Source organism: Babylonia areolata, chromosome 35 (assembly GCF_041734735.1).
Source record: "Babylonia areolata isolate BAREFJ2019XMU chromosome 35, ASM4173473v1, whole genome shotgun sequence".
Lineage (NCBI taxonomy): Eukaryota > Metazoa > Mollusca > Gastropoda > Neogastropoda > Buccinidae > Babylonia > Babylonia areolata.
This window is the reverse complement of record NC_134910.1, coordinates 15,743,804-15,815,892: the sequence shown is the minus strand read 5'-3', so window position 1 is coordinate 15,815,892 and position 72,089 is coordinate 15,743,804. Positions and strand designations below refer to the sequence as shown.

Genomic DNA, 72,089 nt, shown 5'->3' with positions numbered 1-72,089 from the left:
TCGGGTGTGTGCATCTGGGTGTGTTATTGTTTCCACAATTCACCGAACGCTGACATGGATTTCAGGATCTCTTAACGTGCGTATACGAAGGTGGTTCAGGCACTGCACATATGTTGACCTGGGAGATCGCAAGAATCTCCACCCTTCATCCACCAGGGGCCGTTACCGAGATTCGAACCCGGGACCCTCGGATTGAAAGTCCAACGCTTTAACCACTCGACCATTGCACCCGTCTGACTTTGGTTCAAATCAGTATCTTTGAGTGGAAGTGGAAGCGGAACAAGAAGTCCAACTTTACATACTCCTTTCATGGTCGTGTACTTTGTGGGTTTTTTGACTCATTTGTGTAAACAAAGTGAGTCTATATTTTAACCCGGTGTTCGGTTTCAGTGTGTGTGTCTGTGTGTCTGTGTGTCCGTGGTAAACTTTAACATTGACATTTTCTCTGCAAATACTTTGTCAGTTGACACCAAATTAGGCATAAAATAGGGAAAATTCAGTTCTTTCCAGTCATCTTGTTTAAAACAATATTGCACCTCTGGGATGGGCACAACAAAATAAAAAATGAAGCCTAATTATATGCAAACTGCATTTACTGTTATATTTATATTTTTTGTATTCTCTAAACTTGGCACTTTGATCTGATATACTGACCCAACAACAAGAGCAGTTATTAATTATCATTTTTTGTTCAAACAGGAACTTCTTTTGCTAAGCATGGAAGTTTTATTTATTTTGCAAACGTTTTGGTGCAGATAGTAAAAAAGGGAAATTACTCTGTAATTAATGCTAGGGGACTTAATTCGCTTTAAACTGATCTTTCTCATCTTAAACATTACATTTTGAATTTATACACAATACATAAAAAGCTTGGATTTTTTTTTTCCAGTGCATCACAAGTGAGTCTTGAAGGCCTTGCCTCTCTTGTGTGTGTGTGTGTGTGTGTGTGTGTGTGTGTGTGTGTTTCCTATAATTTTATACAGCCTTTTCATCCCCTTCCTCTGAAACAGGACTGAATTTTTGTTCGATAGTTATGACGAGGATCTCGGGGCTTTTCTTTCTTTCTTTTTTTTTTTTTTTTTTTTTTTTTTTCCAAACCATTTTCAACTAATAAGGTCGTACTTAATGGCATGCGCACGCGTGAGTAATAAATCATCAGAGGATGTTGTACTTTACACATGAAAAAAAAAAACATGTCTTGGGTAATTGTAATTCTGACACTTCTTTTGTATTCAGTGGTTTCGTTTCGTTACTAGAATTATAATGAGTGGGGGTGAAAGAGAGGGGGTTTGGGGGGTAGGGGTGGGGGGAAAATGAGAGGAGGGAGGTGTACATGATCTCTCTCTCTCTCTCGTGTGGGTGTGTGTGTGGGGGGGGGGGGGGGGGATTCGGAACATGAGTGACATGATGGTCGGGGTGGGAAGAGTGTGACCTCACACCCTCACATCAAACGACTTTAACCAAAGTTTTTACTAGACTCTGCAGCGCGTCATACAACTCAGATCATTCCCATCTGAACCTCTCAAACTAGATGGCAGAGGTATTTAAACAAAACTTTTTGATTAACAAAAAAACAACAAAAAACAACAACAAGGCTTCGGTCTTTAAAAAATAAATAAATAAGAAAAAAAAAACACATACAGAAGTGACATTAATTTTCAAATTTTGTGTATACGCACGCAGAAGATCAAATACGCATGCTAAAGATCCTGCTATCTATGTCGGTGTTTGGCGGCTTATGGAAACAAGGACATACCCAGCATGCACACCTCCGAAAACGGAGTATAGCTGCCTACATGGCGGAGTAAAAACGGTCGCACACGTAAAAGCCCCACTGGTGTACATACGAGTGAACGTGGGAGTTGCAGCCCACGAACGAAGAAGAAAATGGCAGAGTTGTTAAAAAATAAACTTTTAATTTGAAAAAAGAACACACACACACACACACACACACACACACACACACACACACACACACAAAACGAGGCTTCGGTGTATGAAAAAAATATATTAAAAAAGACCTGCAAAAGTGACATTAATGTTCAAAATTACGTCAAATGCAACCCACTCACCCCTATGTGGCTATCTATGCTTTTTGTTTGTTTGTTTGGCTTTGAAGATTTCTTCTTCTTCTTTTCATATTTTTTTGTAATTTGGGGATGATAAATTAAGTGGAAGGGCTGACGTCTTGAGGGCGGCCTTGTCTTGTTGGCCCTGAGGAGCTAGCTAAACGGTTAATATGATGAGTCATGACTGTGTTTGGTTTTGGTTTTGTTGTTGTTGTTGTTTCGGATGTTGTTGTCTTTCAGGTGTGACAGTTTTTGTTGACACGGATGAGCATTTGCATGGTTTCACAGTAAACAAGTAAATCCAGATGCTGACCTAGGCACATGAACACAGGATATGATCGTTTATGACTCCCTCACTGACAGTCACCATTAAGGGCCCGTGCCGTTCCAACAGTATCACTGCAATGCCCCGCAATTCCTACACATCAATAAACACACAGGACAGGTAGAATTTCTTTTCCGATCTTCCAGGTCAACACATGTGCAGACCTGCTAGTGCCTGAACCCCACTTCTTGTGTATACGCACGCAGAGGATCAAATACGCAGATTAAAGATCCTGTAATTCATGTCAGCGTTCAGTGGGTTATGGAAACAAGAATATAGCCAGCATGCACACCCCAGAAAACGGAGTAGGGATGCCTACATGGCGGGGGAAATAAACAAAACGGTCATATACATACGTAAAATGTTACTTGTCTGTCTGAGTTTATATGGGTGCGTGCCTGAAATCTGATTGAATGACACAGGAAACGAATGATGAGTACCCAATGGCGGCCGCCAGTCGGCTTTGCCCAGGTAGGCATCCTGTTGTGCAAATGACTCCGTGTTTGTAATGCGCTTAGAGTTTGGTCTCCGACCGAGGATCAGCGCTAAAGAGAATCCATGTCAAATCAAAACTAAACCGTGCATCATTAAAAGGGTAGCCTACATCCCGATAGCATTGTATCTGGGAGACACCGTGACAGATTCGGTCAGGCGTTGGATTTCATGATCCAGTGTTCACCAGTGATCAGGGTTCGAGGCCCCGTTTCAGCATGGTGTTGTATCCTTGGGAAAGACACTTTAACCCTCCTTCCTATGCCGACGACAGTGGCAGTCACTGTTCCGGCTGCCGTAAAGGCTGTAGGACTTTTACAGAATATGTTGATCTTTTTTTTTTTAATTTCTATTTTGTGTACGTAAAATAAGATTGAATTTTAAAAAAACTGACCCCATCTCCCTCTCAGTTTAGAAAACTCGTGCATGTGTGTCTACAGCATGCTGTGGTGATCTATAAAATTGCCAGGAATTATAATTCAATGAAAGAAAAACGTAACAATAATCACACGACTCGTCCCCTCCCTGTGACGACACACTTCTCTCCTCTTCTATTCTGTGTGTTCTTGAACTGCAGCTCCCGCGTTCATTTGCATGCACGCCCTTACGATTGGACTTTTTAGATGCATGACCGTTTTTTCCCCCGCTAATATACAGCCATAGACATAGACATTCGCTTCCTGGGAAACTGATGCCATTGATCGCTCACGCTGGAGGATGCTGTGCTCTAGTGGCATAAAGACGTCTGAAAACAAGAGAACGTTGGCCATTAAGGAGAAGCGTGAGCGAAGGAAGCAGGTCTCAACTTCTGGAGACGTTTTCCCTTGCAACACCTGTGGGAATTGCTGCGCATCCAGAATCGGCCTCTTCTCCCATATGAGGACACACACCGACAGATAAGCCTGCCTGCCTACTCATCCGTCGGTCCGACGGGAGACTCCATCATCAGACAGCCATACTCCTTTTGGGGGCTGTGCTTGCTGGACGTGACCTTGTGGAATTAACAGGCAAACGAACGCTAGCATGGATTACGGGATCTTTGACTTACATTTTGATTTTCTTGTCTGCTTTTTAAACACAACTGGAGGCGTGGGGTGAAGGGTGGAGGTGGGGGATGGAGGTGAGAGAGGGGTTTGAGGCACTAGCAGGACTGCACAGCTGCTGACCTGAGCAGATCGGGGGGGAGAGGGTGGGGGTGGGGAAGTATCATCCATCTTTAACACAACATCAAGTGGGGGCGGGGGTGGGGGTGGAGGGGTGAAGAGGGGAGGAGGGAGCGGGGGCGGCAGGGATGTAGACACAGGGGTGAAACCCAGGACCCTCAAAAGTCCCGACGCTTTCACTAAACACTCGGCCTGTTGCGTCCATCTCATGACGCTCTTAAGCTTTTCAGGACGTTCATCACTGGCTGTTCAGACACCCTCCCCCCCCCCATCACCCCCCTCCCGCACTCCCCCCCCCCCCCCCTCCGCCCCCCACTCACACCCTGACCCCCTGACCCATACAATGACACTCTCGGGGCGGTGGGAGGGGTTGGGGGGGGGGGGGGTATAACCACTTTACAGACGTGACACAGATTCAGCGAGGAAAGTGCTTTCCTCGTTTTAATGGGGAGGGGGAAGAGGTGGGTGGGGGAAAGCGGAAGTCGTGTACGTGCATTAGCCATGGCCCAAATTTGTGACAACTGTGGTATGGGGTGGGGGTTGAGGGGGTGGGGGTGGGGGTGGGGGTGGGGGCTTAGCTTTATTCTTTGTCCTTGGAACATATTAAGTACTGACCTTCAGTGGCTTTTTCTTCTTCTTCTTCTTCTTCTTCCAAGAGGAAAGTCGGTTTTGAAACATCTGTGTTTCGGGTAGAGTGGACCAAACTGTTCGTGAGCTCGTCATTATTTGGTGACCTCATGCTTGTATTTAGTGGGGGGGGTTTATGCAGGGTGCCTTGCTTTTTACAGGTAAAAAAAAAACAACAAAAAAACAACAACAAAAAACAACAGCAGCTGAACATTGATACAGTGTTCATCAACATGAAAAAACAAGAACACCCAGATGGCACCCGGTGTGGGGCATGCTACCGCTGAGAGCGACCATGCATCTTCATACTGGTCCATTCCTGCCTCATGATCCAGCGTTTCAACAAAGCATGATGGAAATGTATGTATGTTTTGTGGAGATAGGCCTGTCACTTTTTGAGCTACTGGATCTTTTCTTTTCTTTTCTCGGTGGTAAAAAGACTTCAAAATTCAGTGCATCGGGAGAAGAAGAAGAAGAAGAAGAATGGGACATTGGGTTTGCCCAATCTAATAACACAAAAAACCTGAGCGTTTACAATCAAACAGCACAAACCGGTTCAGAATATCAACTCAAATCACCAACAAAATCTAAACCATTGGTCTTTGGCCTATATGAATTTAAAGCTTCCTATATCCTACTTTTTTGACTCACTTGTGTAAACAAAGTGAGTCTATGTTATAACCCGATATTCGTGTGTGTGTGTGTGTGTGTGTGTGTGTGTGTGTGTGTGTGTGTGTGTGTGTGTGGTAAACTTTAACATTGTCATTTTCTCTGGAAATAATTTGTATGTCAATACCAAATTTGGCTTAAACATAGCAGGAGGAAAATCTTCACAGTCATACAAACGATAGGTTCTAAGTCTTCCGAATTAAGCCGTATTTCCGGATTATTAACGGTTTATTTCGTTGAGGCTCGTTCCGGAATCCGAAAACACCATATTACCGCTTCACAGTTGCCGTAACATATGGGCTACGCTTGGTAAGAAAACGGCATGACTTCGTTTTTCTTGTTTGCAATTAAAAGAAAAGAAAAACAAATTCTGGACAGAACACATACAGTGACAATAACTATATCATCGACGCGTTTACTGCTTATAAATATTCTAATGTGGATAATGAATTAACTACAATGAACATAAAGGAAAACCTTATTTGACCTCTTCACTGAGTTTCGGTCAGCCTTGTCTAGGCTGATCTGTGCAGATGATTTTTTTTTCTTATTTGCAATAGAAAGAAAAGAAATACAAATTCTTGACAGAACACACACAGTGACACTAAATACATCATCAACGTGTTTACTGCAAATGAACATTCTAATGTTGACTCTGAATTAACTAGAATGAACATGAAAGAAAAACTGAATCGTCCTTTCCACAGAGTTCCAGTCAGCCTTGTCTAGGCTGGTCTGTTCAGATCTTGTTTTTTCTTGTTCATAATTGAAAGAAAATAAATACAAATTCTGGGCAGTACACATACAATGCCACATACTACATCGTCGACGTGTTTACTGCATAATTATGAATATTCTAGAGTGGATGCTGATTTAACTAGAATGTACATAAAAGAGAAATTTGAATGAACCGTGTCGTAGTTACCGAGTGTAACTGAGCCTGTCATCACGAGTCTCCACAGATCTAGAGAAAACGGCTACATGTTGCCATGTGCTCGAGGCGATGACAACGTCTCCTGTACTGCGGACTTCAAATAATGTCCTAAATGCCCGAGATATACCAAATAACACGATTTAAATGCCGTTATCACCTCGAACACCGTAACCGATTAATCACGCAGAAAAAAAAAAGGGCAACATGATTAAGTATTTTTGAACGTCATTTGTAGACTCAGGTTAGTGCTGTGTTGTACGACTGTTTCCTTTCGCTCAAACATACTTGGTTCGAATCTGCTTTATGGCTTTTTTTCCCGGAGCTGTATAATATCAAATACAGAACACTAACGATTTTTTTGGAATAAATTTTATTTCATATTTCTTTATCATTTTATAAGTATCACAAGTGAGTCTTGAAGGCATTGCCTCTCTTTTTTTTCATTTTTTTTTTCAAGTGCATCAAGGCATATAGGGCATGGTTTAGACATTTCATGAGACGACACGTGTCTTGCTAAATTTATGCGGTATGTGAACTTTTTTTTTCTTGTGTGTGTGTGTGTGTGTGTGTTTACCAGACAGACATGAGGAATGCCTTAGCGGTGAGTGACAAAGACCATAAAAACGGTCACACGTCGAAAAAGTCCACTGTAACAAATCGCTTTGTACATGTGTTGTCTGGCTCCAATGAATGGACGGCCACCTGTGACAGTCACTGTGACATTGTGATACCTTCAGATGTTGGTACATCAGATTGACATGTCAACAAACAGTACTGGCACAAATGTAAGTACTATACCAACTGTTGAAGTGTCCTGTTCAGCAAGTGCATTGCTCGAAGTTCACCCGTTCAACTTTTAATAATTCCCCTTGCCCTACCTCATGTTCCCTTTACCCTACCCTCCTTCCTTTACCTTCCTTTCTTCCACTGTCCTACCCGACATTATACCAAGAATATACCAGTTGAACAACGTTACGGTGTTTACATTTTGTGCAACCTCCTCTTCTCAACGAAGATAGAACTCTTCGTACTCATCGAGTGTCCCCCGTCTCTAATAACACATGGAGTTGCTGCAGTACCACAAGGACTTTTGGTGTGCAGCCAAGCCTGGACAGAATCTCCCGGAAAATCATGGAATACCTGAATTTGACGTCATCGCTAAGTTACGTTACGTCATGTACTATGAGGTCATGGTTTGACCAGTGGGGAGGAGAACGAGCGGCTGGCTGGACGTTGTTAATGTGCGCAGGGGTGAAACATTCTTCCAGGAGGTTGGAGCGGTGTCGGGGTGGTGGAGCCGCCCATGGACGTTGACGGGACGGGGGGACCCACTGAGTGGAGGGGCCCCCTGTTGGAACTGCTGCTGTTTCGGTTCGATGTTGGAAGAGGTGCCCAAGCGTCGGAGCGCTGTTGCACGCCGGATGATGCTGGGAGCTGGAATGGTGATCCACTGAACGGTTCCGCAAGCCACTGGAAAACTTTTGAGGTGTTTTGTTTGCGGCCGTCATTGTGGTGTGTGTGTTAGTTACTTTTTGTTTATATTTTTTTTCAGTGAGTTGAAGGAAGGGAATTATTTATTTTTGAGTGAATTGGAATAACGAGTTTATTTTTTTGATTGAGTTGGGAAATGAACACTTATTTTCTTTCTTTGATTTATTAATATTATTGAGTTAATCAAAAAGTAAAAGAAAATGTGAGTTTGCGTTCTTCTAAAAATAAAAAAACTTAATTCGCGTTCGTGTTGTGCTTTTTTTTTTTTGTTCGGATGGAGTGCCGGTTGAAAGTAACACAGGCCTACGGATTTAAGAAAAAATAATCCGTTACATCCACTCGTAAGAGCCTGTACACAAATGAACGTGGGAGCTGCAGTTCACGAACGCAGAGAAGAGGAGCTCACTTCACTCTCCGTTTCTCAAGGAGGCGTCACCGCGTTCGGGCAAAAAATCCATATACGCTACACCACATCTTCTAAGCAGATGCCTGACCAGCGGGCCTAACCCAACAGGTTTAGTCAGGCCTTGAGCGGAAAAAATGCACAAGTAAGTAAATGGATACATTATTAAATGAATGAATGAATGGATAAATGAACAAATATAAAATAAATAAACGAATAACATTAAAAAAAAAAAAAAAAAAGAGTAGCAGACAGATTATGAAATAAAATGAAAGGGAAAAATGAATGGAATAAAGAAATAAATTAGTAAATAAATGAATACATTAATAACAAAAAACAACAACAAAAACATAGAAATTAAAAAAAATAATTAAAAAAAATGAAATAAATAAATTAATAGATAAATGAATAAATACATGAATAAATAAATGAATGAATGAAATGTAAACTGACATACAGACACACACACAGGCACACGCACACACGCACGCACACACAGGCACACACACACACACACACACACGCACACACACACACACATGCACAATAGATATACAACAAACATGCAGTTTCACAGATATGAAGCGCAAACAAAAGTGCACATGCCCAACACTACACATAAAAGCATCGACTCAGAACCACAAGGCTATGAACCACGCCAAATTAAAAAGTACTAGAGTAATAGAACAAGCCAAGAAAACATACTGGACAACATTTTGTATCACCGAAGTCTCAGACTATAAAGATACTAAAAAAGTGTGGGATCAATTAAATATCATGAAGAATGAGATAAAACTTTCAGAATATCCTGTCACTTTAGGAAACAACAAATCCCCTTCGAAATCAGAAAAAGCTGAAGCATTTGTCAGCTTGTTTTCTAAAGTAAGCAGACTAGATGGACTACCACAGGTACAGAAAGCACTCAGAGAAAAAGCAGAAAAAACTCAAATTTATAACGATCCTGCTCCTGATAATCAACATTACGTTAATGCTCCTCTAACACACCAAGAAATGAAAGATGCAGTCTATTCCATTTCAAATAAGAAAACATCGGTAGGAATTGATGCAATTTCTAATGAAATGGTTAAGCATCTACCAGATAAATGGATGAACATTCTTCTTAAGGAAGGAATCAATAATAGTTCCAATCCACAAACAAGGCAAACCAAAAACACACATTGGCAGTTACAGACCAATAGCACTCACTTCTCATGTCTGTAAGTTGCTAGAAAAAATATTAAACAGACTCGTATACTACTGTGAAAAGAATACTGTCATCGCTGTAAATCAAGCAGGTTTTAAAAAAAGAAGACCCACAATTGATCATTTAGTGAAATTAACCACTCATGTTAAGCACCAATTTGCGAGACGAAAATGTTTGCTTGCAAATTTTTTCGACATTACTAAAGCCTATGACCAAGTGTGGCATTCACGTCTAATGTTAAAACTGAAGACGACTGGATTATCGGGACATATGTATAACTTTATAAAAGACTTCTTAGAAAACAGAAAAATTCAGGCTAAAATAGGGAATACGTATTCATCTACACGAACATTGCAGACAGGTATTCCTCAGGGCTGTGTAATTGCTCCAATATTGTTCAACATTCTAATGAATGATCTACCAAAAAAACTAACAAAGAATGTTGTAATGGTTCAATACGCTAACGATATATGCATGTGGATGAAAGTTACAATCAAAAAGAATATGCCTGCCCGATATATGAATTACACAAAAAAGCTATATCAAAATGAATTAAACACAGTAGCAAATTATATGAGCGAGAATGGTCTGCAAATATCAACCGAAAAAACACACTTGATGCTTTTTAATAATGGATCAAGTCCAGCAACATTGCCTTCCTTTAAAATTTACGATAACACCCTGGAATATAAAAAAAAGTAGTTAAATTCCTTGGAGTACACCTTTCATCAAAATTAACTTGGAATCATCATATCGATTACATGTTAACAAAGGCCAGGAAAATATTAAACTTCTTGAAAATAGTATGCAAACAACCATGGAGCCAGGACATATTCGTTCTACTACACCTTTGCACATCACTTGTTCGGTCAAAACTGATATATGCACAAGAAGTATACTTCAGAGCACCGAAATATTTATTGAAAAAAATTCAAAGCATAGACTGCAGAGCATATAAACTGGCACTTGGCTTACCAGTCCATGCTTCCAGTAAGAAAACGTACAGTGCAGCGGGAGTATTACCATTAGAGGATCAAAGGGAACTTGCGTGTAGTAAATTTGTCTTGAGAAGTTACGGACGAAAATGATTTGGAATCAGAAATAACTCTCAAATCCGACCGCGATTTTCCAAAGAGAGCTAGATCTATATCCTCTCATACCACACTGGGAACATACACGTCAAGTATTTTAACAAATTCCGGCGTGAATAAAACCCCACATCTTGCTAAAAGGTCTGTAGTATCACCTACACCTGTATGGGAACTTCAAAGAGCGCAATTTGATATCGATCACACTGATCTGACCAAAGATGACAACATAAATTTACTTACATCGCATGTACGAGTCCATTTGGAAGAGAAATACCTTAATCATCTAAAGATATTTACAGACGGCTCTGTTGTAAATGATAGAGCTGGTTCTGCTTTCGTTATTCCAGACCTTAACTTTCAAAACTCATTTCAACTGGGAGAGAATCATCTTCACAGCTGAACTCATAGCAATTCTAATGGCGTTAAATTTCATGATATCCTTTCCGAAAACTATATTTCACATTCTATTTTGTGTTGATTCTAAATCAGTTCTTCACGCTATTGAACTTATAAAGGAAACGGTTAGGTATGAACTCATTATTGAAATTAACAATTTGATTCACGAACTCTTACTAAGACGCTCTCATATAACCTTTTGCTGGATTCCTTCTCACTGCGGTTTTTACTATAATGAAAAAGTTGACATTTTGGCTAAAAAAAAAGAAAAAAAGAAAAGGAGCTAGAAGCTCCACGAAGGAGTTAGATTTAAATATTTCGCTTTCAATACAGGAATGTTACACCATGGTAGAAAAAGTCCAAAGGTCAAAATTTCAGTTTGAGGAAAAACACGCCGATAACTCGGAGTTAGCCTACATATGAACATACAGAAAATGTATGGTTTCATGGGAAAACATTACCATAATGATTTTCATAAGAGGAAAATCATTTCTCTAATCTGCAGATGGAAAATGGATTGTTTTAGGACAAAATATGTCAGTAATGTTTCTTGCATCTGTGGTGCTCACATAACAGCCGATCATATACCAACTTGCGATATGTTACAGTCTCAAATCCCTGAACTGAAATCATCTTCAGTGTCGACGATCTTCAGCAGTCCATAGCTAATGTATGACATTTTCAACTCATTAAATAGTCCAGTTGGTTCGCTGTTATAGTTGTTAGTTTTTCATTAGAAATATGTTATATTGTTATGGGTTTTTTTGTTTGTTTGTTTGTGTTTTTTTTTTATGTTTGTTTTTTTTTTTAACAAAACTTAAATCAATCATTTTCTATATGTAACACACACACACACACACACACACACACACACACACACACACACACACACTCACTTCCTCGCATGCGTACCCAGTAAGGAAAAAAAGAAAAAAAACAATACATTCACACGCGCACAAACGCACACGTACACACATGCATAAGTGCGCGTACACACACACACACACGCGCGCGCGCGCGCACACAGATACAGAAAGACAGCCAGCCAGACAAACAGAAAGACAGACAGACAAACACATACATACAGAGAGAGAACAAGAACAAGAACAAAAACTTTAATCTCCAGGCCTCCGGCCCCTAGAAAGAGGTCAAAAGTACACAATATGGTGATCACGCCGCGACAACAAAAGTGCTTCTTGTGCATAGTAAATTAATTCTAACTTTCATCATTGTTGTCACAGAGTTCCTGTCGTATCTTCAGGGCATTAAATATATAAACGCAGAATTTACGAATACTGTAAACAGAACCATTCTTCAGCAAGTGAACATACGATTGACCTTCAGAGTTCAGATGTTTTTTGCCGCAGGTTACTGTAAAGGACACAATTGTTCATAAAAATGGTTTTCATCTTCGACCACATTATAACGTTTACATGCGTAATTTGAATTATATTTGAATGTTCTCCTAAAAAATGATCCATTTATTGGGAGCAACCCAAGCCATAATTTTACCAAACAGTCCTTAAAACACCTTTTATCCACTAAGTCAAAAATATTGCTCACACTGAAAACCAGTTTTAAACAATCTGTAATTATGATATATATCTTTAGACATTACTGACTCGTCCCACTCTTGCATAAATATATCTTTCATTCTTTGCTTAAATAATTAATGACAAAAACGTTTGCTCACAACCAACGTCTTGTTGCAACCAGACATATCCAAACCCAAGTCTAAATAAAGTTGTTGTTTTTTTACCAAAGACACCCAGCATTTTTCCCCTTTCGTCCAGGTTAAACAACATCAAATATGCCTGTCTGGGTAATCGGTGCACATTCATATTCAGCAACCTTAACCAGTACTTGATATACCTTATAGCACTATTTATATACAGTGGATAACGTCCTAGTTAGCCGTATGCAAACTTTTTTGGTACTCTAAGTGGTATGTTCAAAAAACGTTTACATGCAAAGGAATGAACCTTCTCAATATTATCAAGTCTGTTAAGACCCCACATCTCAGAAGCGTACAAAAGAATGGGTTGTACCTGAGCATCAAATATTTTGAAAAAAAATATCCTTTGGAAATATCATTCAGCTTCGTTATATATATTTATACAGTCAATGCATGCATGTTTGCCTTTTACTGCTAAAATCCCTACTCCTTTGTTTATACTAATTTTTGTCGTAAAAACAAACCCTAGATAATTACATTCATTCACTACTTCTACAGCATTTTCATCGGGATTCCACTTTTGATATCTTCCCAAAAAGCCACCTTTCAAAAAACTCATCACTTTAGTCTTGTCAGTATTTACATTCAAGAAGAGTGTTTTACATGCATTATTCAGAATATTAATTTGATTTTGCAGACCAGTCGCAGTGTCAGCAATACTATATCATCCGCGAACAGAAGAGTGTACAACTCTAATAAATCCGGCAAAAACTGAATTCCATGAATACCACTGATTTAAACTGCTGATGCAATTTCGTTAACAAACAACGAAAACAATATAGAGAGAGGGGGGGGGGGGGAGGCAGCAATACAAAGGCATCCAGGAGTCATGACCTGGGTGCGGCCCTCAGAGTGTATGGAGTTAAGGACGAAACGCTTGACTGAAGGGGGCTTCTTCTCTGAAGACCTTGTACCGTCCAACTCTCCCTAGAGTTTCTTATCACTTCATTTCTAAACCCACCTATCTTCCACCACCAGAGGGCGCTGCACTGTGGCGGTTTGCTCTCCCTGGATGAGAGGAGCCTGAATTTCACAGAGAGAAATATGTTGTGACAAAAAGCAGTACATCAAAGAAATGCAGCAAAGCTGACCGAATTGTTCAATTCCCCCCTATTATTTGGCCTGAGGGTAATACGCGCGTTTTCATTAAGATTTGTCGTACAACTATAGCAAGCTTGTGAAGGTAGGATGAAAGTGGTTCACGGATTATCTCCCTTGGTCACACGGCTGTCGAATCACACAGAAAGCACAGGGATAAATAGATATATTTTTTGTTTTCCTTCTTCTTTTTTCCGTGTGTGTGTGTGTGTGCATACGTGCTGTGTGTGTGTGTGTGTGTGTGTGTGTGTGTGTGTGTGTGTGAGTGAGTGTGTGAGTGAGTGTGTGTGACAAACAACCAGACAGGAAGGGATATGTCTTCCTCATGACGCAGAGCACGAGTTACTTCCGCTCCGTCACTATCCACTTCTTTGCACCTGAATACCCATCATGCACTCTTCCCTCAAGGACATGGGGCTGTCACAACGAGCCTCTCTCTCTCTCTCTCATTCTCTCTCTCTCGCAATATTTTGACTTTGTGGATAAAAAGTGTTTTAGGGACTGTTTGGTAAAATTACTGCTTGGTTTGCTCCCAATAAATGGATAATTTTTTTTTAGGAGAACATTCAAATGTAATTCAAATTACGCATGTAAATGTTGTAATATGGTCGAAGATGAAAAACATTTTGTAAACAATTGTGTCCTTTACAATAACCTGCGGCAAAAACATCTGAATTCTGAAGGTCAATGGTATGTTCACTTGCTGAAGAATGGTTCTGTTTACAGTATTCGTAAAATCTGCGTTTATATATTTAATGCCCTGAAGATACGACAGGAATTCTGTGACAACAATGATGAAAATTAGAATTAATTTACTATGCACAAGAAGCACTTTTGTTCTACAGGTTTAAGTTAGTTCGTATTTCACATTTTGTTGTCGCTGCGTGATCACCATATTGTGTACTTTTGAGGCCTGGAGGTTAAAGTTTTGTTTTTGTTCTTCTTGTTCTCTCTCTCTCTCTCCCTCTCTCTCTCTCTCTCGCAATAGTTCTATGCGTCGTCATCCTGTCGGTAATCGTGTGAACTGTCATGCCTTCAGCACCTCTAGTTTTCAGGGCTTCCTGTGGCTGTTTTCAGCCAGTATTTCAAGTGTTTATGGAGAAGAGAGCAAAAGAAAAGGCAGCGATGCGCATCGCCATGTTGACACCGCGCTGTAGAACAGACGGTGTCACGTAAGGATTGCTCCTGACGCTGATGTTTTGGGGGAGTTTATTGTTGAGGTGCGGCGATGTAGAGCAGAACCCCGGGCCTGGACCTTCCAGATCGGAGAGCCTGAGGCAGAACAGACTGACCAGCGGGGGACGGAGAGCCAGCGCGGACAGACTGGGCAGTGCGTCGGACAGCAGCCAGTCGACACCCCCTTCTTCCCAGGAACCGCCCACCCTGACCGACATCATGGCCATGTTGCAGTCGATGAACGGTACCATGAACACGAGGTTTGGTGACGTGGACAGACGTATGGACACTATTGGGGAACAGTTTGGTGCACTGCGGGAGGAGGTGGTGGGGCTGAGGGAGGAGGTGAGCGTTCTGCGACAACAAAACCAGGAGCTGACAAAGACGAACAATGATCTGATGAACAGAGTTGACTCACTGGAAAAGAAGACTGATGACTTAGAAGGAAGATCTAAACGTAACAATCTGATCTTTTACGGCATAGAGCGACGAACATCTGACGGTTATGAAGATTGTGAGGGCATTGTACAAGACCTTTTGACAGACACACTGGACATGACAAAGGACATAGAGTTTGACCGGGTGCATTGGCTTGGCGGAAAACCAGACTCTCCTATTATTGCCAGATGTTCTTTGTACAAAGATAAGGTGCTAATCCTAAAAGAAAAACGTAAGTTGAAAGGCACTAATATTTTCATTGGCGAAGATTTCTCCTCGCGTGTCCGTGAAATCCGTCGCAAATTGTCGCCACACTTAAAGAAAGCAAGAAGCAATGGTCAGAAATCATTTATGGTCTTTGACCATCTAATCATTCTTGGCAAAAAGTTTTTTTCTTGACGAGCATGAGCAGCTCAAAGAAGTGAAATAGGTATTCGGCCGGCCTTTTTCTAGACACCGCATTCATCCACAGAATCTTGGCACTTCTTTGGGGGGCCACAAAAATGACACGGCACCGCTGGAGTGTCACTTTGAAATGAAGGCACGTGCATGCACGACTTCTGTTCAAGGCAGTGGATTTGGGTTGTCGACTCCCGTTGAGCAAGTGGAGTTTAATGTTGTAGAGCGTGACACAGAAGTTGACAGCCAGCGTCTGTCATGTCACAATGCGAGATCCCAGTCAGATGATGTGTCAGATTGTGTAAATGAGGATTTGTGCAATGATGATTTGTCGGCGCTTGTAAATAAACGATTCTTTTCATTTTTATTATGTAATGTCAATGGTTTGTTCTCTAAAATCAGAGATTGTGATTTTCTTTCATTTATTTGTACATTTGACTTCGTATGTTTCGTTGAAATCTTTATGGATAACTGTGACTCCGACATATTTGTCGGTTACAAAGTTTTTTGTAAATCTGCAATCAAACTTTCAAAACAAGGAAGACGTTCTGGCGGTGTTTTGTGTTTACTAAGAAATAGATTTGTTCCATTTATAAAAGTACTTCACGTTGAACATACTAATTTTTGTGTGATTCTTATTGACAAAAAATTGTTTGGAACACCTAAAGATGTACTTTATGTTTGCGCTTACGTTCCACCAGAAGGGTTTCCTTTTTATACCTATTTTGACTATGATAATGATATACATTTACTTGAAGAATGTTTGACTGATATTTTGTTGAAATATGATGCCTATATTGTTCTTTGTGGAGATCTGAATAGCAGGACATCAAACATTTCTCATGATCATTTCGAAAATTCTGTCCTTGACGTGCAACATAAGAGTCAATCACTTAATGCTAAACGCTCTTCGGAAGACCGTACTCTGAATAATTATGGGAAAGAACTGCTCAGTATGTGCACTACTTTAAGTTTAACTATTTTGAATGGAATATGTAATGGCGACCTTGAAGGTCGCTCCACATATATTTCTGATACAGGGAGTAGTGTTGTTGATTACTTTATTTTTTCAAACGAGCTTTTTTCCATTGTGTGTGATGCACGTATGCTGAATGTTTGCGAACGGATAGATTCTGATCATAGGCCTGTTACTGCAAGTGTTACTTTTCCTTATGAAAATGTATGTGATACAATATGTAGTGATCAAATTTTGGAGAAGTTTGTATGGAATGATAACAATGCTCGTATATTTAATGATCTTTTACGCACAGAAGGAATAAGTACTGAAATTGATAAGGCGATAGATTTAATTGATGTTGATGTTAACGAAGCTCTTGTCAAGTTTAATGAATGTATGAGAGAATGTGCTGACTGCATGAAGAAACGTATCTATATCGGTAATAACAGAAAGTTTGATGATTGGTTCGATCAAGAGTGTAAGATTGAAAAAAGAAAAGTAAGAAGACTATTAGCGAAATGCAGACGTTCTTTGGAATGGAATGTTTGCCATGAATATAATCAAGTCAAACGTGAATACAAAAAAATGTTGAAAAGAAAAAAGAAACAGTTTAACGATGCATTGTTAGATCAACTTGTCACATCTATACAGAACCAGAAAGAGTTCTGGGAAGCTGTTCACAAAACCTCATTTAAAAGAAAACAACCAAGAAATGACATCAGTATCGACACATGGTTTCATCACTTTAAATCGTTGTTAGAAAAAGATACAGCTAGTGGTAATGTAAATGGGGATGTTCAGTATGTTGAGTCTAATGACTATATGAACCGTCCTTTTCAGTGAGGAAACTGAAAAATCGTAAAGCTGCTAGGCCGGATAGTATTACTGGTGAAATGTATAAGAATTCAAATGACCATGTTATACAGTTTTTTGTTAAATTATTTAATACACTATTTGACAAGGGTATCTTTCCTCAAAGCTGGACAGAATCAGTTATTTTACCTCTTTTAAAGAAAGGAAATATCAACAATCCAAATAACTATAGGGGCATTTGTTTTAGTGATATAAGTAGCAAAATGTTTAGTACAATATTAAATAATAGAATACAAGAATGGGTACAAGAAAATGACATTACCCGAGATCACCCAGCCGGCTTTAAGAAAGGATATTCAACAACAGATCATATATTTGCCCTTTGGCACTGGTACATAAGCAATTTTCTAATAATCGTAAACTTTATGTAGCCTTCTTTGATTTCGAGAAAGCCTTCGACTCCATAAACAGACATCTGCTATGGCCAATATTGTTGAAAAATGGTATAAGAGGTAAATTGTATAAGTGTATTCGGAGTATTTATGATACCGTAAAATGTAGAGTTAGATGTGGTGCACAGTTGACAGATTATACAGCCTGTACAGCTGGAGTAAAACAAGGTGATGTGTGCAGTCCAGTGTTGTTCTCCCTTTTCATAAATGAACTGGCCATTGATGTTATTAATAACGGAAGACATGGTACCACTTTTCTTTTGATGCATTTGAATTATTTATCTTGTTATTAGCAGATGACGTTGTACTTTTGTCAGAAACTATTGTTGGTCTACAGACTCAGCTGAATTACTAACAACGTGCAGCAAGTTCCCTTCAACTGAAAGTCAACATGTGTAAGAGTAACATCATTGTATTTAGAAAGGGGGGATATTTAGGTTCACGGGAAAGATGGTTTTATGACAGTATTACAATGCCTGTTGTTAATGTTTATAAATATTTGGGGATAAATTTTACTACACGTTTGAGCTTTGTTTCTGCTTGTAAAGATCTTGCTAGCAGGGCCAAAAATGTCTTATTGTGTGTTATAAAAAGATTATCTTCGTTAAATAATACTTCTCTACAATAGTTTTTGAAATTTTTTTATGCTCAGGTACAACCCGTCATGCAATATGGTTCTGAATTATGGGGTCTGCATAAAGCCGCATTGGAATGTGAATCTGTGCACTTGTTTGCGTTGAAGAAATTTCTAGGCGTAGATCTGTGTACACCTAATGATCTTGTTTATGGTGAAACACATAGACATCCGATATATATCAACTCTGCTATACAGTGTATACGTTATTGGCTTAAGTTGTTACAAATGGAAGATTATAGAATACCTTTTAGAGCTTACAAAATGTTGTATGAGTTAGATATTAGGGGAAAGAGAAATTGGGTCACAGATGTACGTATTTGTTTATTTAGATATGGATTTGGTGATGTATGGTTGAATCAAGGTGTTGGTAGTATAAATCAGTTTGTAAGACTTTTCCGGCAACGCTTGATTGATTGTAGATGGCAGGACTGGAATTACCATATTCAAAATAGTGAAAGATTTAGTTTGTATAGAACTTTTGGACATATGCATGATGTTAAACAGTACTTGGTATGTAACATGGACATGTATTTGAAGTATGTAACAACAAGATTTAGGTTAGGCGTGTCAGATTTAGCTACACATTACTTAGATACAGAGATTTTACAGACAATGATTTAATTTGCCCACTATTTAACTCACTCAGTACGGCCAGTCCTCTCATCTCCTTTACACAGACCCCTTGGATGTCCAGTGGGTGTCTCAGTGACCCAACCTGTAGTTTCCGTCGTCAGAATTGTGGTTATTCTTTGTCAACATTCACGTCTTCAGTATAAGAGCCCTCCGCTTGCAATATTTTGATGGTGGTAATTGGGATGAAACACTGTTAACGTCGTCTCTTTCGCCGTTCGTATGGAGAGAGTTAAAGAAGACAAAGAAGACGAGGTACATTTTGTTTTTCGTTGTCCAGCTCTTTGTAGAATTAGAGAAAAATATATACCACCTAAGTACTATCGACAGCCATGTTTATTCAAACTGAGTTTATTTTTGTCATCCACGAGACTTGCTGATATATGGAATCTGGCACTGTTTTTTACACCAGGCATTTAAATTTCGGGATATCGTGACATCTTAAGATGCTGTACTTCATTGCAGCGTTTATGTAATATGTGTACTTATTATGGTTGGTCATATATTTTCATTTTGTTTGTTATTACTTATATTGTCAATTACCCCTTCATAAGGGGCCTTGGCCTATTAATGAATAAATAATCTGAATCTGAATCTCTCTCTCTCTCTCTTACTCATTCAATACAAACAGTAACTACCACCTTCTGGAAATTATGTGCCTTGCTTAAACAATGCAGATACAATACATCACAACAGGTTAGTGCATAGATAAGAAAAAGATCTGTAATAAGACATTGGACATAATTACATATAATGATACAGAATATACATGTTGCATACCCTACACCCTTTCCCTCGTTGTCTGCACAAACTACAAAGGAAAACAAAAATAAGCGCTACAATTTCTCGACGACAGTATGTAAAGGACAGACACAGACAAAACAAACAAACAAAAAGAAAAAAGAAAGGACAAAACTAAGGACACTTTCTTTATATGAACAAATAAATAATATCTTTTCTAGATGTCTATACTTCATTTTTTTCGTTATCTAAATAGGTTATTATGATACACTCAAGATGCAAGCTGACACATCACCACAAGACATAGCGCGAAAAAGGCAGAGCTAATGTCAAAACATATATATATATCAACTGAGTAATAACAGATTAACCTTCGCCGCACAGAGTGGGTCTGTCAGACCCACAGCCGCATAAAAGTCCCCATATCTCCGGAACTATTAAAGCTACAGTTATGAAATTTCCTGACTTTTCCTGACTCGTAAGTCCCTTTCCGGTGACAAAATTTGGAATTGTTACATCATAAAAGAAAGGAGTAATTAATGATGTAATTTCATTATCCTGATTCATCCCAAGGTGGGCCTTTCAGATCCACATATGAGAAAGAGGAGCAAAGGCCAATACCCTTATTCGTCCAATGGTGGGCCTCTCAGACCCACATATGAAATAGAGAGGAGCTATCCTTCTTCCCTGTCATCTTTCTGTGCCATCTGTTCTTCTCTGCTATCCGTTCTTCCCTGTCATCTTCTGTGCCATCTGTTCTTCTCTGATATCCGTTCTTCCCTGTCATGTTCTGTGCCATCTGTTCTTCTCTGCTGTCTGTCTGTTCTTCCATGTCATGTTCTGTGCCATCTGTTCTTCTCTGATATCCGTTCTTCCCTGTCATGTTCTGTGCCATCTGTTCTTCTCTGCTGTCCGTTCTTCCCTGTCATGTTCTGTGCCATCTGTTCTTCTCTGATATCCGTTCTTCTCTGTCATGTTCTGTGCCATCTGTTCTTCTCTGCTATCCGTTCTTCTCTGTCATGTTCTCTACCATCTGTTCTTCTCTGCTATCCGTTCTTCTCTGTCATGTTCTGTGCCATCTGTTCTTCTCTGCTATCCGTTCTTCTCTGTCATCTTCTGTGCCATCTGTTCTTCTCTGCTGTCCGTTCTTCCCTGTCATGTTCTGTGCCATATGTTCTTCTCTGCTATCCGTTCTTCCCTGTCATCTTCTGTGCCATCTGTTCTTCTCTGCTGTCCTCCTTCTCTGCTGTCATTTCTTCTTGAGATTTTATACTCTGCTGCCAGTCGTTCTCTGTCAGTTTTATTATTTGCTTTCTACCCTTCTCTGCTTGGCAAATCAATATGGTCTTTGATAATGCCTTCCAGAAATACCTGGAATCAACCACTAAACGTGGGGGTTGCAACCCATTGGAGGTAGGGCGTCACTTGCAGAGGGCTATAATGAAGGCCAGGGGCAGGGAACATGCACGGCTGTGCCACTTCACCACCACCAGCGCCCACCCAAATACACATATAAACACATTTCCACCCCAAACACACACACAATCAATCATACATATCTTAGCTCCCACAACACACATGCAGAGCAATCTGTGCACTTGAGCTCGCATGATACGTACATCATATGTAAACATATAACAATAGATGCAAAAGTGTCATTTTTAAAAACTAATCCCCCAAAAGCGTTTTTGTTGGAAAAGGCTTTTTTTGAAAGGGGATCCAAATTTACTGTAAACGTGGCACCATCGCTTGCCTGCAGACAACCAGCTTCACAATGCATATTGTTAGGGCGCAAATAGTTTAGATTCAATTTCGATAAGTTGCTGCAGCCATTGCTAGCCATAGACACAATGGATATTCATAAACTAGTCCCCTATAACACACAGAGCGTAATAGAGCGCTAGATCTATGTGTGTTGCTATGCTGCCTCCTGAAACTCGGCAGCAGTTCATGCAACTAACTTCACAACACGAAAAGTATTTAAAAAACGGGCAGGATTTCTTAAATGTTTCAAAAGTGTACACAAATAAATAATAACAAGGATGCAACATGGGCGATCGAATTACTTACCCCAATACACCCAAAGCAGCGCGAAGTTCTCGCTCTGCTTCTTCCACCATGGATGCTTGTGATGCCATGCTTGTTTCAAGATACACCGGTGACGGCTGAATTCAGCCCTACGCCCTATCGCTCGCTTGCCTGCTTTGCAACCCTGTGGGTCTGACAGGCCCACGCTGGGATTATTAAGGGGTAAACCACCCATTGCTTCTTTGGCGGTATGTGGGTCTGAGAGGCCCACCTTGGGACGAATCTTCGAGTCAGAAGCTCAGTGCGGCGAAGGTTAAGGTAATAAGGTTAATTAGACAGAGGGTCTTTCTCTTTTTCTCTTTTAAGTAAAGACTTTGACAGTACTCATCAAAAGCACAGAAGTGGAGGGGTATCGAAACTGAGGTCACCATGAGAGCAGCGCATGAAAGGCTACCGGCAGATTTTATTTGGGACTGTTTTGTGTATACTGATGATGATGAAGGAGGAGGAGGGTGACGATAACGATGTTGCTATGGAGGTCCATTTTGGTTTGGGACTACATGACAAGGCTGTACTCTACGCTTCCTGTCATGACATCCCGGCGTCAACAGGGCCAGAGAGATACACTGAGACACTTGCAGTGTTGGCCAGGTAATTCAGAGCAACACACCCAAAGACGCATCCGTGAAGTGGATGATACTCGACTGTGTAGTCCCAGTTTCCCCATTTAAGCCCATAGCACACACTGAAGTCAGGGTAGGAGCCAGCCGCGGCCGAAAAACCCACCTTGTCCGCGCTGGGATTCGAACCCGCGTCCTCCCAGCCGTCAGTCCGCGACGCTAACCACTTCAGTCAGCCACGGCGGCTGGTTAAGGGCTTATGGAGCAATAATGTTTTATTGCATGTCCGTCAGTCACGGTGTGACTTTTTCACTTCTTGGAAGCACTTAACTGTCAAAAATGATAAATTCAGACTTTAGCCGGCCGAGTTTTTGCTTGCTGCGTCACATATCTTCCACGAAGCCATGACTGACGTAAGTAAAAGGTCACACGGCACACACACACACACCGTCACACACACACACTGACACACACACACACACACACACACACACACACACGCACCGGCACACACACACGCACCGGCACACACACACACACACACACACACATTGACACACTGACACACACTGTGACACACACACACACACACACACACACACACACTGAGTGTTTAGTACTTGGTAGTCGTAGTAATGGGTGGTGGTGGTAATAGTGGTATTAGCAACAGTGGTCTGGGTTTATGCGATAATCAGGTATCTGCCCTTTTTTCTACAGCAGACTGGCATAGCGTATACAGATCAGTCCGCGTGCTTTACCTCTGCAATCTTTAATTGACACTTCCTTGAAACTGAAATTGAAACTGGGCTGTCGAACGATACTAACAGAACTCTCCCGAAGACCTTACAAAATATTAATGAGTCCTCCCTGAAGGAACGAACCGGAAATAGAAGAGCACCGACGTGGAGAAAATTTCAGACGTCGCAAAAGTTACCACTTGTGATCAATTCCTTTGTTGTTTTTCTAATTGTTTCTGTACCTGTCTAAGCACCAATGCCGATTTGCTTATGCGTTGGTCCAGAACGGATGCAAGAATAAGATAAAATAGGTATGTATCTTTCGAAAAGAAGTTAATAATTTACCCGATTCGTAGGCATTTCGAGGATACTTCAGTTCGTTTGTACTGGACGCAATCTGCAAGTGAAAGTTCGTAATTATTTAAAAAGCTGCCAGTTCAGCAAACGAAACAAACCGGATTAAGACGAAACAGAGGCCTTTGTCTGATGAAACTCTCAGCGAGTTCCATTTGTCTTTCACACTGACAAAAGAGAGAGGGGAAATAAAAGATAACTACATTTTAAAAGTATCCTCCTCCCTAATTAGGCAAGGTTGTCATAAGACATACTACGAATGTATGTTTCATTTTTCCACCTCACGTCTTGAGTGGCAAAGTTCGCCTGTTCTAGGCTAGGTAGTCTTCAGAGCAAGGTAAAAAAACAACAACAATCTACTTCAACTATTACTTCCCACCTCACGTCCATTCCTTTTTGCATGTACTTTTCACCCTTGCCACTCGCTGTCTCGCCACTAGCTTGCTCTGATTCTGAACAGGATACACATCTAAGATGACACAGTTCTTACTTTTTTTCTTCATAATGTTTATGTGCATGGCATGCCGTGTTTTGCCTTGAGGAAATGTCAAGCTGTCGGTCTGAACAAAGGCACCAGTGGACCATCAGCTGCATAAAAACTTTCTGAACTTGAAGCATTTGAATATCTCTGACTCTTGAGATTGAGAAATTCTGTCAGATAAGATCTGACCAGTCTGTCCAAGGACAAATCTCATTTTCACACATTTTGGTTCATGTTCATACTGGTTTTGGGGTTTTGATTATGCATATCATGAGGAGGTGGTGGATTCCTGTACTGGGGAAAAAGAAAGGTTTAATTACACATACTTAACCATGACCGAACTAGTGCAGACTCCAGCAGGGGCAGGACATTCCTGTCCTGTGCAAACTACTATCCTATATATATATATATATATATATTTTTGTTGTTGTTGTTGTTGTTTTTTTTTTGTTGTTTTTTTTTTGTTTTGTTTTTTGTTTGTTTGTTTTTTATGCAGAAGGGGGTGCACGAAAGTGAGTAAAAATGAAATCATAAGTGAAATGTTTAGAGAAAGGTTGTGACTGCCACAGGTAGTACCAAAAATTAAATAAAAATTACTGACAATAATGTGTCATATGGAAAGGTGACAAGTGGCTAAAGACAGTTTCTGTATGCATTTGTTTTGTCTTGCCATTTTCTGATGTTGATTTAGGCAGCCATACTGTTTTCTTTGGGATGGGTGAGGGTGTGTCTTGGGATTGTTTTCAGTTAACCCCCTTGTCTGCAGGGGAATTAATCTGTAGAAATTAGTGTTTCATGTCATAATCAGCATCCAGAACAATCGGCCAAAAACTGAGATAATGGTCTGAAGATATGCCACTCCATATCAAATTGGATTAGCTGTGTGAATTTTCAGCCTTCCAGAGTTATTTCCCTGCTTTTGAGAATGTCATCAGTGACTGTACCCTTGAATTCTACAGGCATGGCAGTTGAAGGGTTAATGTTCTGTTTCTATACATCCTGCCGAACATTTATTTTGTATGGATTTTACTCTTTTTTTAGGGTCTTTAGAAACAACTGTTCATTTGCATAGTTCCTTTTTGCTTTCATCACTCCTTGGTTTGGGCTGACAAGTGAAAGAAATTAAGGATAGCTTGAATTGTAGCTGGGGGGAATTAAAAACAAAACAAAACAAACACAAAAAAAGGCCTTTGGGCAGATTGCTTTATTATTTGTGCCTTTTCTTGTGTTTGGCAGAGTCAGTTTATAATACCCCCAGAGAACATTGGTCTTAAAATTAAATAATGATTACTGCTTATGCTTTTGGAAGAAAAACTGGTGATATTTTTCCTGAAAATATGAGGTACTGTTGTTGTTTTTGTTGTTGTTTTTTTAACACTGAATAAAGATGCCAAAATTTCGCTTAACAACACAAGTCTTTTATAATTGATGGTCACCTTTTTTTTTCTTTTTCTTAACACTTTGAAATGTTCTGTTTGTTGGGCAGACGCCGGCCTACACTGAGACCGATGATACAACAGTGACAGGACAGTGACCAGGCTGTGTGAAGATTGATCTGACCAGTCAACGACGAGACAGCAGTGGCCATGGGTGCTGCAGGCAGCAGTCTGAGCGAGCTGGGCAGCAACGAGTACCTGAAGCGTCTGTCCGGGCTGGAGCCCATCAACCCGATGGACCCCTTCTGGAACCAGCTCTTGTCCTTCTCCTTCCTCATCCCTGTCACCAGGTAAGTGACTTGATGTTCGATCTGCCTGTGTGGAGTTGTGGCCAAGCGGTAACTCACCCTGACTCAGGATTGGAAGCTAGTGTCCATGGGTTTCAGTCCCCATTTATCTACAGACCAAATTTTGGGTGTTTTTCGTTGTTTTTTTGTTTGTTTGTTGTTGTTATTTTATGCAAAGAACAATACATACATGAACACAAGTTCAAAACAAAGAAAAGAATCTGAGAGAGATTTATAAACAAAATACAAGTAAGTAAACAATACACAAACAAACAAACCAGGAATCTTACCCCCATCCCCCACCCCCCACCCCTCACCCCTCCTCTCCCCATCCATTCCACTAGAACTTGAGTGGTGGTCTGGGTGCCAGTCATTTAGATGAGACAATAAACCAGAAGTTACGATAGCAGCAAGCAGTTAGCACGCATGAAATGACTTTCAACAAAATAAGGGCTAAATTCTGTGGAGAAATGCTCTTTTGACAGTAAAATGTCGTGCAGAGAAATTTAGTATTAGGATAAAAAGTAAAACAATAAAAATTACAATACAATACATTACATTGTAATGTAATACAATGCAGTGTAGCACCTGGTTTTGTTCTTCCAAACATTTAATGTTTCCTTTTTTTTCTTTTTTCTTTTTGTGCCTTTTAAAAAAAATATTTTTTAATAATTTTGTTGAAAGGGTTAAATAAAGTCACCAAATACTGATCTTTAGTTTGTTGGTACTGAGTTTGAGACACGTAGATGGCAGTATTCCTCTGTAACAAGGATTTCAGTATTGGCAATTTAGAATCTCACCCCTCACCACCCACACCCCTTTATTTTACCTTGGTTTGGTTAACTCACTCCAGACAAAGGGCTTCGATCGGGGCCATACTGTTCACAACCGTTTCAGACCAAGGGCCTCAATTGGGGCCCTACTGTTCACAACTGTTTCAGACCAAGGGCCTGTTTGGGGCTGTACTATTCACAACCATTTCAGATCAGGGGCCTGTTTGGGGCCGTACTGTTCACAACCATTTCAGACCAAGGACTACAGTCCGGACCATACTATTCACAACCATTTCAGGCCAAGGGCCTTGATCAGGGCTGTACTGTTCACAACTGTTTCAGGCCAAGGGCCTGTTCAGGGCCGTACTGTTCACAACTGTTTCAGACCAAGGGCCTCGATCAGGGCCGTACTGTTCACAACCGTTTAAGACCAAGGGCCTGTTTGGGGCCGTACTGTTCACAACCGTTTCAGACCAAGAACTCCAGTTGGGGCCGTACTGTTCACAACCGTTTCAGACCAAGAACTCCAGTTGGGGCCGTACTGTTCACGACTGTTTCAGACCAAGGGCCTTGATCAGGGCTGTACTGTTCACAACTGTTTCAGACCAAGGGCCCCGATCTGGGCCTAGTTTGATAGTTTTGAATTTTTGGAGTGGCACCTAATTTCTGTGATGACATGAGCTAAGAATATTTTAACTGACCTTTTCACTCTCCACTGCCATGAATAAATGTAGTGTGTGTTGCTGTGCTTGCGAGCAGGAGAGTTGTTTTCATGGTGACTGGTTCACATGAACAGTGCATGTCAATGGCATCAGTCCCAGTTTCGTCTCAGCCACAAGGCTGACAACAGAATTGGATGAAGTGGCCCTACTATGGTTAAATAACATTCTGAATTTAATCTGTTATAAACTCTTTGTGATCTCCTGGATTCATTTGCATGTCATCGATGTGTACAAATTTTGAACAAAAAGTATGGATACTTTCATCATCTTACTGTATGATAGCATGAGATGATAGTATGATAACTTGAGAAGGGAGGAAGTTTTATATTTTGTCCCCAACTAACTCGTTATGTTACCAATCAGTTTGTACGTTTATAGTTCATAGATTATTCTTTTTTTTTTCTTCTTTTTTTGGCAATTTTATTTTGCACCCATACAAACGAGTTTTCTTTGGGGAAAGTCAGGGGAGCTAACTGGCAGTACTAAGTGAGTTGATATCAAGACACACTTGAGATAACCTGTGCAGTCCCTGGACCCTGGCTGTAAACTGTAGAGTGTTATATTTATAACAATCAGTCGCTCCCAGTCCTATGGATTTTCCCCCAAAATTGTGAAAATGTGTAAAACTAAAATCAGTAAAAACCTATAAAAATTTATGGACCATCCTTATTTCATCACTGATTGTGTGTTTTATGTTCAATGTTTACCTGTATGTGTATATGGAGGTAGGGGTGGTGGACAGAAGGGCGCATAGGGGTTAAACTACGACAACAAAAGTCAGAAAAAAGATGGGAAAAGAAGAACACTCTGACAAACTGATATCTCAATGTCAAAGAACATCAAAAAAATAAAATAGGGAAAACAAAACAAAACAAGACAACAAGAGTGTTTCCTGTCAAATTGACATCTGAATTAAAAATATATAAAGTGGGAAATGATTAGATAAAGATAAAATACAACCTTGATGATATTGTCTGTAAGTCCACAGGAATTTTTCTTTGGGCTCAAGTACATTTCATTTAATTACACATACTTAACCGTAACCCAACTAGTGCAGACTCTGGCAGGGGTCTGACATTCCTGTCCTGTGCAAACTACTATCCGCCTATGCAGAGAAAACGAAAGCAACTACGGCCGATAACCTCCCGTAAGTAGGTAACCTCCCCTTTGTCCCGCTAGCTAGTGCCATCTTTTTCCGGCAGCCATCTCGACACCTGTTCCTGTGCATTGCATACGGCTAAGTTTTTTTTCGTATTTTTGTTTGTCTAATTATGTCTTCAACCAGGTCGCATAATTATGTGGCTTGATTGGGCGATCGGGCTAAAATTAAGGCGTGATCGCAATCGATTTGCAGACACTCTGGGCCCTCTGCTTTGGGTTCTCTAAACCACAACACCAACCCGCAGCCTCCACTTCCTCCACTACCCAGCTATCACTGGCAACCTCGGCGTCTGCCAGGGAACTTGCCTCTCTGCTCGGCTTCATGGAGTCCCTCGCTGCACTAGTTCCACTAGGGAGACTACAAAAACGCCCATTTCAGTGTCACTTCCAGGACAGGTGGTCCCAGTCTTCACAGGCATGGGACACCCGTATACCTCTGGGCACATGGTTCTCACAGTCGATGGACATGCAATTGCTCAACGCCGGGGTTCCAATCTCAAGCCCAACACCGGATGCAGAACTGTACACAGATGCCTCCAACATGGGCTGGGGTGCCCACATGGATGACCACACAGCATCGGGGACTTGGAACCCACAACAGCAGTTGTAGCACATCAACAAACTGGAGCTGGAGGCGGTCTTCCTCGCCCTCCACCACTTCCTCCCCCACGTTTCGCACAGGTCGATCATGCTATGCACGGACAACACGACGGTAGCATGTTATCTGAACAAACAGGGGGGAGCTCACTCACACCAGCTGTCCCTGCGTGCGGAGACAGTCCCCCTCTGGTGTCAGAGCACAGCATCCACCTGACAGCACGACATGTCCCAGGCAAGCTCAACATTCTAGCAGATTACCTCAGCAGATCCCACACTGTGCTCCAAACAGAGTGGACCCTGTCACACTCAACTCTTCAGCCAATCTGGGACCATTGGCACAAACCACAGGTGGACCTCTTCGCCACAAGGTCCAACTTCCACAGGCCTGGGCCATAGACGCCCTATTGATCAGCTGGTCCAACCTTTCGGGGTATGCCTTCCCCCCACTTCCCATCATGGGAAAAGTCCTCAGAAAGGCAAGGCTGGAGAGTGCCGCCCTGATACTCATCGCACCCCACTGGCCAGCACAGCCGTGGTTCCCTGACCTTCTCCACCTCACTCACGTTCCCCCACTCCACCTTCACATCGGCAGACGCTCCCTAGTCCAGCCACGCTCGGGCATCCCCCACGGAAACCCAGAGGTTCTCAACCTATACGCCTGGCTACTGTGCGGGAATCTCTGTCAGCACTAGGCGCCTCCGATGACACAGCTGACCTCGTGTGCAGGTCACATCGCAAAGGCACTCAAGGTGTTTACTCTGCACACTGGAACCGCTGGCTCTCCTGGTGCTCAACCCACTCATTCAATCCCACACACCCATCTAATATGGATCTCGCCAACTTTCTTGCCTTCCTCTCCTCCTCCAAAGGCCTCTCTGCCTCTGCAGTACGCGTCCATTGTGCTGCAATCAGCTCCACTCTTCGGCAACTGGGCGGGCCCTCTTTCTCAGATGACCCCCTGCTCAGACCACTGGTTCGAGGGCTTCCCTCAGCCACACACGTACATCCCCCCGGACCCCTTCTTGGGACCTTTTTCTGGTCCTGCAATACCTCCGCAAGGCCCCATTCAAACCCCTTGCTATAGCTCCTTTCAAACTACTCTCCATGAAGACGCTCTTTCTCATCTCACTTGCCTCAGGCAGGCGGTGTAGTGAGGTTAATGCCCTCAGTGGCATCACACAAGATATAGCCTTTGAGCCAGACGGATCTATCTCACTTAGATTCCTCCCTGAATTTCTTGCCAAAAATCAAACTCCCAGTACACCCTCTCCCATTCTTTTCATCAAACTGCTCTCTGGCCCATGACGACGAGGACAGATTCCTCTGCTCGGTCAGGGCCCTGTGCATAGACCTTAAAAGGTCGCGTCCTTTCCGATCGTCCAAACAATGCCTCTTCATTAGCTGGAACCTGGACCATCCGCGTGACATTAGCAAGATGTCTCTGTCTCGATGGATAGCCAATGCGATTAAAGGCGCGTATGCAGACGTAGGATTGAGACTTGATGCCTCCTCAGCCAGAGCACATGAAGTCAGAGCATGGTCCTCTTCTCTTGCCTTAGCCCACTCAACATGGCTGCAAGACATCATGGATGCTGCCTGCTGGAAAAACCCTGCCACCTTCATCGACTTCTACCTGAGATGTCACACGCCTGCAGGATGATGGCTCAAGAGGCATCGCTTCTGTGGTAGTTGCACAACAGGCCATCGCAGCACACAGACAGTAGAACAGGCGAGCCCTCCACCTTGTTGTGTTCTTCTGCACTAGTTGGGTCACGGTTAAGTATGTGTAATTAAAAGGAAATTTTCTATCTAAAATTACGTTTAAATAACATACTTACCATGACCCAAATTTAAGACCCTCCCATCCTCCCCGCTTCCTGTTCTCCCTGCTCGCTGCGCTGGTGATGGCATATTGCCGTCAAAAGAGGGCGCTAGCTAGTGGGACAAAGGGGAGGTTACCTACTTCCAGGAGGTTATCGGCCATAGTTGCTTTCGTTTTCTCTGCATAAGCAGATAGTAGTTTGCACAGGACAGGAATGTCAGACCCCTGCTGGAGTCTGCACTAGTTGGGTCACGGTAAGTATGTTATTTAAACATAATTTTAGATAGAAAATTTCCTTTCTACCCCACAGCTACATTCTTGTTGCAGCCCCACTGATCCAGCACTACATGAGACCACTGCAGAAAAAGTGGGTGGTTCACTGAAACAGCGAAAATCGATAAGGAATTGTTGATCTAGTCGGTCAAACAATTCATTTTCATGCTTCCGGAATCTGTAAACATTTCAGTTTGCCAGCTGCACCAAGCAAGAATGAATGAAATTAGAATAGTGTGTTGGTACAAGAATACTTGAACCTAGTCCACAGGGGAAGTTATCATGGTACGAGTTAACTGGTACTTGGAGTAGAATGAGTTAACTCACTCCAGACGAAAGGCCTTGATCAGGGCCCTGCTGTTTACGACCGTTTCACACAAAGGGCCCAGATCGGGGCTTTAAGTAGTTGCCAATTTTTGGAGTGGCACCTAATTTCCATAACGATGTTATGAGCTAAGAATATCTTAACTGACTTTTCCAGTCTCCACTGCGACCAATAAGTGCAGTGTGTGTTGCTGTGCTCACAAGCAGGAGAGTTATTTGCACGATGACTGTTTCATGCGAACAGTATATGTCTGACCCAGTTTTGTCTCAGTCACATGGCAGACAACAGAATTAGGTGAAGGGGTCCTATCATAGCATATAATGTTCTGAATTTAAACTGTTTCAGACTCTTTGTGTTTTCTAGGATTCGTATACAATCGTCAGTGTGTACAAATTTTGATTAAAAAATATGGATACTTCCATCATCTCACTGTATGATAGCATAAGAAAGGAGGAGGTTTTATATTTTGTCCCCAACTAACTCGCTATGTTACTGATTGGTTTGGAAGTTTTCAGTTAATAAATTCTAACATTTGTTATTTTGGCGATTTTATTTCTTACCCATACAAATGGGCCATCTGTGGGGAAAGTCAGGGGAGCTAACTGGCAGTACTAAGTGAGTCAAGAAAATGAGATCACGTTGCCTGACAAAAAGCGAACATGTGTGTGTGTGTGTGTTATTGTGTGTGTGTGTGTGTGTTATTGTGTGTGTGTGTGTGTGATTGTGTGTGTGTGTTCAGCGCTGATGCCAGGCTGCTGGAGGAATCAACGGCGCAGATAGCACGGACCTTTGCCATCAACAACTGCCACACGGGCAACCTTCAGGCACTGCTTCACAACTTTCTGATCCGCGCCACAGAGCTGAAGGCGTCCGCCCAGTGCGAGGAGTAAGTGGGGGTGGGTGGGTGGGGGAATGGAGGTGTTTTGTGGTGGTGTGTGGGTATGGTTGTGATGGGATGTGTGTGTGTATGTGACTGCAATGTGTGTATGTGTGGTGTGTGTGTTTTTCTCTGTGTGTGTGTGTGTGGCAAGGTGGGGAGCGGTCATTGTGTGTGTATGGTAAAGTGTGTGTGTGTGTGTCACCCTGTGGGTGTGGGTTGTAGGTGTGTGTGTGCATGCATGGGTATGTGTGTGTGTATGTGTGTGTGTATGCATGTATGTGTGTGTGTGTGCATGTGTGTCTGCATGTATGTGTGTGTGGTGTGTCGCAGTGTGTCACACTAAAGTGTATGTGTCATTGTGTGTGTGTGTGTGTTGAATGTGTCACTCTGTGTGTATGTGTTTGTCACTGCAAGTATAATTACTAGAAAGTGTCCAGGCACACAGACACACCCCCCCCCCCCCACCCCCCCCCCCCCACACACACACACACACACGCATGCATACACACACACACACACACACACACACACACTGTTCATGCACCACAGTTCTTTCTATGATCTCAGCGATGTTACAGAGATGGACAATTTTTTTGCCTTTTATAGTTTTGTTTTGTTGTTGTTGTACTCTTGCTACAACAGCATTGATCATCAAAAATTGTGTTGTTTGTTGTTTCTCCCAGCAACATCTTCATCTGGCAGACGTACAACTCGCTGTTCATCATCCGCTGTCTGTGCAAGTACTTTGTGGAGCACCTGTCGGAGGAGCTGCTGGTTCAGCAGTTTGATTGCCGACCCCCGAACCCTGACGGTACAACTGATTTTAAGTCAAACTAAAAAGAATACTCAAAATTATATACATGTGTGTGTGTTTTCATTGTTCTTTTGTCCACAGTTGTGATTTTGGACGGACAAACATCCATTATCTTCCCCACCCAACCCATGCCTTGAATTATCACTACTTTCCCTGTTTCTCCTGATCTTGCATAAAAAAGAATATAAAGAAAATAAAACAAACTAGTCAACTGGTAAATTTACCACAAAGAGCCAGTTGGGCTCCTAATTAAACTCGTGTGTGTGTGTGTTTGTGTGTACACACGTGTGTGTGTGTACACGTGTGTGTGTGTATATGTGTGTGTGTGAGTACATTGTGTGTGTGTGTGTGTGTACACGTGTATGTGTGTGTTTATGTGTGTAAAGATTTCTTGTCATTTTCATTAATTTCCCTTCCCTCCTCTCACTTTCTCATCTTGCTTGTAACCCCTACTCTCACCTGTCCCTCATTAAATTTAGATGAATAGCTGTCATCAAGTTGAACTCAAGATCATATATATATATATATATATTATTGTATGCATTACAATGTGATCACAAATTTACTGTGATGTTGATGGAGCAATGCCCTTCCTTCCCTCTCCCCCCAACCCTATCTTGCCTTGTTGGTGTGAGTGTTTTTTATTTGATGGTGGAATGAATGTCTTCTTTAGAAATGACTGTATCTCTTGAAATAAGTTTTTATTTTCCCGCCTGAAGGCGAATTTCTTACTCTGTTTCAGACGATTGATTGATTGATTGGTTGGTTGGTTGGTTGTTGATTTATTGATTGATGTTAACATCAGATCTGGCTTTAATGTGAGTGATGACAAACGTTGAGTACAATCAGGGAATGTTGACATTTTTGACTCACTTGTTATTATAGCTTGCATTCTGATGGTAGGAGTGACTCAGACTAAAAAAAAAGACAATCTTAAAATTATGTAAATGTCAGGCCTCTGGCCTACAACGTGAGTGTTGACATATTCTTTGCTGTGTGCAACAAGGGAATGGTGACATTTTTATCACAGCTTGCATATCTACATTCTCATTGCTTTGTGAATAAAACTGCACAACTTGACTGGCACAGATTGATCAGTAATGGAAGACATGGGAGAGTGAGAGTGTTTCACAGGTGTGTTTATTCTGAGAGAGAGGGGAGAGTGTGTGTGTACACATTGTGTGTGTGTGTTTTGGGTTGTTTTTCTTTTGAGTGCTGATACTTTTTGACTCACTTGTGTAAACAGAGTGAGTCTATGATAAAATAACCCAGTGTTCAGTTGTCTGTGTGTGTGTATCTGTCTGTCTGTATGTGTGTCTGTGGTAAACTTAAACATTGCTGTTTTCTCTGGAAATACTTTGTCCGTCAATTGATACAAAATTTGGCTTAAAAATCGTATGAAAAAAAATCTTCACAGTCATACCAATAAGAGTTTGTAAGTCTCCCAAATATAGCCGTGTTTCCTGTATCATTAATGGTTTATTTCATTGAGACCATTTCTGGGATTCTGAAAACATTGGCATTGGTGATGCTTTGTGAGTAGACGGCGTGACCTCAATTTTCAGGTGCGCAATTAAATGGAAAGAAATACAAATTCTGGGTAGAACACATACAGTGACACAGACTACATCATCGACGTGTTTACTGCATATGGATATTTTAAAGTGGATACCCAATTAACTAGAATGAACATAAAAGAGAAATTGAATCAACCGTGTCATACTTTACCAGCGGGTTTAACTAAACTTGTACATCTATCTAGATCCAGAGAAAAACAGCTAAATGTTGCAGTGTGATTGCGGCGATAGCCACGTCTCCTGTACTGTTGACTTTAAAGAATTCTTAATTGCCCATACAGAATTTTTAAATGCCCGAGATACACCAAAATAATATGATTTGAACAGCGTTCTCACTTTGAATGCCACAGTTGATTTATCGCCCTTTAAAAAACATGCTTAATTGTTAATTTTTTAATGTCATTCATGGATCCACAGTAGTGCAGTAAGTGAGACAATTTCTTCCCCCCCGAACATGCCAGGATCGAACCTGCGCTTAGGTCCTTTTTTTTTTTCTTTTTTTTTAACCCGAAGTTTTATGATAACAAATACAGAACACATTATAATGATTGATTTTGGGGGGGATATTTTTTTTATTACTTTAAAAAAAAAAATTTTAAAGTGTATTTCAAGTTAGTCTTGAAGGCCTTGACTCTCTTGTTTTTTTTTGTTTTGTTTTTTTGATAGAAAGTCTTGAATAATTTTTATTGTTTTGGGTTGTTTTTTTTGTTGTTGTCTGGACTTGATAATTGGACCTTCTTACTGTGTTGCATTATTTTGTGTATAAGACCTGCGAGTTGCCTGCTGTTTTTTTTTGTTTTTTTTGGTTTTGTATACCTGTTGTTAAAGTATGATATTGTTGTATTGTTACGTATGAGTGATGTTTTTTGTGTTCACTTTTCCTTTTTTCTTTCTTTCTTTTTACTTCTCCGGCAAGAAATTGACAGAATGGTCAACATCTGTGCAAGGTTTATGTACAGTACAAGAGTATTACCATACCTGTGCCTGATTATTTTCTTTTCCATTTAAAAAAAAAAAAGTTTTTCTACGGGATCGACATTAACTCGTTCAATCCCACAGCTACATGCCTCCCCTGGACCAGCGCTGCATGAGACCACTGCAGTGAAAAGACTGGTTTGTTCACCAAATTGGCAAAAATCAACAAAGAATTGTTGACATGATTGGTCAAACAAGGCTTTGGTTTTGTGCTTCCAGAAGCCATGAACGGCTCAGTTTAGAACGCCAACTGGACCAAGCAAGAGTAAACGGAATTAGAACAGTGTGTTGGTACGAGAATACTCATGCCATGTCCACAGGGGGATTCATCATGGTACGAGTTAACTGGTACCTGGACTAGAATGAGTTAATCATTTTTTCAGCCCAGATGTGGACCTGCGTGGTTGGCTGGGCTATTGTATAAGCAACAAAAATAGATAAATGGTTTGTCCTAAACGGTCTATCCTCACACATGGATTTGTTTCTTGTTTTGTCTCTTTGCAGGAACCCCGGCTGACGACACAGATGATGAGATCGGTGGTCAGATAGAGAAGTTCATCTCCGCTCTTGTGGAGTTGCTGGTCGACGTTCCAGTGTTGTAAGTGTATCATGCTTATACTTTTTGATTGATTGATATGGATACTTACGTGTGTGGAACCTATCCTCAGTCAGAGACCAAAGTGTGAGTGCCTCACATGCTGCAGACCTGGGTAGAGCCAACTGAGAGCTGCCTTCAAGCACTCAGCGTTTGTTTCCTGTGTCATCCAGTCAGGCTCAAGTTACACGTGCACACACACACACACACGCGCACGCACACACGCACATGCATGCATGCTAGCGTGCATGAACGCACTCAACAAACATGTACTCGATATAGGTACGTATAGAGTAGATTTTCTTGCAAAAAGAGTAGATTTTCTTGCAAAATTATGCCAGGGAATAACTCTCTTGTTGCCATGGGCTCTTTTACATGTGCTGCACACGGGACGACTTATCCGAATGAGTGATACTTCACATTGATTGAGAGCGCCACATGCTGAAAGACAGTCGTCACAAGATCAAATCCTTTCAGGATAAGATCAGATAGGTCTTATTTACTCAGGTAATATTCTGCCAGTTGATTGATTTCAGCAAGTAAAAAGTTTAAAGTTTCAGTTTCAAGGAGGTATCTAAAATGTTCATTATGATTCATGTATGCTGCACCACATCAGCTTAAAAAACACAACTTGTAATGAAAGTAGAGAGAGCGTATGCAGGTGCGCACGAGAGAGAGAGAGAGAGAGAGAGAGCAATTCTTGCATAGCTTCAGTGATACTGATTACAAAACAAATTTTGTTTTTTTTTAAATCACATCATGCTCTGTATTTTGCCAGTAGGAATTGCATATACACTATATATTTTGCTCGCAGGAAATTCGCATACTCTACATATTTTGCATGCAGGAAATTCACATAGGCTATGTTTTTTTGCCTGCAGGAACTTACTCTGCATTAAACCTGCAGGAATTTCACATATGCTCTGCATTTTTGCCTGCAGGAATTTCATACATGCTCTACATATTTTTGCCAGCAGGAATTTTCGCTGTATTTTTGCCTGCAGGAATTTCACCTATGCTTGCCTGCAGGAATTTGCTCTGCATTTTTGCCTGCAGGAATTTGCTCTGCATTTTTGCCTGCAGGAAAAAAAACTTGCCTGCAGGAATTTGCTCTGCATTTTTGCCTGCAGGAATTTGCTCTGCATTTTTGCCTTAGAAATTTGCTCTGCAAAAAATCTGCATTTTGCCTGCAGGAATTTACTGTTAATCCTGCAGACAGAATACTACACTATATGGACAAAATGCAGAGTAAATTCCTGCAGGAATTTCACCTACGCTCTGCATTTTTTTCCTGCAGGAATTTCACCTATGCTCTACATTTGCTTACAGGAATTTACACTGTATTTTGTCTGCAGGAATTTACAGTTTCACCTACGCTCTTCATTTTTTCCTGTAGGAATTTCACATATGCTCTGCATTTTTTCCTGTAGGAATTTCACATATGCTCTTCACCTGGAGAGCCTGAACATGCTGCTGGTGCTGCTGTCCATCCAGATGTTCCAGCCTCAGCCGGCCACCCAGTTCAAGATCTACCACTACCTGATGCACGGCAAGTGGTGGGTGCCTCTCTGTGTGCTCGTGGTAATGAGAGTCATGACTCTGGCTTCGTGTCGCGAGTGCCCATGAGATGTTGATGATGCACGCATGCCTATCATTCATGAATAGCTGTATTTGTTGTTGGAAAAAAAATTTGAAAAAAAGCAAACAAAAAAACCCAAACCTGTTAGTGATTATTCCAGACACTACGGCAGCAGATTGCATGTAATAGGAAAAAGAAATCAGATTGGGGTGCTTTTTTTCATGGGTGGACAGATTTCATGGCGGGTGGGCAGTTGTAACCCGACCAGCGTGCACTTGTGCATAACTTCATAACAAGCTTCGGAAGAGCTGAGACAAAGAGAAAGCATGCTCAACTGAAAAGATGGTTAGTTGTCACAGGTGAATGTGTCATACTGATCAAGAAGATGGAGAGTGAACGTCGCTGCAGAAAAAAACAACCCAACAACAAGAAACAAAAGAAAACAATAACAAAACAATATTGATATCGCTAGAACATTGGCCATGTTTACAAGTAAAGGAAAGAATAGGAAAAACTAGTTTGTGCATTTTCTGCAAGTGCAAATTCTCCATTAGTCTGGTGGTCATGATGACTTATGTCGTCACATTAAACATAAAGATTAAGCAACAACAACAACAAAAACAGGGACTTTGAAGCTGCATGCCTGCACAGCATTACATTTGTATGAATGCAGTTTATTCCTGATAATTCCTGAGAATTTCAGTTTGTCCCTGATTTTTACATCATCTGCTCCTGACGGTAAGATTTTGGTGCAGGCATGCTGGCATGTGATGAGAGTGATTTTGGCTTTGTCAGGGTGCATACGGTTTTTGAAAGTTTTTTAGAATTTGTAAAAGAATGATCTGCCATTATTTTCAGTCCTTAAAAGTCTTTAAACATGACCCAGGTTTGTAAAAGGCTTTAAGTTTTGCTCTCTTTTTTTTTCTTTTTTTTTTTTTTTTTTTTACACAGGAAATGAAATAACTCATTTAGAACCAGCGCCTGAGCATTGCTCTGGCGTCAAAATTTGTCTCATTAGAACGATTTTCACAATCCTACATCAGCGTAAACCACAGAGAAAGGGAACTAACTGCTGCAGCATTTCCACAAGTGTCCACAGGTAATCTGGATGGAAAAACAGTTTGTTGTCAGCGTTTTTCTGCACTAATGTGGCATGGAAGCCAGCTGAGGGTGAAAACATTTCAGGGTTGAATAGGTTAAAGAAGTAAACCACAGTTTATGTCCAAGCTCAGTAGTGAAATATTCCACCTGAATTAAAAACTTTTTTTTTTTTTAGTGAAATAATGTTTTAGAACACTGCAGTCACTGATTGCACAGGGGTGGGGTTGGGTTGGTGGGGGAGTTGGAGGTGGGGGGGGGGGGGAGAGTGTTGCATCCACTGATGGCACAGTAGGTATGGTGTGTGTTACTGTTGTCAGGAGGAATGTGGCTGAACGGTTCAGATGTTTTCCTGCCAGTACAGTGTCCTATGAGGACCTGGGTTTGAATCCATGCCTCACCCTTTCTCCCAAAGTTTGACTGGAAAATCAAACTAAGCGTCCAGTCGTTCGGACGAGATGGTAAACTGAAGTCCAGTGTGCAGCACCTCTTGGTGCACTGAAAGAACCCATGGCAATTCAGCATTGTCCTCTGACAAAATTTTAGCAGAAGTTCACTCTGATAGGTACACAAATATATAAGCATGCACTCAAGTACTGACTGGGCGCGCACTGGTCATGCATCTTCCCAGCAGACGTGATGAAGTGCACATGGATTTGTCCAAATGCAGTGAAGCCTCCTTCAGTAGCTGAAACTGAAACTGCTCCATTAGTTAGCATGTGTCATGGACAAACAAACTGCCCCTTTAGTTGACACGCATCGCGGACGGACACAGTTTTGGCTGCTTTGTCTCCAAACTGCTTCATTAGTTAACAGTAATAATACTCTTTATCTCCAAACTACGGCATTAGTTAACACGCATCATGGACAAACACAGTTTTGGCTGCTTTATCTCCAAACTGCTCCAGACGCGTCATGGACACACACAGTTTTGGCTGCTTTATCTCCAAACTGCTCCAGACGCGTCATGGACAAACACAGTTTTGGCTGCTTTATCTCCAAACTGCTCCAGACGCGTCATGGACAAACACAGTTTTGGCTGCTTTATACACGTCATGGACGAACATAGTTTTGGCTGCTTTATCTCCAAACTGCTCCAGACGCGTCATGGACACACCGAGTTTTGGCTGCTTTATCTCCAAACTGCTCCAGACGCGTCATGGACAAACACAGTTTTGGCTGCTTTATCTCCAAACTGCTCCAGACGCGTCATGGACACACACAGTTTTAGCTGCTTTATCTCCAAACTGCTCCAGACGCGTCATGTACGAACACAGTTTTGGCTGCTTTATCTCCAAACTGCTCCAGACACGTTATAGATGAACATAGTTTTGGCTGCTTTATCTCCAAACTGCTCCAGACCATCATGGACACACACAGTTTTGGCTGCTTTATCTCCAAACTGCTCCAGACGCGTCATGGACGAACACAGTTTTGGCTGCTTTATCTCCAAACTGCTCCAGACGCTTCATGGACACACACAGTTTTGGCTGCTTTATCTCCAAACTGCTCTAGACGCGTCATGGACACACACAGTTTTGGCTGCTTTATCTCCAAACTGCTCCAGACGCGTCATGGATGAACACAGTTTTGGCTGCTTTATCTCCAAACTGCTCCAGACGCGTCATGTACGAACACAGTTTTGGCTGCTTTATCTCCAAACTGCTCCAGACGTGTCATGGATGAACACAGTTTTGGCTGCTTTATCTCCAAACTGCTCCAGACGTGTCATGGATGAACACAGTTTGGGCTGCTTTATCTCCAAACTGCTCCAGACACGTTATAGATGAACATAGTTTTGGCTGCTTTATCTCCAAACTGCTCCAGACACGTTATGGACGAACACAGTTTTGGCTGCTTTATACGCGTCATGTACGAACACAGTTTTGGCTGCTTTATCTCCAAACTGCTCCAGACCATCATGGACACACACAGTTTTGGCTGCTTTATCTCCAAACTGCTCCAGACGCGTCATGGACGAACACAGTTTTGGCTGCTTTATCTCCAAACTGCTCCAGACGCGTCATGGACACACACAGTTTTGGCTGCTTTATCTCCAAACTGCTCCAGACGCGTCATGGACACACACAGTTTTGGCTGCTTTATCTCCAAACTGCTCCAGACGCGTCATGGACGAACACAGTTTTGGCTGCTTTATCTCCAAACTGTTCCAGACGTGTCATGGACGAATATAGGTTTGGCTGCTTTATCTCCAAACTGCTCCAGACGCGTCATGGATGAACACAGTTTTGGCTGCTTTATCTCCAAACTGCTCTAGACGCGTCATGGATGAACACAGTTTTGGCTGCTTTATCTCCAAACTGCTCCAGACACGTTATAGATGAACATAGTTTTGGCTGCTTTATCTCCAAACTGCTCCAGACACGTTATGGATGAACACAGTTTTGGCTGCTTTATCTCCAAACTGCTCCAGACGCGTCATAGACGAACATAATTTTGGCTGCTTTATCTCCAAACTGCTTTGTTAGTTAACACGCATCATGTACGAACACAGTTTTGCCTATTTCATCTCCAGTGTCCTTTAGAAAATGAAACTGCTTTATTATTTGACTTTTGCTTTTATCTCCAGACTGCTCCTCACGCATCACGGATGAACATAATTTTGGCTGCTTGGTCTCTGGTTTCCATGAGAAACTGAAACTGTTGGTGTTGGTGTTGTTGGTGCAGTGCCATCCACGCTCCACTGCTGGTGAAGGTGTTGCTGTGGAACTACATCAACCAGGAGAAGTGTCCCCCCGAGCTGTACCGCGCCAGTGAGGAGGCCGGCTTCCTCTCCTCCGTCACCTCCACCCTCGCCTGTCGGTCACTCTGCTTTCTTTTTTGGTTTTCTGTTCATTTATTTTTCTTTGAATATGAATGAATAAATATGTAATGAGTAAATGAATAAGTAAATTAATAAATGAATATATTGCTATCTATCTGTGTATCTGTCTGTCTGTCTATCCATCTGTATCTCTGTATCTATCTCAAATGAATATATAGATCTCTCTCTCTCTCTCTCTCTCTCTCTCTCTCTCTCTCTCTCTATATATATATATATATATATATATATATTGATGACTTTGTGTGAGCCCAACAGGTCGTGGTGTGGTGTCCAGTATTTAAACTTGGAATTGACTACCAAGAGTTTCTCTCTCTTTATATACACACACACACACACACACACACACACACACATATATATATATATATATGATGGACGCAACAGCCGAGTGGTTAAAACATTGCAGTTTCAATCTGAGGGTCCCAGGTTCGAATCTTGGTCACAGCGCCTGGTGGTCACAGGTGGGTTGAGGGTCAAGATTTTTCCAATCTCCCAGTTCAGCAGATGTGTGGACCTGCTCAGTGCCTGAACCCCCTTCGTCTGTATATACGCATGCAGAAGATCAACTTAGCACATTAAAGATACGGTATTTCATGTCGGCGTTTCGTGGGTTATGGAAACAAGAACATACCCGCCATTCATCACCCCTCCCACCCCCCTGAAAAACAAGAGTAGGACTGCCTACATGGCAGGGTTAAAATGGTCATACACATAAAAGCCCACTCATGCATACAAGAGAATGTGCAAGCCACAACCCACGAATGAAAAGAAAAGGTTTTTAGGGGGTTGTCATCAGTACAGTAACTTCTTCAATAGAAAAGTTAACTTTTTCTCGCACATTTCGCTCAGCTTGGCTTTTCCTCGATCATGTCCCTGATGCACGCACACACACACACACACACACACACGTACACACACACGCACGCAGATGTGTATATCACAGTAGATCTTAACCGTGTTAGTTGTCAGAAGGGATCCTGGATCGATGACTTTGTGTCCACAGCCAGCCTGTGGTCGGTGATGACGCTGGGGATGGGGGGCAAGGAGAAGAAGGAGGAGGGGGCGGAGCCCGGGGAGACGCTGCTGGCCAATCAGAGCCTGCTGCTGCTGCTGGTGCTGACCAATCACTGCACGCTGGACCGGGGGGGCGGGGCCAACCCCTTCCGCCAGGCCCTCTTCTCCTTCACCGACTCCAACTGTGAGTGGGGACTGCTTTGGGAGGGAGGGGGGTGTGGGGGGGGGGCGACTGCTGGGGGGAAGTGGGATGTGTGTGTGTAGTGCTGTCTGTATGCATGTGTTGTGTGAGTGTGTGTGTGTGTGTGTCTTTGCCTCTGTGTGTGTGTGTGTGTGTGTGCCTCTGTGTGTATGTGTGTGTGAGTGTGTGTGTGTGTTGTGCTGTCTGTATGCATGTGTTGTGTGAGTGTGTTTGTGTGGGGGTTTTTGTGTGTGTGTGTGTGTCTTTGCCTCTGTGTGTGTGTGTTTGTGTGTGCCTCTGTGTGTATGTGTGTGTGAGTGTGTGTGTGTGTTGTGCTGTCTGTATGCATGTGTTGTGTGAGTGTGTTTGTGTGTGTTTTTTTTTTTTGTGTGTGTGTGTCTTTGCCTCTGTGTGTTTGTGTGTGCCTCTGTGTGTATGTGTGTGTGTGTGTGTGTTTTGTCATGTGTTTGTGTGTGAGTTCCTCTGTGTGTATGTTTGTGTGTGTGTGCCTCTGTGTGTGTGTGTGTGTGTGTGTGTGTGTGTGTAGGTGCCTGCCTCTCTGTCTGTGTGTGTATGAGTGTGTATCTGTGTCATGTCATGTTATTTTAATTTCATTATCTACTGTATTATCATAATTATTAATGTTATTATTATTATCATCCACCACCACCATCATCACAACCATTATTATTATGATTATTATTTTCCACAATCATCATCCATCATTATCATCATCATCATCATCATCCATCATCATCATCATCATCTTCCATCATTATCATCATCATCATCTTCATCCATCATCATCATCGTTCATCATCATCACCACCATTATCAGAATCATCATCCACCATGATCATCACCACCATCATTATCATCATGATCCATCATGATGATCATCACCACCATCATTATCATGATCCATCATGATCATCACCACCATCATTATCATCCATCATCATCATAATCATCCATTACCATCACCATCATCATCATCCACCGTCATTATCATCATCATCTTTGTCACCATCATCATCATTGTCATCATCATCATCCATTATCATCATTATAATCCATCATCATCATTATTATCAGCATCACCATCATCACCATCATCATCGTCACTCACCATCATCAAGATCATCACCATGCTATACGTTGTTTCACCCCCCCATCATGATGTGTAACAGCGGACGTGGGGGCAGGGCCGAGTCAGGTGACAGCCACCTTCCGACTGGACTACGGGAAGGTGTACGGGACGCTGAGCTCCACCCTGCACGACGACCAGACCACGCTGCTGCTGTACCTCCTCATCCACCAGAACACCGGCATGAAGGCCTACATCCTGTCCAGGACCAACATAGACATCCTGGTCAGTGGCTCTCTCTCAGTTTGTGTCGGCATGTGTGCATCAAGATGTTTGTTTCTGATGGCGTTGAGAATTTTGAACAGTTCCAAGATCGTTTCTGTTAGCGTTGTTGTTGAACAGTACTGAGATCATTTCTGATGACGTTGAGAATGTTGAACAGTACTGGAGAATGTTGAATGTTGGGTTACGCTGCTGGTCAGGCATCTGCTTGGCAGATGTGGTGTAGCGTATATGGATTTTTCCGAATGCAGTGACGCCTCCTTGAGCTACTGAAACTGAAAACTGAAACTGAACAGTACTGAGATCGTTTCTGATGGCATTGAGAATGTTGAGCGGTACCAAGATCGTTGCTGGTAGTGTTGAGAATGTGGAATGATACAGAGATTGTTTCTGGTAGCGTTGAGAATGTTTGACAGTACTGTTCAACATTCTCAACGCTACCAGAAATGATCTCGGTACCACTCAACATTGTAACGCTACCAGAAACGATATCAGTACCATTCAGCATTCTCAACGCCATCAGAAACAAACATCTCAATACACATCTGTAGACATTAGCCATGTCCATGACAAGTCATGTAACAGTATCAGTCAGTTTCCCACTGTTTATATCTCAGTTCCGGAATGGAGAGAACAACGTGAAAGGTAACAAAGGAAGTATATGGTAATTTTACTTTAAACCTGTCCATATCATTAGACCTGGAATGAAATCATAAAAAGAGAAACAAAAAACTAAATTCAAATTCTGATGCGTGAGATAAGAAAACCCGATTTCCACAATGGTGTACTTTTGTCTGTCAATTATACTAATGGTAGAAAATCTTTTTTTTAATATAATTTTTGTTTTGTTTTCTTTATTTTATTTTACTAAAAAAATTCTTTTTCCCTTGGCACACATGCCTTCCTCATTCATGGGTTTTTTTTTCACATAATTTTATAGGTTACATGTCTGTTTGACTCCTAAGGATGAGCATTTGGTTATTTACTTTTATTGCATTACATATTATATAAGATAAAGGTACATTTTATATAGTACATTTAATCACAGTTGATGATCTTAGAAGCGAAAAGCTTTTTGCTGTTAGCTTCACAGAACTGACAGTGTTGTGAGCGTTGTCGGCTGCCGATTCAAGATTGCTGACAATTCCTTGAAGACAAAAAAAAATCTCGGTGCTTTTTCTCCTATCTTGGCACAGTGGTACGGAACAAACTGCCCTTGTCAGTCCGTCACATGGATTATTCAGTCATTCTCATGAAACAGGAAAACAGGAAACTGAGGTCCAGTGGCACACTGTAAAAGAACCCATGGCTCCAAGGTTTGTCCTCTGGCAAGATTCTGTACAAGAAATCCACTCTAAGTACACAGATAAATTATATACGCATGCTGTTCAAGCTCTGACTGGCACGTTGAGTCATGCAGCTAGTTAGGCATCTGTCTAGCAAGGTGTGGTTTAGCGTATATAAGGACTTATCCAAAGGCAGTGACGCCTCCGTGAGCAGCGAACTGAGACTGCACACGCTTGTTCGTGTATGGTTCTTGATGCATGTTTGTGTATGTGTGTATAGCTAGATGTGAGCATTGATATCTTCATCATCATTATTAATGTTATCATTATCATTATTATTACTATCATCAATATTGTTGTTGTGTGTTCAGTTATTGCGGATCCTGTACTTAGCCCAGGAAAGAAATGCTCACCATTTTTCTCATCTGTATTATTGTTATTGTTAGTGGTAGTAGTAGTATATTTATTATTAGTATTAGTATTGTTGTTGTTGTTATTATTATTATTAGTGTTATTAGTGTTGTTGTTGTTGTTGTTATTGTCATCATTATCATTCTGCTTATCATAATAATGGTACTGCCACTAGTACTACTACTACTATTATTATTATTACGATTATTGTGGTGTGTATGTGTGTGTGTGTGTGTTAAAGCGTTGCTATTGTTAAGGATCCTGTACCAAGCCCAGGAGCCAGTTGCATTGCTCGGACGGAAGAGCCTAGTATGGTCGGAACCCGCTACTAACTGTGTGTAGTATGGAACTGACCAGTGGCATAGTTCGGTCAACATAGGCATTTAGTCACGTGTAACTGTCAAAAAGTTAGAACCAAGCAATGCAGCTGGCACCAGGGGCAGAACTCTCACCATGATGATGATGTTATTGATATAATTATCATTATTGTTATTATTGCGGTGTTTCCATGTCCAGGTGTTGCCGTTGGTGCGGATCCTATACCAAGCCCAGGAGCGGAACTCTCACCATGATGATGAAGATGATGATGATGATGATGATTATTACTGTTATTGTTATAACTATCATTCTGATGATGATGATGATGATAGTGGTGTGTGTGTGTGTGTGTGTGTGTCCAGGTGTTGCCGTTGCTGAAGATCCTGTACCAAGCCCAGGAGCGGAACTCTCACCACATCTACATGGCCCTCATCATTCTCCTGGTGCTCACAGAGGACGATGTCTTCAACAAGGCTGTCCATGAGATTGTCAGTCACTGGATTGTCCTGTCTTTGTGTGTGTGTGTGCGTGTGTGTGTGTGTGTGTGTCTGTTGTAATTACTGTTGGGGTGTGTGGATGCGTGTGTGTGTGTTTGTATTTGTGCTTGTATCACATTTGCTGTAGGGGAGATATGTGTAGGTGTGTGCATGTGTTGTCATTACTGCAGGGTCTGTGTGTGTGTGCATGTGTGTGCGTGCGCATGTATTGCAATCACTGTAAATGGGGGCGTGTGGTGTGTGTCACGGTGTGTGTTAGTTTGTGTGTGTGTGTTGTGATTACTGTGTGTGTGTGTGTGTGTGTGTGTGTGTGTATCGCAGTTGGGAAAGGGGGCAGGGGTGTGTGTGTGTGTGTGTGAGAGTGTTGTACTTGCTTATGTGTGTGTGTGTGTGTGCGCGCATATGTTGTAAATACTGCAGGGGATGTGTGCGTGTGTGTGTGGGTTGTGTGTGCATGTATCACGATTGCTGTAGAGGGTGGTGTGTGGTGTGAGTTTGTGTGTGTGTGTGTATGTGCGTGTGTTGTAATTACTGCAGGGTGTGTGTGTGTGTGTGTTATACATGCATGTATCGCAGTTGCTGTAAGGGGGGGATGTGGGGTGGGGCGTGTGGTGTGTGAGATTGTGTCTGTGTGCTTGTGTTCGTGTGTGTATGTGTGTGTGTTATGATTACTGCTGTGTGTGTGTGTGTGAATGTATAACATTTGCTGTAAGGGTGGGCATGTGGTGTGTGTGTGAGTTTGTCTGTGTGTGCATATTTTGTAATTATTGCAGGGGCTGTGTGCTTGTGTGTGTGTATTTTGTGCGTGTATCACAATTGCTGTAAGGGTGGGCATGTGGTGTGTGTGTAAGTTTGTGTCTGTGTGTGCATATGTTGTAATTATTGCAGGGGTTGTGTGCTTGTGTATGTGTATTTTGTGCGTGTATCACAATTGCTGTAAGGGGTGGTGTGTATGTGAGTTTGTGTATGTGTGCATGTGTTGTAATTACTGCAGGGTGTGTGTGCTTGTGTGTGTGTGTTTTGTGCGTGTATCACAATTGCTGTGAGGGGTGGTGTGTATGTGAGTTTGTGTGTGTGTGCATGTGTGTCACTGTGTGTGTGTATTTTGTGTGCGTGTGTCGCAATTACTGTAAAGGGGGGATGGCGGGGGCCGCGTGGCGTGGTGTGTGTGTCACAGACCCTGAAGAACGTCAGCTGGTTCAAGGAGAGGACCCTGACGGAGATCACGCTGGGGGGACTGCTCATCCTGGTGGTGATCCGCACAATCCAGTTCAACATGACACGCATGAGGGTCAGTCAGTCAGTCTTCTTCTTCTTCTTCTTCTTCGTTCGTGGGCTGCAACTCCCACGTTCACTCGTATGTACACGAGTGGGATTTTTACGTGTATGACCGTTTTTACCCCGCCATGTAGTCAGCCATACTCCGTTTTCGGGGGTGTGCATGCTGGGTATGTTCTTGTTTCCATAACCCACCGAACGCTGACATGGATTGCAGGATCTTTAACGGGCGTATTTGATCTTCTGCTTGCATATACACACGAAGGGGGTTCGGGCACTAGCAGGTCTGCACATATGTTGACCTGGGAGATCATAAAAATCCCCACCCTTCACCCACCAGGCGCCGTCACCGTGATTCGAACCCGGGACCCTCAGATTGACAGTCCAACGCTTTAACCACTCGGCTATTGCGCCCGTCAGTCAGTCAGTCAACTCCCCCTCCCCCCCCCATCCCCCATCCTCCATCTCTCTCTCTCTCCCTCCATTCCTCCATCCCTAATGACACCCCTGTCTCACTCACTCAGTCCTTTCATCACAGAGCGTCTGTCAGTCCGTACGGAAGAGGCGAACCTGAGGAGGAAAGTGGCGCTAAGCTGGCAAGATGGCTGGCTGTCAGACGAGAACTTGGGAAGACTGATTAAGGGGGTGGAGAGCGTAGCTCACAGCAAAAAAAAAAAAAAAAAAAAAAAAAGACAGAGAGAGAGAAAATGTATAAATGAATGAATGAATAAATAAATAGATAGACAGATAGATAAAAAGGAAAACAAATCTGCACAGTCAAACCTTCACAATGAGCAGTGGCAATGGTTACAGTGGGGACAGATAGGGGAGAACTGTTCAGTCTGCCCTTTCTGTCAAGTGCAGAAAAACTGTGCACTCTCTGTCAAGTGCAGAAAAACTGTGCACTCTCTGTCAAGTGTAGAACACTGTGCACTTTCTGTCAAGTGTAGAACACTGTGCACTTTCTGTCAAGTGCAGAAAAACTGTACACTCTCTGTCAAGTGCAGAAAAACTGTGCACTCTGTGTCAAGTGCAGAAAAACTGTGCACTCTGTGTCAAGTGTAGAACACTGTGCACTCTGTGTCAAGTGTAGAACACTGTGCATTCTGTGTCAAGTGCAGAAAAACTGTACCCTCTCTGTCAAGTGCAGAAAAACTGTACACTCTGTGTCAAGTGCAGAAAAACTGTGCACTCTCTGTCAAGTGCAGAAAAACTGTACACTCTGTGTCAAGTGCAGAAAAACTGTGCACTCTGTGTCAAGTGTAGAACACTGTGCATTCTGTGTCAAGTGTAGAACACTGTGCACTCTGTGTCAAGTGTAGAACACTGTGCACTCTGTGTCAAGTGTAGAACATTTTGCACTCTGTGTCAAGTGCAGAAAAACTGTGCACTCTGTGTCAAGTGCAGAAAAACTGTGCACTCTGTGTCAAGTGCAGAAAACTGTGCACTCTGTGTCAAGTGCAGAAAACTGTGCACTCTGTGTCAAGTGCAGAAAAACTGTGCACTCTGTGTCAAGTGCAGAAAACTGTGCACTCTGTGTCAAGTGCAGAAAAACTGTGCACTCTGTGTCAAGTGCAGAAAAACTGTGCACTCTGTGTCAAGTGTAGAACACTATGCACTCTGTGTCAAGTGTAGAACACTATGCACTCTGTGTCAAGTGCAGAAAAACTGTACCCTCTCTGTCAAGTGCAGAAAAACTGTACACTCTGTGTCAAGTGCAGAAAAACTGTGCACTCTGTGTCAAGTGTAAAAAAAACTGTGCACTCTGTGTCAAGTGCAGAAAAACTGTGCACTCTGTGTCAAGTGTAGAACACTATGCACTCTGTGTCAAGTGCAGAAAAACTGTGCACTCTGTGTCAAGTGCAGAAAACTGTACACTCTGTGTCAAGTGCAGAAAAACTGTACACTCTCTGTCAAGTGCAGAAAAACTGTGCACTCTCTGTCAAGTGCAGAAAACTGTGCACTCTGTGTCAAGTGCAGAAAAACTGTGCACTCTGTGTCAAGTGTAGAACACTATGCACTCTGTGTCAAGTGCAGAAAACTGTGCACTCTGTGTCAAGTGCAGAAAACTGTACCCTCTCTGTCAAGTGGAGAAAAACTGTGCACTCTGTGTCAAGTGGAGAAAAACTGCACTCTGTGTCAAGTGCAGAAAACTGTACCCTCTCTGTCAAGTGGAGAAAAACTGTGCACTCTGTGTCAAGTGTAGAAAAACTGCACTCTGTGTCAAGTGTAGAACACTATGCACTCTGTGTCAAGTGCAGAAAACTGTGCACTCTGTGTCAAGTGCAGAAAAACTGTGCACTCTGTGTCAAGTGCAGAAAAACTGTGCACTCTGTGTCAAGTGTAGAACACTATGCACTCTGTGTCAAGTGCAGAAAAACTGTGCACTCTGTGTCAAGTGCAGAAAACTGTGCACTCTGTGTCAAGTGCAGAAAAACTGTGCACCCTCTGTCAAGTGCAGAAAACTGTGCGCTCTGTGTCAAGTGCAGAAAACTGTGCGCTCTGTGTCAAGTGCAGAAAAACCGTGCACCCTCTGTCAAGTGCAGAAAACTGTGCGCTCTGTGTCAAGTGCAGAAAACTGTGCGCTCTGTGTCAAGTGCAGAAAACTGTGCGCTCTGTGTCAAGTGCAGAAAACTGTGCGCTCTGTGTCAAGTGCAGAAAAACTGTGCACCCTCTGTCAAGTGCAGAAAACTGTGCGCTCTGTGTCAAGTGTAGAAAAACTGTGCACTCTGTGTCAAGTGTAGAAAAACTGTGCGCTCTGTGTCAAGTGCAGAAAACTGTGCACTCTGTGTCAAGTGCAGAAAAACTGTGCACTCTGTGTCAAGTGCAGAAAAACTGTGCACTCTGTGTCAAGTGCAGAAAAACTGTGCACTCTGTGTCAAGTGTAGAACACTATGCACTCTGTGTCAAGTGCAGAAAAACTGTGCACTCTGTGTCAAGTGCAGAAAACTGTGCACTCTGTGTCAAGTGCAGAAAAACTGTGCACCCTCTGTCATGTGCAGAAAACTGTGCGCTCTGTGTCAAGTGCAGAAAACTGTGCGCTCTGTGTCAAGTGCAGAAAAACCGTGCACCCTCTGTCAAGTGCAGAAAACTGTGCGCTCTGTGTCAAGTGCAGAAAACTGTGCGCTCTGTGTCAAGTGCAGAAAAACTGTGCACCCTCTGTCAAGTGCAGAAAACTGTGCGCTCTGTGTCAAGTGCAGAAAACTGTGCGCTCTGTGTCAAGTGCAGAAAACTGTGCGCTCTGTGTCAAGTGCAGAAAAACTGTGCACTCTCTGTCAAGTGCAGAAAACTGTGCACTCTCTGTCAAGTGCAGAAAACTGTGCACTCTGTGTCAAGTGCAGAAAACTGTACCCTCTCTGTCAAGTGCAGAAAAACTGTGCACTCTCTGTCAAGTGCAGAAAACTGTACACTCTGTGTCAAGTGCAGAACACTATGCACTCTGTGTCAAGTGCAGAACACTGTGCACTCTGTGTCAAGTGTAGAACACTATGCACTCTGTGCCAAGTGCAGAACACTGTGCACTCAATGCCAAGTGCAGAAAACTGTCCTCTGTGCCAAGTGTAGAGCACTGTGCACTCTGCCAAGTGCAGAAAACTGTGTTCTCTGTGCCAAGTGTAGAACATTATGCACTCTGTGCCAAGTGCAGAAAACTGTGCACTCAATGCCAAGTGCAGAAAACTGTGTTCTCTGTGCCAAGTGTAGAACATTGTGCACTCTGTGCCAAGTGCAGAAAACTGTGTCCTCTGTGCCAAGTGTAGAACATTGTGCACTCTGTGCCAAGTGCAGAAAACTGTGTCCTCTGTGCCAAGTGTAGAACACTGTGCACTTTGTGCCAAGTGCAGAAAACTGTGTCCTCTGTGCCAAGTGTAGAGCACTGTGCACTCTGTGCCAAGTGCAGAAAACTGTGTTCTCTGTGCCAAGTGTAGAACATTGTGCACTCTGTGCCAAGTGCAAGACCTCTCGGGTTCTCTCGCTTCCTGTCAATTTCAAAAGCTGAAAACTAACACAGAATTATAGAATCATTTAACTTAAGACAACCTGCTGTTAAAATACTATTGGGTAGTGTGTGTGTGTGTTGTGTTTCTTGTGTGCCCGGTAATTTGGGACATTTTGATTTCTTTATTTTCGATGATGATGATGATGATGATGATGAATATTTATGGTGAAGATGCTGCTGTTGGGGCCTGTTTAGGCTTGGGACTGCCTGACAGGGCTGTGGTCAGATCGTAATCATGTCCTGGCATTGCCCTGTGTGTGTGTGTGTGCGTGTGTGTGTGTGTGTGTGTGTACGTGTGTGTGTGTATGAGTGTTTTTGTGTGTGTGGTGTGTGTGTGTGTGTGTGTTTGTACGTGTGTGTGTGAGTGTTTTTGTGTGTGTCTGTCTGTCTGTATGTGAGAGTGTGTGGTGTGTGTGTGTGTGTGTGTGCGCGCATGCTACTTGCATGTGTGTGTGTGTGTGCTGCGTGCATATGTATGTGTGTGTGTGTATGTGCTGATTTGTGTGTGTGTGTATGTGCTGATTTGTGTGTGTGTGTGTGAGCAGGACAAGTACCTGCACACCAACTGCCTGGCAGCTCTGGCCAACATGTCAGCCCACTTCACCAACCTGCACGCCTTTGTGGCCCAGAAAATCATCAGGTCAGTCAGTGGGCGATGCAGCGCACATGGCTCTGCCTCTCTCTGTCTCTCTCCCTCTCCCTCACTCTCTCTCTGTCCCTCTCTCTGTCTCTGTCTCACTCTCTCTCTTTCTGTGTGTCCTCTCTGTTGCACACAGCGTGACAAAGAAAATGGTCTTGAATAAAAATAAAGATAAAGTGGACCTCCCGTGCTTTCTGACACATTGTGAGAAAACATGGGAGCACCCTCCGCCTCACTCCTCAACACCCTCACCCCCACCCCCCGAGAAACATTGTCCCCAAGTACTGTGGTCTTGCCATTGTCCCAAGTACTGTGGTCTTGTCATTGTCCCAAGTACTGTGGTCTTGTCATTGTCCCCAAGTACTGTGGTCTTGTCATTGTCCCAAGTACTGTGGTCTTGTCATTGTCCCAAGTACTGTGGTCTTGTCATTGTCCCCAAGTACTGTGGTCTTGTCATTGTCCCAAGTACTGTGGTCTTGTCATTGTCCCCAAGTACTGTGGTCTTGTATCACCTGCTGTCATGGTGACCTCAGTTTCAGTTACCCTCCAATGTCTTCAGTGTCAGCAGATTCATGGGGTACTGTCGTTGGAGGGATGTGGTGGCGGTCTTCACTCTGGGAGGAGAGGGGGGGGGGGGGGCTACGTTAAATCAGAACAGGCACTACTGAACACCACCGAAGTGATTCAGCAGGAGTGCAGGGTCTCCTCTGGTTTGTGGCCTCCTAGCAGCCAAACATCAGTAGTTCCCAGTGGCTTTGATAGACGAACTCAGATGTGGATGTGTTTGGAGGAATGAGTGGTAGGGTAATTATGGCACTGGAACAATTTTTGATGATTGGGCAGCAAAATCGAAACAAAAGAAAACAAAAAAAAATTGCCTGGGTGATGCACACAGTATGCTCTGTCTCTCTCTTGCAATCAGTGTGACAAAGAAAATGTAATGAGTAGTAATTAAAAAAAAAAAAATTTAGATAAGGGGGACTTCTCATACTTTCTCACAGTTATGAGAAAGCGTGGCAGGGGAACAACCACACTATTTTTTTTTTTTTTTTTTTTTTTTTTCAATTCTTCCCTTTCTGAGAAAGGTTGCGAGAGTTTGGGGATGTCCAGCACGTTTTCTCCCAGTGTGTGAGAAAGCTTGGGATTGTGAGAAAGCATTTTGGTGACAGCCTGTGTTCCTGTGCCATGCCCAAGTCAGAGTGGAAAAGAATTCACCGCCCTTGTGACAGCAAAAGGCAAGGGGACCTTGAAGCTTTTACTAAGCATGATAATCTCTAGAATGAAGAAAATAAGATAAAAAAAGAGGGGGAGAGGGAGTGGGAGGCGGGGTGGAGGGGGGGGGGGGGGGGGGGGGCTTTGGGGGAGCATAAAAAAGAATAAGAAAATATATATGAAAAAAAAAAGAAGAAAAATGGCCAGACATGTTAACATTACGTGCGTTGTGTGTGTGTGTGTTTTGGTGTGTGCGTGTGTGTGTGTTTTGATGCGTGTTCTGTTTGCGTATGCATGTGAGTGAGTGTGTATGTGTGTGAGTGTGTGTGTGTGTTTTGCTGTGTGTGTGTGTCCGCGCGCATGTCAGCCTGTTTTCCCAGCTGTGCAAGCGTCACGCGCGACTGGTGGAACAGCTGAGGAGCTCAGCCATGATGGAGGGGGCCAGCGAAGGGGGGGTGGAGAGTGACGGGGGGGATGCTCAGCAAGACCATGTAAGTCTGTTGCCTTGCTTTGTATCCATGTATGATGACCAGTGCAATAGACTGAGTGGTCGCCCAGCAAGACCATGTAAGTCTGTTGCCTTGCTTTGTATCCATGTATGATGATGAGCGCAATAGACTGAGTGGTCGCCCAGCAAGACCATGTAAGTCTGTTGCCTTGCTTTGTATCCATGTATGATGACGAGCGCAATAGACTGAGTGGTTCCCCAGCAAGACCATGTGAGTCTGTTGCCTTGCTTTGTATCCATGTATGATGACGAGCGCAATAGACTGAGTGGTTCCCCAGCAAGACCATGTAAGTCTGTTGCCTTGCTTTGTATCCATGTATGATGACGAGCGCAATAGACTGAGTGGTCACCCAGCAAGACCATGTGAGTCTGTTGCCTTGCTTTGTATCCATGTATGATGACGAGCGCAATAGACTGAGTGGTTGCCCAGCAAGACCATGTGAGTCTGTTGCCTTGCTTTGTATCCATGTATGACGCCTCTTTGAGAAACTGAAACTATTGTTTACCTCACGATCTTCGCCTCTCCCTCATTTCAGTCTTTTGTTCTGAAAACACATGCATGGATCTTCCATCCCTTTCCAATGGCATTCAGTTAAAACCCATGCAGACTCCATGCATGCGTGCGTGCACGCACGTGCTTGTGTGTTTGTGTGATTAAGAAATGTAAGAGGTGTAGTCTTTGAATCTCTTTTATACTTTTGTCCATCAAATCATTTTTTTTTTTTCTCCTTCCTTTTGTAAGTTATTGCATGTGTGTGTGTGTGTTTCATGATTGTAAAGCACTTTGAGTTCCCTTTACGGGAGGAAAGCGCTCAACAAGTATCCTTTCTTATCATTATTGCTATTATTATTGTTATTTGTATTATTTCACCTTTGCAAACATTCTGATTCTCTCCTTTACTTTTGTGCGTCAAGTCTATTTTTTTCCTTCTTCCTTTTGTAAGTTATTGCATGTGTGTGTGTGTGTATGTGTGTGTGTGTGTGTGTGTAGGTGTTTCATGATTATTGTGAAGTGCTTTGAGCTCCCTTTAAGGGAGGAAAACGTTCAACAAGTATCCATTATAATTGTTATTATGACAGGCGCAATAGCCGAGTGGTTAAAGCGTTGGACTTTCAATCTGAGAATCCTGGGTTTGAATCTCGGTAATGACATAAAAACTCACTCGTGTACGCACAAGGGAAAGTGGGTGTTGCAGCCCACGAAGAAGAAGGAGGCAGTTTCAGTTTCAGTAGCTCAAGGAGGCGTCACTGCATTCGGACAAATCCATATACGCTACACCACATCTGCCAAGCAGATGCCTGACCAGCAGCGTAACCCAACGCGCTTAGGCCTTGAGAGAAGGAGGCAAAGAATTATTATTATTATTACTATTATTGTTACTGAATTTTTATTATTATTACTATTATTGTTATTATTATTATTATTTCACCTTTGCAAATGTTCTAATTCCTTCCCTTTCCCCTTGCCCCCACCCCCTCCCCTATCCCTACCCTACCCCTTGGACCCTCCCCCCCCCTCCCTCCCTGGAGCAGTTGCAGGACCTGGGGGTGCTGGAAGAGGTGCTGCGTATGGTGCTGGAGATTGTCAACTCGTGCCTGACCCACTCCCTGCACCACAACCCACACCTGCTCTACACCCTCCTCTACCAGCGACAGCTCTTCCAGCCTTTCCGCGCCCACCCCACCTTCCAGGACATAGTGCAGAACATCGACACCGTCAGTTTGGGGGAATTTTTTTTTATTGATTTGTTTATTGCTGTTGTTGTTTTAAACTTGTTTGTGTTTGTATTTCTTTTTATCACAACAGAATTCTCTGTGTGAAATTCGGGTTGCCCCCCCCCCAGGGAGAGCGTGTCGCTACACTACAGCACCACCCATTTTTTTGTATTTTTTCCTGTTTGCAGTTTGATTTGTTTTTCCTATTGAAGTGGATTTTTCTACAGAATTTTGCCAGGAACAACCCTTTTGTTGCCGTGGGTTCTTTTACGTGCGCTAAGTGCATGCTGCACATGGAACCTCGGTTTATCATCTCATCCGAATGACTAGTGTCCAGACCACCACTCAAGGTCTAGTGGAGGGGGAGAAAATATCGGCGGCTGAGCCGTGATTCGAACCAGCGTGCTGAGATTCTCTTGCTTCCTAGGTGTACGCGTTACCTCTAGGTCATCACTTCACTTATTGCTGTTGTTGTTTTTAAACTTGTTTTGTTCAGTTTAAAGGTCCAGATCATTCAGAACATCATCCAGAACATGGATACCATCAGTTTGGGATTTAATTTTTTTGGGTTTTTTTATTCATTATTTATTTTTTGTTGACATGTTTTGGTCAGTTTGATGGTTGAAATCATTCAGATCATCGAACCATCAGTTTGGATTTTTTTTAATAATTTTCTTTTTTTTTTGTTGTTGTTGTTGTTGTTTACTTGTTCAGTTTAAAGGTTCAATCATTCAGAACATTGACACCATCAGTTTGGGTTTTTAAAATATTTTTTAATTGATTTATTGTTGTTGATGTTTTTGGTTGTTGTTTTTTTTTACTTGTTTTGTTCATTTGAAAAGTTCATGTCATCCAGAACATCAGCAGTCAGGTTTTTTATATTTTTTTAATTATTTTTAATTGGTTTATTGTTGTTGTTTCTTTTTCCATACCGTCAGTTTCCGATTTTTGATTGAATTATTTTTTACTTTTTTTTTTTTTTAACTTGTTTTGTTCAGTTCAAAGGTTCCAATCACCCAGAACATTGACGCCATTAGTTTGGGATTTTGATTGATCTATAAAAAAAAAAAAAAAGATTAAAAAAAATTAACATGTTTTGTTCAGGTTCAAAACATTGACACCGTCAGTTCGGGATTTTTTGATTGATCATTGTTTTAGTTTTTTTAACTTGTTTTATTTGGTTTAAAGGTTAAAATCATTCAGAACATTGGTGCCATCAGTTTGAGATTTGAAAAAAAAAAATAACCTTCTTTTTTTCTGTTTAACTCATTAAACCATGTGGAGTTTACAGCCTCCATGCCATGTTGGTGCAGAATGAACACAGAAAATGAACTGTTTTTCTCATAAAAATATGCTGTTTTCCCTTCAAAATGCATGTGGACACATCAGGAATTTTATCCTGTAGTAGTTACTTCCCTTCCTTTGCAGCTTATGCATATGTGGGAACCAGAAATCTGTTTTAACAAGATGAATGTTGATACAAGAGCAGTGTTTCGGTGCAGAGTTCAGTGGGTTAAAGGTTCAAATCATCCAGAACATTGATACCGTCAGTTTGGAATTTTTTTTTTTTATTTTCAAACTTGTTTTATTCAAATTAAAGGTTCAAATCATCCAGAACATTGATGTGGTCAGTTTGTTTGGGTTTTTTGTTGTGTTGTTTTTTTAACTTATTTTATTCACTTGTGTGTGTCTCTTCTTGTTTCCAGAGTGTGTGTTTGTGCAGGTGTGGTCCCTACAGGTGTTGACCCTGCAGGTGTTGTCCTATTTCTGTCCTGCAGGTGTTGAGTTGACCTGTTTCTGTCCTGCAGGTGTTGTGTTGACCTGTTTCTGTCCTGCAGGTGTTGCGTCGACCTGTTTCTGTCCTGCAGGTGTTGCGTTGACCTGTTTCTGTCCTGCAGGTGTTGCGTCGACCTGTTTCTGTCCTGCAGGTGTTAGTTTGACCTGTTTCTGTCCTGCAGATGTTGCGTTGACCTGTTTCTGTCCTGCAGGTGTTGTGTTGACCTATTACTATCTCGCATCGCAAATGTTGCCCTAGTTCTGCTGAAGGTGTTGACCCATTTCTCCCACAAGTGTTGCCCTTGTTCTCCTGCAGGTGTTGACCTATATCTGTCGTGCAGGTGTTGACCTACTTCTCGGCACGCCTGGAGAAGAACGGCAGCAGCAGCAACATGTCCCCCCAGCAGGTGCTGGACATCATCAAGGAAGGGTCCAAACAGTTCCGCAGGGACAGGCTGAAGGTCAGAGACTGTGGCTGTGTGTGTGTGTGTGTGTGTGTAGGGGGTGGGGGATGTTTTGTGTAGGATTCAAACAGTTCTGCAGGGACAGTGGATGTGTGTGTTTGTTTTTGTGTTTGTGTGTGTTTGTGTGTGTGTGTGTGTGTGAATGTTTGGATGTTTTAAATGTCAGGCTGTCATGCCCCTGACAACAGAATTGAACAACATATTTGACAAACATTATGCGTTGCTTTTCATGTTACATGTACTGTGTGTGTGTGTGTGCGTGCATGCATGTGTGCACCTGCACAAGCATGTGTGTTTCTGATAATGACGATGAGGAAGGTTATAATAGTGATGTCAGTGATGATGATGATGATGATGATGGAAACGACGACAGTTGATGATGGTGATGATGACATTGATGTGGTTATGGTGATGACATGACGACAGTGAATGATGTTAGAGTAGGTAGGTCTAATTGCGAACAGCACGTAATTGCGGACGGTTTGTAAAGCCCCACTTCAAAGCATTCTCACCCAACACACTTCACAGTTTAACATCTGCTTCAGCCTCGTTCTGATACCTTAATGAATCTTCATTCGCAAGAACAAATCAGACATCAGATATTTCTGGCTATTTCCACACTCTTTCTTCTCTCCGCACACCACTGCCAACCAAGTTCACAAATGTGCTCCCTAAGTCCTGAAATCAAGGGAACCAAGCAAGACTCGGCATGAACTTTGATACAGGCTGATTTAACTGGATATGAGAATAGATTGTGCATTACCAGTGCTGGGAGAATTTAACAAAGCATGTTGATGACAGATCAGAACGTCCGTTTTGACAGGGATCTCCAAAATAGTGTCGTTTGCAATCAGACCAAAGGGCGGGCATAAGATGTAAGTGTATTTGCGAACGATGCAGCACAGTTACTGAAGACTCTCTGAAGGGTGTGTTTGTGTGCGGTGTGGAGTGTGTGTATCTAAATGTCTGTTTGTTTGTGTGTGTGTGCATGTGTGATCAAAACCAACAATTCAACAGTCTGGTGCCATGTTCCAATAATATGTGATGTCTAATGAGTTCAAGACCTGCTTCTGAATTGATTGTCCACATGTACCCAAACCCATAGTTCGCAATTAGACTTGCCCATTCACGTTTGCCCTCATGCACCCCTGCTTTTTCAACCGTTGAAAAAGTGTTGAAAAGGAGTTCTTTCATGCAAGCAGAGAAAGCTTTCAAAAAACAGAAGAGCTATATTTGACGATCATACAACCTGTTGTCTGTACAATCACACGTTGAGCTGGTCGCTTCGACCGGATCATCCACAATTTGGCCTGCCTACTCTAATGATGATGATGATACTGATGACGATGATGATGATGATGACCATGATGATGACAGTGATGTTGATGTTATCTTTCTCTTCACCCACCACCTCTGCCCTCACAGAAATTCCCGGAGCTGAAGTTCAAGTACGTGGAGGAGGAGTCCCCGGAGGAGTTCTTCATCCCATACATCTGGTCGCTGGTCTACCACTCCTCCAACCTCTACTTCAACCCCTCCCGCATCCTCCTCTTCTCCCTCGCCTCCTCCTCCCCTCACCACCATCACCACTCCGCCGCCAACGGCCCCGCGCTCCCTACCAGCTAATGGTGTGTCGCCACCGTCCGTTCGTTGTCCATCTGCTTCATCGTCGAGTGTCGTTAACGTAGCATGGGTGTGTGTGTGTGTGTGTGTGGTGGTAATGCTGTTTAGTGTGAGGAGGGCGTCTGTGTGGCTGGATGGAAGTGGGAGGGACTGGGGACTACAGTGACTGTTACGACTTTCCATTTATCATTGTTATCATCGTCATCGGTGTGGCGGGGTGGCTGCTGCTGTTGTTGTTGTTGCTGTGGACGTGTGTTCACATGCGTGAAGGACGCTTTGCTGGGGGTTGTGAAGATTTCTCAGAGAACACAGGGAAAGGCAAGGCAAGGAGCAGAGCAAGGCAAGGCAAATACAAAGCAAGGCAAGGCACAGACGAAGCAAGAAGAACAGAGCAAGACAACACAAGGCAACACAAGACAAGGCAAGGCAAGGCAGCTGTTTGGTGAAGATGTGAGTGTGTGTGGGGGTCAAGTGCGGAGGTGGGACTGACAAAGGACTACGACTTTTCCATCCAGCAGAGAACTGCGGTGACCCATGTCCGGTTGGGATTTGAACCCACTGCAGGCAAAACACGCGCCAGCCTGACTCTCCTGGTGGTGTGGTGTGGTGTTGCGTCATGAAGCCTGAAGCCTGAACTTAGCTGGGTGTTTTGACGTGAACACGTCACCGTGTGTGGGCGTGTGTGGTGAGGGTGAGGGTGGGGGTGATATGGAGTTGAGGGTGGAAGGAGGCGTGGGGGGGTGGGGCTGGACATGTGAACATTGTAGATATGTTTCAATGGAAACTAAAATGCGGTGTCCAGGTCTTTGTACATTTCCAGAAGCCCTCCCTTCCCCCTCCCCCTCCCCTTTCCTTTCCCCTTACCTGAAAATGGAGTATGGCTGCCTAAATGGCAGAGACGGGTCATACATATAGTGTAAAGCCCACCTGCAGTTCAGTTTCTAAAAAAATATGATGACCTCGAAACTCTTTCTCAACACCTTTTAAAGCTGAGGAAATCTACAAAGATGGTGTAGAAAGTTTATTGAGTTTCTGAAATATATATATATATATATAAAAAAAGAATTGAACTGAATGAAAGAGAGGAAGAAAGATGAGGAGGAGGAGAGATGTTGCTTTAATTAATTCAGCAGGAGATAGGGCAGTGTTGGTATGAAGAAGTTGACGTACTTAAGTATCGCATGGCTTTGGTGCATGCTCAGCTGGGAGTTGATCGTTAAATTTTTTTAAGGCTGGACCAGCAAGTTGGGGGTTAATGTGGCAGTCAGGTAGAGTGGTTTGATTTCTTATATATATATATATTTTTTTTTTTTTTTTAATCTATATATATTTTTTATATATTTATAGATATATATGGAAGTGTATAGCATATTATATGGATCAGTCTGCACACTTTGACACCTGCTTGAAACTTAAACTGGTGGTTATGTTGTTGTCTTCGGTCTGTTCATTCTCTCTCTCTTTTTTTTCTTCTTTTTTTTATATCTTTTTATCTTTTTTTTGTTTTGTTTTTCTTTTTGTTTGTTTTTTTGTTTTTCCTCTCCTCCTTTCAAGTTGAGTGTAGGAAGGAAGTAATTTTCATCATACCTGAAACGTGTCATTAGTGTTACAAACCTTTGATAAAAACAGTTCACATCTTTCTTTCATGCCCTGCTCTCATGGTGACCTCAGTTTCGATACCCCTCCACTTCCCCGCTGGGGGTGAGTCTTGTCAAGGTCTTCAGTGTCGGCAGATTCATGGGGGGGACTGTCGTTGAGAGAATGTGGTGGCAGTCTCCACTCTGGGGGAGACGCTCACTCAGTCTGGCTCTGCCACTAAGCCATTATTGTCAGTAGGGGGCTTAGTAGGTGGTGTCCTTAGTATGTTAAATCAGAACAGGCACTACTGAACACCACCAAAGTGACTCAGCAGCAGTGCAGGGTCTCCTCTGGTGCGTGGCCTTCTGGCAGCCTGACATCAATGGTTCTCTGTGAACTGCCGGCATTGGGGCAGAGACAGACGAACCAGGGTGTGGCTGTGCATGGGGGACTAGGAATGAGCGGCACGGGAGTAATGCCACTGAAACAGCCGATAATGGGGCAGTAAAAATACAACAACAACAAAAAAAAAACCCACAGAAATGAATAAAAAAAAAAGAACGAAGGAACGGAACTTGAGGACTGCGAGTCAAAGCGACACTCCTCGAGACACAAAGCAGGGCTGGGTTGCATGGGACACAATCTTAGCGGCAACTAAGTTGATGCTCAGCGTTCAGAATTTTTCATAAATCTGCTGTAACACTAATTCCATTGACTTCGGAGGAAAGTTGTATGTTTTTTCCTAAGTCTATGTACGACTAATTCTGTTGCTGCTAAAAGAAAGTTGTCAATGGGAAGCAAACTTGCTGCTGCAAAGATCTTTCATGCAACTGGGTTCAGGATAAAGTCTGCATTTTTTGAGGGGGGGAGGCAGGTTTGGTGGCATGATTGTGGGTGTGTATGTATTGTGTGTGTGTGTGTTTGTGTATGTATGAGTGTGTGTGTGTGTGTGTGTGTGTAGAGATGAGAGAAGAAAGGAAGGTGGTGTAATTTATTGGGACACTTTGTGCTGTTGATCACAGTGGTGGTGATGCCAGCAGGTTTTGGGGGGAAATGACCCTGATGGTTGGAAGGCAGAGGTTGTGCAGTGTGTGTGTGTGTCTGTGTGTGATTGTGCTTGTTTGTCAGAATTACATGGGTGTGTATATATTACGGATTTCCGAATTGGCCTATTTGTGGGGTTTTTTTGTTTTGTTTTTTTGTTCACTTTTTGGTTCTTTCTGTATTAAGACATGCATTTCGGCACGATGTCATTTGTTCAGCGCAACAAGAAGTCTTTCAGTTTGGTGTGTCACCAGAATGCGTTTCTTTTTCTGTGAAACAAGCAACTAAGTGGGAAGGAGTGGGGTGGGAGTGGGGGTTGGAGGGTGTAGGGGATGATGAAAGGTTTGGGGGTGGGGTTGGGAGGGTGTAGGGGATGATGAAGGGTTTGGGGGGGGGGGGGGGGAGGGTGTAGGGGATGATGAAGGGTTGGGGGGAGGGGGAGGGTGTAGGGGATGATGAAGGGTTTGGGAGTTTGGGGAGGGTGTAGGGGATGATGAAGGGTTTGGGGGGGGGGGTTGGGAGGGTGTAGGGGATGATGAAGGGGGGGGGGGAGGGTGTAGGGGATGATGAAGGGGGGGGGGGGAGGGTGTAGGGGATGATGAAGGGGGGGGGGAGGGTGTAGGGGATGATGAAGGGTTTGGGGGTGGGTGGGGGTTGGGAGGGTGTAGGGGATGATGAAGGGTTTGGTGGGGGGGGGTTGGGAGGGTGTAGGGGATGATGAAGGGGGGGGGGGAGGGTGTAGGGGATGATGAAGGGGAGGGGGAGGGTGTAGGGGATGATGAAGGGTTGGGGGAGGGGGAGGGTGTAGGGGATGATGAAGGGTTTGGTGGGGGGGGGGTTGGGAGGGTGTAGGGGATGATGAAGGGTTTGGTGGGGGGGGGGGTTGGGAGGGTGTAGGGGATGATGGAGGGTTTGGGGGGGGGGGGGGGTTGGGAGGGTGTAGGGGATGATGAAGGGGTTGGGGGGGGGGTGTAGGGGGTGATGAAGGGTTTGGGGGGGGGGGGGGGGTTGGGAGGGTGTAGGGGGTGATGAAGGGTTTTTTTTTTTGGGGGGGGGGGGTTTGGGAGGGTGTAGGGGATGATGAAGGGTTTGGGGGGGGGGGGGGGGTTGGGAGGGTGTAGGGGATGATGAAGGGTTTGGGGGTTGGGGGGGGTTGGGAGGGTGTAGGGGATGATGAAGGGTTTGGGGGGGGGGGGGTTGGGAGGGTGTAGGGGATGATGAAGGGTTGGGGGGGGGGGGGGTTGGGAGGGTGTAGGGGATGATGAAGGGTTTGGGGGGGGGAGGGGTTGGGAGGGTGTAGGGGATAATGAAGGGTTTGGGGGGGGTGGGTTGGGAGGGTGTAGGGGGTGATGAAGGGTTTGGGGGTGGGGTTGGGAGGGTGTAGGGGATGATGAAGGGTTTGGGGGTTGGGAGGGTGTAGGGGGTGATGAAGGGTTTGGGGGTGGGGTTGGGAGGGTGTAGGGGATGATGAAGGGTTTGGGGGTGGGGGGTGTTGGGAGGGTGTAGGGGATGATGAAGGGAGTGGGGGGTGGGAGGGTGTAGGGGATGATGAAGGGTTTGGGGGGGGGGGGGGTTGGGGGGGTCTGAACTAACCACTCCCCCCTCCTCCCACTCCTCCCCCAGACTCTCACAACAACTACTTAGCATTGAAGAACCTGTTTGCTGCTCTCTTCTTCGTCACAAACCCTGAATTTCAAACGTTTCATCATTTGTGATTAACTAACCTCCTTGGCTGCTGAATTATGAAGTCAGTGTTACAGGAGTTTGAAGTGTTCTTGTGTTTTGATCTGTTTTATTTTGTTTTGCTGAACGAAAATGATGCATTACCCAGATTTTTTAATTGTGTGATGGGGTATACACACTGTCATGGTTGTGCTGAAGTCGTGTGCCTATGGTGCCGGAGGTTTGATTTGATTGGATGATGGTAGTGTTCTTTTCACGTAATTTGTGTCACATACTGTGTCCTTTCGATGTGTGTGTGTCTGTGCATAAGTGTGTGTGCGTGCATGTGCATGCCCGTGTGTGTGCGCGCATGTGTGTGCATGCATATGTGTGTGGTGCGGTCCGGTGCACTTTGCTGACAGAAAGTGTTTGTGTGGATGGGGGGTGGGGTGTAGATGGAAATCCAGTGATGTGTGTGCGTGCACACTGGGTACTGACTGGTATGATCATGTGTCATGTAGATGGATTGTGACGGAGTTATCATGCAATGCTTGTCGAGACAGGAAGGTAGGGACTGTATTTTTATGTGTGTGTTGTGTCTTTTTCTGCCCTGGAGCACTGCTGCTGTTTCGTATTTTTTTCTTTTTTCCCAGCCATGGTAGACACTCAAGCCACCTGCTTGTGTCCGTTGGTTTTGTGTACCCTTTTGTTTAAATGTAAGTTTGCGTATTATGTACCATTTTGTTAGTGTTTTGGGGTTGTTGTTTTTTTATTTCATTTTTTTATCGTCTTCTGGAAAAAGATTGATATTGGAATGGTCAGCATCAGAGGTGTGTCATAGGTTTGTGTGCATCAGTGTGACTGTACCTATGCATGATTGTATTGTATAGTATTGAATTTTATTGTATTGTACTGTATTACTCATTGTCGCTACAAATTTCTGTGTGAAATTCGGGCCACTCTCCTGGAGGAGAGGACAGCATCACCCCTTTTTTCTTTTTTTTCTGCTTCTTTTTCTGCCTGCAGAGTCTTTTCCAGGTTTCTGTCTTCTTCTTCTTCTTTGTTAGTGGGCTGCGACTCCCACGTTCGCTCGTATGTATAAATGGGCTTTTACGTGCATGACCATTTTTAACCCTGCTATGTAGACAGTCATACTCCGTTTTCAGTGTGTGCATGTGGGGTATGTTCTTGTTTCCATAACCCACCGAAGGCTGACATGGACTACGGGATCTTTATGTGCGTGTTTCATTCCCTGCTTGCGTACACACACGAAGGGGGTTCAGGCACAAGCAGGTCTGCACATCAACTGACCTGGGAGATTGAAAAAATCTCCACCCTCTACCCACGAGGCGCCATGTGAGATTGGAAAAATTTCCACCGTTTACCTTGGTGTCTTCCTTTTCATTCGAGTGTCATGGGATTGATGTTGACGGTGTTTTCAGCCCTGGAAATATCGCCCTTTGGGATTGGCTGGGCTGTCAGCAAAAATGATGATGATAACAGTCAGAAGAATAGTCCCTATAGTCCTGTACACCCACACTCGTCAATATTTTCTCCCCCTCCACTAGACCTTGCGTGGTGGGTTGTGTGGAAGCTAGTCATTTTGATGAGAGGAGCCGAGGTCCTGTATGTAGCATGCTCTTGGCGCATGTAAAAGAACCCACACAGCCATTGTAGAAAAATCCACTTTAAGTTTGATAGGAAAACAAATGCGTTTGTGGGCAGGAAAAAAAAAAGGGTGGTGCAGCACTGTAGCGATAAGCTCTCCCTGGGGATCGTTAGTAAGACTGCTATGGTGTGATAACATTATACACCAGGTATTGCTATGGGTAACAGTGACAGTGGTGTCACTTGTCTGCATGGATTTTTTTGGCATGTTTGTTTTGACTTTTATGTACCAGATGCATTTTCTCATTCAATTGTTTGTGTGCGTTTTTGTTGTGTAATCTAGAACTAGAAGAGTGACAGCAGAACTGGTTAGGTGTTGGGACTTCTGATCCGGCCATCACCACTGGCCAGAGTTCCAGGCCGTGTTTTTCAGCATGGTGTTGTGTCCTTGGGGCAGGCATTTTATTCTGGTTTTTCCTCATTCCACCGCTCAGGTGTCACTGGGTGCCTGACTTTGGTCCGGAAAGGGTTAACTCACTCTGGACGATGGAACACTATAGTGTTCCTGACGTAAGGTAGCGTTCCCGGATGACAATTAAAATTTTTTCCACGTTTTCCTCATGGGGTAGCATAACAGTCGCAGCTACACCGGGCATTGCGAAAGTGTCAAGGGTCGAATGGAAAGTTTCTTCATGAGATTCTGTAACAACAAACTCCACAGCGAGCCAACGAGTTCAGGACCCCACACGACAAGCTAATCTGCATATGTATCGAAAATGGTGTTGCAGGCGATACAAGTGGAAATTTTTGGAGCAAAGTAGATCACGACAGCGGCTGTGTCTGGGACTCAACATAGGAAGGGAAGGTGCCCAGTCCTCTCCTGCCTGCTTTTTCCCTTCCTCACTTTAACCCTTTCCAGACGAACAAGTTCTCTCTCTTGCTTTTCCCTCCAGACGACCCATTTGTTAGGGTTTGGAAAAAAAAATCACAAAAAATACAAAACATAAAGTAACTGAATGAAACTGACTGTAGCTGACCCACTGACTCCTCTCCTCACGTCATGTGAATGCCCATCCCCCTCCCTCTTCACTGCTCTCAGAAGCTGAGTCACAGTCAGTACCTTCTTGCTGGTAGCTTTCTTCACTGCAAATACTTTATTCAACGCCTTCATCATCCTCGTCGATGTCAAAACCTTCAATTTGAAGCATTTCAGTCGCTTCAGCAGCGGCAAAAGCCACTGTCGTGATCTAGTTTGCTCCAAAAATTTCCAGTTGTATCGCCTGTGACACCATTTTCGATACATAAGCAGATTAGCTTGTCATGTGGGGTCCTGAACTTGCTGGCTCGCTGTGGAGTGTGTTGTTATGGAATCTTATGCAGAAACTTTCCATTCGACCCTTCACACATTTGCAATGCCCAGTGTAGCTATGATTGTTATGCTACTCCATGAGGAAAATGTGGTAAAATTTTTAATTGTCGAAACCGCAATAGCGTTCCGTCATCCGGAACACTACCTTACATCAGGAACGCTATAACGGTCCATTGTCTGGAGTGAGTTAATGAGATAAATTTTGAGGGAAAAAAGGCAGAAAATAAGTTGTTTTTCCTCCAAAGTACATTAGGACACACCCTGAAAGTGTAGAGGTTAAATTTCCTTTCTTTGCGGTTTATGCTTATGTAGGGAAGTGAAAACTGTTTTAATGAGATGAATTTTGACCTTGTGCAGGGCTCAACGAGTTTGGTGGGGTTTTTGTGGGGGGTGGGAGGTTGTTTGGCGTTCTTGTTTTTTTTGTTGTGTTTTTTAGCGTTTTAAACCTGATGGTGAATGAGGAAGACTGGCTAACACACCTTGAGCAGTGCTACTGTCTTGGGTTGTTTGTCTTCATGAAGGTGTGTGGCCTGGGTGAAGGACTGTTCCTGTGATACAGTTGAACAATGTGTTGTGAAAATAAAACCCCAAAAACTTGGATAGGGGATTGGGGGTGGGGTGAGGGGAGAAGACAGGGAGAGGGATGATTTTTTGTTGTTGTTGTTTTGATTCCAGTGTGTTCTGTCTCTATTGTCGGTGTCAGTGTGAATGTTTTGGTGGGGTTTGGGTTTTTTTTTTGTTGTTGTTTTTTGGTGGGGTGGGGGTGGAGTCTTTTTGGTAGTCAGTGATAACCTTGGGGTGGATTTTGCTGTCCTCTGGACTTCATTTTTGCAGTGTTAGGTGCTGGGGAGTGTTTTTCACACAGAAACTTGGTGTTGAAAGAGTTGATTTTAACTATTCACGCAGGACGCTTTGACTGAAAACCTAGTTCGGACGCTGAAGAGCATGTCAGCTTAACCCATTCAACCCTGGGTAACTACAGTCTTGGCAGGCTTCCATGACATAATGATGCAGAAAAAAAAGCAGAAAATGTACTGGTTTTTCCTCCATATTACAAGTGGACAGATCTGGAAATGCTGTAGTAGAAGTTTAGTTCCCTTTCTGTGTTGTTCATGCATGTGTGTAGAAATGTGAACACTTGTTTTAATTGATAACACAAGTTTTGAGGCCAGGGCATGTGAGGGCGCAGCAGGGCTGAATGGGTTAAAAGCGTCGGTTTAAAGTGACAGTAGTGTGTTTTGTTGGTGTAAAAAGTGTACATTATTTTAAGGTATTTATTATTAATGTTGTTTGGGGGTTGTTGTTTTTTTAAGGGGACAGTGGAGACCACAGAGAAATACTGCACTGACAAATGATGTGTTGTACCGTTTTCTGATTGAGTAAAGATCAGTGTTCTGATTGGAGTGAGGCAATCAAGGATTATGTTGACTGGCATTTAGAACAAATGAAACCAAGGTACAGTTTTGAACTCATTCTCACTCACACCCTATCTCTCCCTCACCCACTTACATTCACACACACACACACACATATTCACTCACTCAGATTTGTCAGCAACAAGGCAGATTTTGTTTCTTTTAAAATGTCAGGGGTTCTGCTCTTGCTTGAATGTTGTGTGTGTGCGTGTTTGTGTGTGTGTGCTATGTAATATGTGAAAGTGCATAATGTCTGTATGAATAATATTGGGTTCCTAGTTTGCATGAGTGTATGAACCAATCATTTTGACTTCTGTTGAAAAATCAACACATCTCATTTTGTCATGAGTTTGCAAGTCGCTTGGGGTGATGTAACTTGTAAAAGAAGAAAAAATATGCTGTCAAGTTTGGTTCACGAAACGGTATGCTAGATTCAAGTGTCTGGAGTTTTTCGCGAGGGTTTTGTAAATGTACGTTTGTTCCTCCTAAAATGGTCCGTGTTTCCCAACATAAGCATATCTGTGGCTTTGTACAAAATGAATATCTTAAAATAATATTGTTTTTCTAATGATGTGACATGATGATTATACAGACTGTATGTAAGGACTGTAATTAATATGACTGGTGGTCTTTGAAACATTGGGTTTCCTGTTCAAATCACTTGGACTGTTTCAGAATCTGCTTAATATAAAATTAAAGGTGATTCAAAAGTACCAAAATGAAGCATTGTGTCTTTATATGTGTTACATATGTATATGTTGTGTGTGTGTGTGTGTTTGTGAATGAGAAAGAAAGAACGACCGAACAAACCTTTTTCATTTAGGGAAAAAAGGAACAGGCACAAATGGCTGGTTTTTCATCCAGCCCTCATGAACAGGGAAAATGTTACATGTACTCAATACAAAAGCATAGCATTACATGAATAAGTTTCAAATCATGTCACAAAAGAGTGAGAGGGGGAGAGAGAGAATTCTGTGGATGTTTTGGGAGAGGTTTTTTTTAAATATATATATATTTTTTTAATGGTCAACATTGCAGAGCCAAGGTGAAATGAGATCAGTGTGAACGTTTTGTGTTTAAATTACCAGTTGTGTTAACTGATTATGCAGCATTGAAGTGATGCAGCCCCCATGATAAAGATGGCATGGAGAGCCTTGGCCAAAGGAATGATTCAGCGCTTGTAGCTTTTAGAGGCGTTTGATTGGCTAAGAGCGGACCAGGCAAGACGGGTCGTCTTTTCACTTTTAGCCGCGCAATATTTGGCCAAGCAGAGCAATCCAATAGGCCTAGTTTGCATCAGTTTGACATGGTACAGCATATGACACCAAATGACAGAGTTGTCATGTGGAGTGATGGCCTAGAGGTAACGCGTCCGCCTAGGAAGCGAGAGAATCTGAGCGCACTGGTTCGAATCACGGCTCAGCCGCCGATATTTTCTCCCCCTCCACTAGACATTGAGTGGTGGTCTGGACTCTGGTCATTCGGATGAGACGATAAACCGAGGTCCTGTATGCAGCATGCACTTAGCGCATGTAAAAGAACCCACGGCAACAGAAGGGTTGTTCCTGGCAAAATTCTGTAGAAAAAACACTTTGATATGAAAAACAAATAAAACTGCACGCAGGAAAATTTTTTTTTAAATGGGTGGCACTGTAGTATTGCGACGTGCTCTCCTTGGGGAGAGCAGCCCGAATTCCACACAGAGAAATCTGTTGTGATAAAAAGAAATACAAATACAAAATCCAGACCTGTAAGGTTCTGTCTGATGTCAGGAAGGTGACAGACCTTCACTGGTGGTCAAATGGCTGCAGCACTGGATTCATGCCAAGTTTCCCGAGTCAACCCCCTGTCACATCTGGTGGGGTAAGGGTGGAGATTTTTTTTCTGATCTCCCAGGTGTAGACCTTGTGCCCGAACCCCTTTCGTGTGTATATGCACACAGAAGATAAATACTCATGCTGGAGACCCTGTTATCCATGTCAACATTTGGTGGGTTGTGGAAACAAGAACTTACCCAGTATGCACACCGAAAACGGACAGGATAAACAAACAACAAAAAAAACATTAAAAAATGTTACATGTCTGTGTGTGTGTGTGAGTGTGTGCATGACTGAAACCGGATTGAATGACTCAGGAAACGAATGATGCGCGCCCAGTGGCAGCCGTCAGTCAGCTCTACCCAGGTAGGCAGCCTGTCACGCAAATGGCTCTCTGTTCGTAAAGCCCTTAGAGCTTGGTCTCTGATCAATGAAAGACATACTATAAGTTACATAAGTATCCATATCATAATTATCATCATCATGCTTGTCAGCAGCAATCCAGAAGCTTCAAGGGACGCCGGACTTGGTCTTTAGGGCCTGAACAGACCACAGTAACAAGCTGTGGGGGTATTGTCAGTTGTTTTTTGTTGTTACCACCACCTCTTTTTGTCTAAAGTTCTTTGTGATGGTTCTTCTGTCTTTGGAATTGTAGAAGAAATGGGTTGGGAATTTGATCTGTCTTGTTTTTGTCTTACCCATTGTTACTGTTTTTTTCTTTTCTTTCTTTCTTCCTTTCTTTTTTCCCACACCCCCAGTTGTGCTTTACATACATAAACATACACAGAGAGACATGGAGTCAGCATTGGTAACATGTATGGACACACACAAATACAGTTTACACACACACAGACCCACACACACACAGACACAGACACACACACACAAAGATAGCACTCCCTCAAAAAGCCAGGTCAGAATTTATCATAGTTTGTATTTATTGTCAGTCTGACTGCACCAGCTTCTCTGAAGGGAGTTGGGAGGGTTGGGGGTGGGTGTGGGGGGAGGGACGGGGGGGAGGAGAGAGGGAGAAGTTAAAAGATGGATGGGGGCGGGGGGCGGGGGTGCTGGAAAACCTGTCGCCAGCAGCTGACCGGACGTTAAAACATGAAAAAAAAAGAAAAAAAAAAAGGGGGTAATCGTCAACATGTCATCAGAAGACCAATGACAAGTCACATTCCTTCACCATCACCATCATCTCTCTCTCTCTCCCCACCCCCACCACCCCCTCCTTCCCTCTCAAACTCCCCCTCCCCAGCCCCCTCCCACTACACCATATCCACCTGGCTAACAAATTCATCAATATCAATGACAATGCTGTACAATCGATTTCCGATTTCTTTCTTTTTTTTTTCTTCTTTTTTTTTCAAAAAACAACATTAC

The 72,089-nt window shown here is 42.9% G+C and overlaps 1 protein-coding gene across 1 annotated transcript; it reads left to right on the top strand.

Moving 5' to 3' along the window:
- Positions 1–23,496: 23,496 nt before the first annotated feature.
- LOC143277969 (dymeclin-like) lies at positions 23,497–61,255 on the top strand. The gene is made up of 16 exons (XM_076582953.1): positions 23,497–23,637; positions 25,648–25,887; positions 32,300–32,446; positions 33,124–33,251; positions 36,311–36,404; positions 37,832–37,957; positions 41,767–41,897; positions 42,927–43,121; positions 44,309–44,490; positions 46,865–46,990; positions 48,177–48,290; positions 52,820–52,914; positions 54,494–54,617; positions 56,168–56,350; positions 58,468–58,587; positions 60,016–61,255. Exons 2-16 carry the CDS (start codon positions 25,748–25,750, stop codon positions 60,214–60,216), a joined length of 2,106 nt encoding a protein of 701 aa, XP_076439068.1. The 5' UTR covers positions 23,497–23,637; positions 25,648–25,747; the 3' UTR covers positions 60,217–61,255.
- The last annotated feature ends 10,834 nt before the right edge of the window (positions 61,256–72,089 follow it).

What these genes read in the sequence shown, in the direction of transcription:
- LOC143277969 (XM_076582953.1), top strand. Translation starts at nt 25,748, where the DNA reads ATGGGTGCTGCAGGCAGCAGTCTGAGCGAGCTGGGCAGCAACGAGTAC. An exon ending in CCGACCCCCGAACCCTGACG is followed by an intron (nt 33,252 to 36,310) that starts GTACAACTGATT and finishes GTCTCTTTGCAG; the next exon opens with GAACCCCGGCTGACGACACA. An exon ending in TCCGCAGGGACAGGCTGAAG is followed by an intron (nt 58,588 to 60,015) that starts GTCAGAGACTGT and finishes CTGCCCTCACAG; the next exon opens with AAATTCCCGGAGCTGAAGTT.